Source organism: Rhinolophus hipposideros (assembly GCF_964194185.1).
Source record: "Rhinolophus hipposideros genome assembly, chromosome: X".
Taxonomy (NCBI): domain Eukaryota; kingdom Metazoa; phylum Chordata; class Mammalia; order Chiroptera; family Rhinolophidae; genus Rhinolophus; species Rhinolophus hipposideros.
The window spans coordinates 88926941-88999029 of NC_138046.1; the positions used below are offsets into that span (position 1 = coordinate 88926941).

General features: G+C 40.0%; 1 protein-coding gene and 2 pseudogenes across 3 annotated transcripts; 2 read left to right on the top strand and 1 right to left on the bottom strand.

The window, feature by feature from the left end:
- Positions 1 to 2263: 2263 nt before the first annotated feature.
- On the bottom strand, positions 2264 to 3128 carry LOC308494666 (isopentenyl-diphosphate Delta-isomerase 1-like; annotated as a pseudogene). Its single transcript has 2 exons — positions 2446 to 3128; positions 2264 to 2324 (listed from the first exon to the last, which is right to left on the bottom strand). The product of its transcript is annotated as an isopentenyl-diphosphate Delta-isomerase 1-like (transcript).
- Positions 3129 to 12845: 9717 nt separating this feature from the next.
- On the top strand, positions 12846 to 48000 carry ZNF41 (zinc finger protein 41). The gene is made up of 4 exons (XM_081042514.1): positions 12846 to 13047; positions 37460 to 37586; positions 37851 to 37946; positions 45555 to 48000. Exons 1-4 carry the CDS (start codon positions 12976 to 12978, stop codon positions 47603 to 47605), a joined length of 2346 nt encoding a protein of 781 aa, XP_080898640.1. The 5' UTR covers positions 12846 to 12975; the 3' UTR covers positions 47606 to 48000.
- A 22023-nt stretch (positions 48001 to 70023) lies between these two features.
- LOC308495084 (high mobility group protein B1-like) lies at positions 70024 to 70612 on the top strand (annotated as a pseudogene). The gene has a single exon. The product of its transcript is annotated as a high mobility group protein B1-like (transcript).
- The last annotated feature ends 1477 nt before the right edge of the window (positions 70613 to 72089 follow it).

Genomic DNA, 72089 nt, shown 5'->3' on the forward strand with positions numbered 1-72089 from the left:
TGGGATAAATGCTCAAGAGGGTAATTGCTGGATTGTATGGTAATTGCATGCTTAGATTTATAAGAAACTACCAAACTGTTTCTGAGAGTTGCTATACCATTTCCCACCAGCAGTGTAAGAGAGATCCAGTTTTTCTGCATCCTCATCAGCATTTGGTGTCACTTTTTTATTTTAGCCATTCTGATAGATGTGTAGTAATATCTCATTGTGGTGTTCATTTGCATTTTCCTGATGGCTAATAATAGTGAATACCTTTTCATATGTTGTTTGCCATCTGTATATCCTCTTTAATGAAATGCCCTTACATGTGTATGTTTTGCCTGTTTTCTAACTGACTTGTTTGGGTTTTTTTACTGTTGAGTTTTGAGAGTTCTTTACATATTCTAGATACCAGTCTTTTGTCAGATATGTTGTTTGCAAATATTTTCCCCAGTCAGTAGCTTGTCTTTTCATCCTCTTCATCCTTTTCATCCTCTGGTCTTTTTCAAGAGCAAAAGGTTTTTGAAAAATTGGCAAGGTCTGATTCATCAGTATTTCCTTTTATGGATTATGTTTTTGGTTTCCAGTCTAAAAACTTTGTGATTCTCTGATTCTCTGACACCAACTGAATGTTTAACAGTTCATTTCAATTCTGACATTATCTCCCTGGAGATAGCATTGGATCCCACAAATTAAAGGGCTCAGTTTCACAAGACTGGCCCCACTTCAGCTGCCAGTCACAAGTTCCAGGTCACCCATACTTCAGATTTACTAGCTATAAATTGGGGGTTACCGTGACCTCTTCCTCATGTTTAATAATTTGCTAGAATAGCTCACAGAGCTCAGGAAAACACTTAAGTTTACCACTTTATTACAAAGGATTCAACTCAGGAACAGCCAAATGGAAGAGATACATAGAGCAAGACATGAAGGGAGGGGTACGGAGCGTCCCCGCCTCCCTCCCAGCACATCTGTGTGTTTATCCTGGAAGCTTTCTGAACCTCATCATTTAGGGATTTTTATAGAGGGGTTTGCTTATATGGAGGTTCCATTATGTAAGCATGATTGATTAAATCATTGGCCATTGGTGATTAAACTCAAATCTCCAGCCCTTCTTCCCTCCCTGGGAGGAAGGTGGGGGGTGGGGGAGGTGAAAGTCGCAACCCCCTAATCCAGCCCCCTAATTACATGATTGCTTCTTTGTCAACGAGTCTCCAACCTGGTTATTGAGGAGCTCACCAAGAGTCATTTTCTCAGGGTATACTCAAGCATGGATGAAAAGGGATTACTAGGAATAACAAACTAACAAAGGACAGTTCTATCACTCAGGAAATTCCAGGGATTATAGGAGATCTGTGCCAGGAACTAGGGACAAAGACCAAATATATATATATATTTTTTTTAAATGTAATTTTTAAATTTAATTTTCAGTAAAATATTTGCAACAATCTTGCCCGAAATTATAAATTAACTGTTCCGAGTTAACCAGAAATGGATTGTCTACTGAGTTCATACGTTTAGCTTGTAGAAAAAATTTTTTTTCTTTATATAGCATTCAAGAAAAATAAAGCTGTCTTGAAATTTTAAATCCGAGACATCTGTGGCAAGAGTTTGAAACAAGTGCACTGATCAACGTACAATGTAGCACACATATTCCACACCCACCCACCCCATGACAACATTGGGGCAACATGGGGCAACATTGCCTCCCGGCAGACATGGCATTTGATGTCACTGTGGCTGTGACAGTGCATGGATGGTAATGGAATTAGCAGGTAGAGCCCAGGGGCGCTGCCACACACCCTTCAGTGCACAGTATGAGCTTCCACGACAGAAGTATCCAGCCCCAATGTCAGCAGTACCAACGGCAAGAAGCCCTGCTGCAGCATATGACCCAAGTTCCATTTTACGCAGAGCCGGTCTGTGCCCTGTATTCTGAGAACAGGCCAATATCAATCAGGATGCAGCCCATCTAATTACCTCGAACCCATTCTCGTCTAACCTCTAACATGGAAGGTAATTTGAACTCTTCAGAAGTAGCTAAGCAAATACTTTTCTGGTCTATGATAAACATTTAATGACACAGGCAGCACCTGGCAGTTAGCAAAGTGCTCTGCGAGTGTCCTCAAAATGTCCCCACATCCCGAAATGAAGAGCTTCACTAATTGGCTCCAATTTGTCGGGTCCGAGTGTTTAGACGGGTTATATTTACTTTTTAAAAATGATTTTAAGTTTACTTAGTAGGGAAATTTTTTAGTACTTTACTCATCATTCATTTCCATATTCACATTCTATGTGTTTTCTCATGGTCAACAAACTGACTCAAATGACTTAAATTATCCCATCATTTATTTTTATTTTTATTTTTTTGTTTGTTTTTTGTTTTTTGTGTTTTAGGGGAGAGCGCAAGCGCAGTCCCCCACTACCACAAATTATGCAGTCGAGTTTCCCACATTTGTATGCCACCATTTAAAGAGAAAAGCCTCAGCAATGATTTTAGACCATGGAGTTATCCTAATTTCACCTCTGGCTGCCTTTTCCAGTATTTCTTTCTTTCGTTTCTTCTTTTGACACAGCAACAGCTTTTAATCTCACTGGGGTCTGGATGCAAAGTTACATTCTTCCTCACAAACAAGATGTAATCGATTTCATGTTCTCCCCAGATACCATCAGACTGTGCCTTGTAGTGAATCCGTGTTGGATACTTAATTTCTTCTGGAGGAACCTGTTCCAGGGGAATTCCGAATTCAGCCTTTAAACGCCTCTGTGCTGCTCGTCTTACTCCCATGGCATCATTTTCTTCAAGCGCTGTTGGGTTGCTTAAGGGATGACTACAGCAAGTATTGGTAAAACAACCTGGAAAGGTGATTTTTGCATCTGATCTCTGCTGTCGCAGGAGCTTATTTTCCGTGTTGAATAAGAAGACACTAAAAGCTCGATGCAATAATCCTTTCTTGATGTTTTTATTCAGGTGACAATTCTTTTTGGTCTCAGCCCCAATCTTGTTGTCATTTTTATCGATAAGTATGCACATCTCTGCCAGGAGCTTAACCTGTTGCTGATCCAGGTTGTCAGTGGTGATTTCCGGCATAGTTATGGGATGTCTGCTCTGTCCCAGAAAACTCAGCCGCCAGCCGTCCTCAGGATCTGTATTTCTTATTATACCACACTCTGTCTAGCCCTACATCCTGAAGATTTTCTCTTATGTTTTTCTCTTAAAAATTTTACAGTGTTACATTTTACATTTAAGTCGATGACTCATTTTGAGTTAATTTTTTTTAAAGGAGTGAGGTTTAGGTTGAGGTTATTTTTTTTAATTTCTTTTTTATTAAAGTATGTTGACATACAATATGATGTTTCAGGTGTACAACATAGTGATTTGTCCTTTATCTACTTTACAACATAATTACCACAATAAACCTAGCAACCATCTGTTGCCACACAAGGTTATTACAATATTACTGACTATTTTCCTTATGTTGCAGATTAGATCCCCATGGCTAATTTATTTTATAACTGGAAGTTTGTATCTCATATTCCACTTCAACTTTTTCATCCATACCCCCTAGGTTGAGGGGTTTGGGGGTTTTTGTTGTTGTTGCTTTGCCCATAGATGTACAATTATTTCAGCACCATTGAATTGCTTTGCACCTTTGTCAAAAACTAGTTGGCTGTACTTAATATGGGGCTATTTCTGGATCCTCTATTCTGTTCCAATTATCCATGTGTCTATCCCTCTGCCAAAACCACAGTCTTGATTACTGTACCTGCGCAGTGAGCTTTATTATTGATTAGAGTGATTCTTCCACTTTATTCTTCTTTGTCAAGACTGGTTTAGCTATTCTAGAGGCTGTGCCCTTCTCTATAAATTTTAGAATATGCTGGTCTATGGATGTTGAACATAGTCTTATGTGCTTATTTGCCTTCCTCATATCCTCTTTGATGAAATGTCTCTTTGCCTTTTGCCCATTTTCTAATTGGATTGTTTGTTTCTTCAGTGTTGAGTTTTGAGATTTCTTTATATGTTATAGATTAGAATCTTGTCAGATTTGCAAGGGGTTTGTGAATATTTTCTCCCAGTCTGTAGCTTGTCATTTCATTTTCTTAACAGTGTCTTTCAGAGGACTACAGTTTTCAGTTTTGATGAAGGCAAATTTATGTATTTTTCTTTTACAGATCATGTTTTTGGTGTCGTGTCTAATAACTCTTCACTAAGTCCTGAAGATTCTCTCCTATGTTGTCTTGTAACCGTTTTATAATTTTACATTTTACATTTAAATTTGTGATCCAGTTTGGGTTATTTTTTATAAAATGTGATATTTAGATCAAGATTCATTTTGGGTTTTGCTTATGAATATCCAATTAATTCAGCACCATTTGTTGAAAAAAACCATCCTTCATTCATGGAATTGTTTCTGCGTCTTTGTGAAAAAAGGAGGCGCAGCCCACTATCCCTTGCGGGACTCCAGGAATTGAATTGGCAACCTTGTGATTGAGAACCTGCACTCCAACCAACAACTGAGCCATCCGGGAGGCAGCTCAGCTCAAGGTGCCGTGTGCAATCTTAGTTGCAGGGGGAAGAGCCCACCATCCCTTGCAGGACTCGAGGAATTGAACTGGCAACCCTATGGTTGAGAGCCCACTGGCCCATGTGGGACTCGAACCGGCAGCCTTCGGAGTTAGGAGCACAGAGCTCCAACCGCCTGAACCACAGGGCCGGCCCTAGAATAATTTTCTTATATCTACAAAAAATTCTTGCTTAGATTTTGATAGGAATTGCATTAAGTCTATATATCAACTTGTGTAAAATTGATATTTTTGCTATGTTGAGGCTACCAAGCTATAAGCACTTTCCATTTAGATCTTTGTTGATTTTTTATGAGCATTTTGTAGTTCTCAGCATACAAGCCCTGTACATGTTTTGTTGCATTTATACCTAAATATTTCATTTTCTGAGTGATGTGAAGTATTGTATTTTCAATTTGTTTTCTCATGTTCACTGCTAGCATATAAAAATATAACTGATTTTTGTGTGTTGTTCTTGTATCCTGTAACCTTGCTGAAGTGACTTATTACTTCTAGAAGTTTTTTATGGCTTCCTTGAGCTTTTCTTTGTAGACTATCATATCATATGCAAATAGGCACAGTTTTATTTTTCCTCAATTTGTTTTTAATTTTGTTTTCTTGCTTCACTGTACTGGCTAGAATTTCCACTACTGTGTTGAATAAGAGTACTGATAGTCAACATCCTTGCCTTATTCCGGATCTTAATGGAAAACATGGGTCTCTCACTGTTAAGTATGATGTTATTTGTAGGATTTTTGTAGATTTTTAAAACTAAAATTGACAGTTTCCCTTTATTCCAAGTTTCCTTGAGTTTTTATCATGAATGGGTGTTGGATTTTGTCAAAAACTTTTTCTGCATCAATCGATATGATCATGTGGTTTTCCTTCGTTAGCCTGTTGATATGGTGGGTTATGTTGATTGATTTTTAAATATTGAACCAGTTTTGCATTTCTGGAATAAACCCCCTTGGTCATGGTATATAATTCTTTTTATATATTGCTGAATTATGTTTGCTGATAGTTTTTAAAGAATTTTTGCATCTATGTTCATGAAGGATCTTGGTCTCTAGTTTTCTTTTTTGGTACTATCTTTGTCTAGTTTTGTTATCAGGCTTCATGGAATGAATTAGGAAAAATACCCTCTTCTATTTCCTGGAAGAGATAGTCTAGGTTTGGTATTAATTCTTCTTGAAAGACTTGTGGAAATCTCCCAGTGAAACCATCTGGGCAGAGAGACTTCTATTTCAGAGTTGTTTTTAAATTGTGAATTCAATTTCCTTAATAGTTATGAGGCTATTCAAATGAACTATTCCATATTGGAAGAGTTGTGGTAGGTTGTACATTTTGAGGAATTGATCCATTTCACCTAAGTTGTCAAATTTATGTGTGTAGAGTTGTTCATTGTACTCCCTTATTATCCTTTTGATATCTGTAGGGTCTGTAATGATATACCCTGTTTCATTTCTGATATTGGTGTGTCTTCTCTGATTTTTTTCTTTATCAGTCTTACTAGAAGTTTTTTTTTTTATTCTATTATTCTTTTTGGAGAATTTGCCTTTTTTTTAAAGGGATTTTAAAGATGATTTAATGGAATTTTACAATGTGCAAAATTAAGACATTTTATGTACAATAGTAGTCTGTGTTCTACTTATGAATTACTTCATGTAAATGCTCTTAAACTCAATATAAGAGGACTTTAATTTACACTCTAAGTAATATTAGTCATAAGAAAATTCTAATTATCTAAAATGAAGGAATATTTTCTTTTTCATCAGTTATGCATACACATAATTTAAAGAGCTAAATTTTTCTACAAAGATGATAGAAACTTTATTATGAAAAACAGTACTTTAAGAGAATATATTTGTTATTTACTTTTTTTCCCTATACAGCTTCTGATGTTTATTTATTTTTTTTTAATTTATTGGGGTGACAATTGTTAGTAAAATTACATAGATTTCAGGTGTACAATTCTGTATTACATCATCTATAAATCCCATTGTGTGTTCACCACCCAGAGTCAGTTCTCCTTCCATCACCATATATTTAATCCCCCTTACCCTCATCTCCCTGTTATTTACTTTTGTATCTCTAAAAATACATGGTGGTGATGCTACTTCCCCCCCCCCAAGTATTAGCCATCATCTACTGGGGCTGAGGATGTGGTTGTCTTTCCTGTCCCCATCCCATCATACATACACTTGTTTCCAATCTCTTATCCTTACACTATAGTTAAAGCACAATTTTAGTTAGATCATTGTTCAGTGTTCACATTAGTATAAATTAGTAAATGCTATTCAAAGCTGTGCCATTGAAAAAACTGTGATTACTTTGCCTTACTACTAATCTTTACATTTTCCCTGGAGTTAACAATTGCCTCGTTTTTCTTCATTTTAATTTTAATATATTTATCTTAAATTCAAATTCAAACCTTGAGCTTTGTGCCAATTGTCTGAATCTCCACTTAAGTGTTCATTCTTTTTTTCCTCTACCTGCCAATTCTTTGTATTTTTGCTATATTCTCTGGGAGATTTTCTCAACTGTATCTTCTATTAATTATTTCTTTTGCCTGCTTTTATATTTTTAATTTCCAAGAGCTCTTGCTTGTCCCGTGTTTGCACTATCTTCTCACCCCCTGAGGATATTAATAATTGTCAAGTTTTCTTCTTGTTGCATAGCCTGTTTCCTCCAAAGTGTTGTTCTTCCATCTTCTTCTTCTTCTTTTTTTTTTTCCCTTAAGAACCAACTCTTTGTTTCACTGGTTTTCTCTATGGTTTTTCTATTTTCGATACATTAATTTCTGCTCCTACTTTTATTATTTCCTTTCTTCTGATGGCTTTAGGTTTATTTCACTCTTCTTTTCTAGTTTCTTGAGATGAGAGTTTAGATTATTGATTTGAGGCTTTTCCTCTTTTCAAATTTTCCTCACAGCACTGCGTTAGTTGTCCGTCAGAGTACTGTGCACTGGTTATCAATCCCAGGGAACGATTCCGCATACTTCCGCCCACTGCATCTTGGTGTCAGGCTCCCCACTAGACCTCTGCTGATACCACCCTGGCTGGCAGGGGGATAGATACCCTGTCATTGCTTCCCGTGTGATGTCCACTGACACTGTTGGCAGAGGCGCCCTTGTTACTGCTGAGCCTTGGTGAGAGCTCCATAGGCCTCCTCTGAAGTCACCTCCACGGGGAGGGAGAAGGGCACTTTGTTATTTATGGTTGAGGATGGAAGCCCAGAATCACCACATGGTCTCCAAAGTGGGGTCAGGGGAGGAAGAGGCAGCTGTTACAGCCCAGGAGACAGGAAAGATCCAGCACCCTACTGCACTTTCTCTGGCACCACCCCCGTAGGGGCCAGGAGGCGGGGCACCTCCTTACAGTCTCACAAGGGTGGAAATCTATGCGCTCAACTTTGCTGTTAGTCAAGGTGGGTAGGGCTGCAGTGTTTTCTGTGGTGTTTGACTTGAGCAGAGTGGGCATTGTCTAAAAGTTTTCTATCTTGCCAGACTACCTCTTTCCCAGTCCTTTGGCTAGAGAGAATGGGCTTTTCTTGGAACAGTTTTTGTGTGCACCTGTTGGCATTTCTGGGTTGCCAGCTTCTCCAGCACCAAGTCTAGGGTATATATGGCTAAAAGAAAACCCAGGGACATCATTTTTTGGTTTCAGGGTCACTAACCAGTCAGCCTTCTCCATCTTTCCGAGTCTTTCTATGTTTCATATATAATGTCCAGGGTTTTTTAGTTGTATTTAGCAAGAATAGGCAAAATTATATCTACTCCATCTCCAGAAGAGGAAGTCCCTATAATTTTGATTTTTGACAGTTCATATGGTTCCATACATTTGTGCTGATTTTATTTGTATATGTTGAACGGCCCTAAAGATTTATGCAAGTTAGTACTTCTTCATTTATTGTATATTTTATTATTAAAAGGTCTGCCCTTTTTGTCAATCTGTTAAGCACGTTGGACCTTAAATTCCACCTCAATCATTATATTTCCAGATCTACTTTCATTTTCTTACGTTTGCCTGGTGTATTGTATATTTTTAAAAATCTTCATTGAATTACAACATGATACAGAAAAGTGCACACATTATGTGTGTGCTTGATGATTTTTGATGGTTGATGATTTTTGAACAGACCGGAGCAAACCTGCACAACCCCCACCAAGATCAAGAACATTACTAGCACTCAAGGAGCTCCCACCCTGTGTTCCTTTCTGTTCACTAACCTCCTCCCAGGGGTTATCACTATCCTGATTTCTAGCAGCATACATTAGTTTTGCCTGTTTTTGAAATCTGTATAAATGTAATCATTCAGTATTGATGTATTGCTCTTTTGGTCTGGCTTCTTTGGTCAGCACAATGTTCATGAGATGAGAATCATGCATGGTGTGTGTAGCAACGTGTTCATTCTCGCTGCTATGTAGTATTTCCTTGGGTGAATGTAGCACAGCTTGTCGATCCATTCTAACGTAGATGGGCATTTGCATATTTTTCAGTTTCGAATAAAGCAACTATGAACATCATAGTACCTGTCTTTTGGTAAACATATGTTCACATTTCTCTTGGGTATAAACCTAGGAATGGAATAGCTAGATCATAGAGTATTGCATATTTTCAGGGTTAATAGATGCTACCAATCAGTCTTTCAAAGTGTTTGTACTATTTTATGCTCCTAAAAAACAATTTATGAGTTCGAGTTGCTCCATGTCCTCACCAGCTCTTGGTTCTCTTCCATCTTTTGTATTTTGGCCATTTCTAGTAATATGGTGGAGCATCTTATTGCAGTCTAACTAATCCATATTTCTTTGCTAACTAATACAGTTGAGCATCTTTTCTTATGCTTGTTTGCCACTTGGGTGTCTTCTTTGTGAAGTGCCTGTTCCTTTTGTTCTTTTTCGGTTGCTCTTATTGATTTCTAGAAATTCTTGATCTATTGGAGATATGAATTGTTTGTCAGATACAGTATTGCGGTTATCTTTTCCCACTGTGGTATTTGCCTTTACACTCTTAATTTTGTCTTCTGATGAACAGAAGGCCTTACATTTGATGTAGTCCAATTTAATAATCTTTTACTCTACCATATATCAAAACTTAATATGAAGTATATTAATTAAGACAAGTCAGGGGGATAACTTCTTAAATTATATAAATGTCTAACCACTATGTTATACATCTGAAATTGATATAAAATAATATTGAATGTCAACTGTAATTGAAAATTTTAAAAAGGGGGAAAGGTAAAGGGGAATAAGAAGTTCCAATTTCCAGATATTAAACAAATAAGTCATGAGGATGGAATGTACAGCATGGGAAATGTAGTCAATAATATTGTGAAAGCTTTGTATGGTGTCAGATGGTTGCTGTACTTATGGTTTTCACTTCTTTAGGTGTATAAATGTTGAATGACTATGGTGTACACCTGAAGCTATATAATATTGTATGTTAACTATATTTTAATAAAATCTTTTTTAAAAAAAGACAGTGTAGTACTAGTCCAAGAATAGACAAACAGATCAATGGAAATATAGAGTTTGGGAATAAACCCCCACATATATGGTCACAAGGCAACACTGTAGAGCAGTGGAGAAAGGGAAATCTGTTCAATAAGTGGTGCTAGGTCATCTTGATACCCATATGGAAGAAATTAATCTTGACCCGAAGGCATACCACACACCAAAATCCTTCCCATGAAGACCACAGATCTAAATGTGAAAAATAAAACAATAAAACTTTTGGAAGAAAACATTAAACACTTTATGACACTGATGTAGGCAAAGATTTCCTAAGACATAATGAGTGCTCACCATAATGGAAAGAAAGATAAATAACATGGCATATTTCTTTCCAACGCTTTATTTCACATCTTGCTTTTTTGTTTTAGATGTGTGGAGACTACAGTTTCTTTCTTTAACCCAATTCCATAGTTTGTATCTTTTATAGCATAATTCAGGTTATTCAATTTAGTTGAATTATAATATATTTGATTTTATGCCTCCTATTATTTTATGTTTGCTATTTATTTTACTTGGTTGATATTTCCTAACTTTTTCTTTTCCAATTTTTGCTGGTTCAGTCACATTTCTCTTAATTTCCCTCCAGTTTTTATTATTTTAGAATTCTAATATTTGAAATTTTGATTATTTTTATCAATGTCTCCTAGTACCTACCTTCACCTTCCCTACAAATATGATTGTCTTTATTTTCTTTATTACTACATCCAAATAATGTCCAATGTCATTTGGATCATGTAGAGATGCATAATTTCCTTCTCCTCCTCATTTCACTCAGTAGATTTTTCCAGGGTATATAAAATTTTTTCCCCACTTAGTAATAGTAATAATCTTATTTATTCCAAATGCCCAATTACATTATTCTTCTCTATTCAGATATAACTGTATATCAATTGCAAGGATCATTTCTCAAAACTGCTTTTCTCTGATTTTGAGGTTTCTGTAACTATTCAGTTTATAATTGTTTAGACTATTCCCTTGAGTATTTTCCTGAGATAGGAATATTGGCATATTATGCCATAAATGCTTTTATGTCTAAAACTGTATTTTGCTCTGACAGAAGAATGGTATAGGTCAAGGGTGGATTTAAAATTCTTGGCTCTAGATCAATTTCTCTCAATATTTCATAGATGTTTTCTTCTAAAATGGCTCCTATTGTTGCAAATAAGTAGTCTAGTGCCATTGTGATACCTTCCCGTTGTAAAGAACATTATTTTTCCACCTGGAAGTATTTTAGGTTTTCTTTTTATCCTTTAAATTCAATGGCAAATCAGATTTGGGGTTGATTGGGTTCCTCTGGGAGTCAAGGATTGGGGTTGTTTCTGTGAGGAAAGATCAATGAGTTAGGGTCCAATAAGATTAGATAATGCAGGACCTATAAATGTCATTCATATTGGGGCAGTGACAGTCTTGGAGAATCCTTGAAGGAAAATAATTGGAGACATCTGTAGATAAGTGATTGGGACCTCTAGAAATTCTTGAAGCTTAATAAGAGTTGGAGATGTAAGTATCAGAAGTCATTGATTGATCCACAAGAGTTATTGATTGGGACACTGAGGTGGTGAATGATCAATTGCAAGCCTGGGTTTGCCAATCTTTGGGAATGAGTTATGGGGGCCTATAGAAGTCATTGCTTGGGACCTGTGAACATCGGTAATTGCAGAACTGTGTAAATGGGTATGTGATGGACCGGAAGGTCTGTTATTGAGGTTTTCATGAGAGTCACTGATTTTATATATGGGCTGTGAGTTATGGGGTCCTATACTGGTCAGGTTTGGCCCCCAAGGTATGTTAAGCAGATCCATGGTTGATTTTCTTTTGAGGGTGTGTTGCCTATGTTGTTGATTATTTGAGGAGCCTGTGGAAACTAGTTGATGGCTCCACTGTTTTTGTCAGACAGTGGCAGTTAATGATTTAGGAGTCTGTACATACATGCTGGTGTTCAGATGGGAATTTGGGAATTTGGGGGAGAGGGTCAGGCGATAAGTTTACTTTTCCATCTTTGGCAGAAGAGGTTGGGCTCTATAACTTGGCCAGAATGTATACTGATATAGATAAAAGATGGTTTATGCACATGTGACATGGTCACCCCTCAGCTGGTGCACTTTGAAGGCAGCAGGAAACAGGAATAATGTTGATTGTGTCTCTGCCGTATATAGAATGCCATATGGCATAGTAGTTAAGAAAATGCACTTTGGAGCCAGGCATACCTGGGTTTGAATCTCTGTCCTTCCCCCTCATCTGAGTGATCGTGGGGCAAATATGTTAGTATTTCTGAGTGGCTCTATCTGATGGTAAATAGGGATAAGAACAATAATAGTAATACCAAGTTCACAGGATGAATGTGAAAATTAAATGAGGTACTTAGTAAATATGCCCTGTACCTTTTAATAATAGCAATATTTAATACTAATGGAATGTGTTCTAGGTGCCAAGTAGGAGTGAGTGCTTTAGAAGCATCCTTTCATTTAACTATAACAACCCTATGAGATGGGTATTTTCATACTCAGTTTTAAGATAAAGAAACTCAGGCTAAAGTGACTTCCCCAGATTCTAGCTAGAACTGAAAAGAGCAGGAATTCAAATCCTCATTCATTTTACACCAAATCTCATAGGTTTTTCCCACATTCTATGCTAATACTTGGTGTTGGTTTCCCTGAACTTTTCTCTTCCACAGTATCCATCACAGTGAGCCACCCCTTGGTCCCGGGAAGCATTTCTGGGGTGAGTGTGGAGTGACTGACCATGTGGACATTGTCTTTCCAGGGTTTCTTGGAGCCTCAGCAGAGCCCCTGGACCAGGCCCCATAGTGAAGGCTGCAGGATCTTCCCTCCGGCCCCAGCGCCTGCTGGCTTCAAGCTCCCAGGAAGAGCGGACTTGTCAGCAAGAGAGTCCAAGAGCTCAGGCCCAGTGGGAACATGCCAACCAACCAGAGCTCTCCCCGGTGGTCCCCGGCCCTGGCTGCAGAGGAACATGGCAGGTTGTGTGAGGTGAGGAGGGAGAGGACTCCGGGGGCAGAAATTCATTCAGTGGGGAGATCGTCCCTACTTGTCATCAGGGCCTCAACGATGAGGCAGGTGGGTCACAGGGGCAGCAGGCTCCAGACTCACTGCCCCTGAGACAGATCACTGTCTTCCTGTTATGTGAGCACCACATGGCTGATGTCCCACATGCAGAGCATGTGTGTTTCAGTGGAAAATATGATGCAGCTGATAGAGGAAAGGTGGGGTGGGAGGGTCAGCCCCACACCTGGGGGGTCAGCTCCCTGCAGGTGGACTGCGGTTGGTCTGGATGGGGTCTACCACCGGCCCTAGCCGGAGAGACGCTAAGCCCTGACCCCCAGCACAGGCCCTTCGCTACCACTGGATCTCTATTTTAAGATTTTTATATAGAAATATAGCTAGCATACAATATTATATTAGTTTCAGGTGTACACCATAGTTATTCAACATTTATATACCTAAAGAAGTGATCACCATGATAAGTCCGGCAACTATCTAACACCGTACCACACTATCACAATATTATGGACTACATTCCCTATGCTGTACGTTATATCCCCATGACTTGTTTTATACTTGGAAATTTGGACCCCTTACTCACCTTCATCTTCCTTCCTTTTTTAATTTTTCAATTACAGTTGACATTGAGTATTATTTTATATTAGTTTCAGGCGTACAGCATAGTGGTTAGACATTTATGTAATTTTGCAGTGATTCCCCTGACTAGTCTAGTACCCACCTGGCACTACACATAGTTATTGCCATATTATTGATTATATTCCTTATGCTTTACTTTACATCCCCATGACTGTTTTGTAAGTTCCAATTTTTTTTAATTGATTGGGGTGACAATTGTTAGTAAAATTACATAGATTTCAGGTGTACAATTCTGTATTACATCATCTATAAATCCCATTGTGTGTTCACCATCCAGAGTCAGTTCTCCTTCCATCACCATATATTGGATCCCCTTTACCCTCTGGTAACCACTAAACTATTGTCTGTATCTATGAATTTTTGTTTCTCGTTTGTTTTGTTCTTTTGTTGTTTTTGGTTTATATACCACATATCAGTGAAATCATAGGGTTCTCTGCTTTTCCTGTCTGACTTATTTCACTTAGCATTATACTCTCAAGATCCATCCATGTTGTCACAAATGTTCCTATATCATCTTTTCTTACTGCCAAATAGTATTCCATTGTGCATATGTACCTCAACTTCTTTATCCATTCATCTATCGAAGGACATTTTGGTTGTTTCCATGTCTTGGCCACCGTACACAAAGCTGCAATGAACATTGGAGCACAAGTGTCTTTATGTACAAATGTTTTCAGATTTTTTGGGTAGATACCCAGGAGAGGGATTGCTGGGTCATATGGTAATTCTATTCGTAATTTTTTTGAGGAACCTCCACAAAAACCTCCTTTATGCCTTCCATAAAGGCTGCACTAGTCTGCATTCCCACCAACAGTGTATGAGGGTTCCTTTTTCTCCACAGCCTCTCCAACACTTGTTACTATTTGTCTTGTTGATGATAGCCATTCTGACTGAGGTGAGGTGAGAATATCTCATTGTGGTTTTTATTTGCATTTCTCTGATGATTAGTGATGTTGAACATTTTTTCATATGTCTATTTGCCATTTGTATGTCCTCTTTGAGAAATGTTTCTTCAGGTCCTCTGCCCATTTTTCAATTGGGTTGTTTGTTTTTTTGTTGTTGAGTTTCATGAGTTCCTTGTATATTTTGGATATTAGCCCCTTATCGGAGGCACTGTTTGCAAAAATCTTCTCCCATTCAGTCGGTTACCTCTTTATTTTGTCGATGGTTTCTTTTGCTGTGCAGAAGCTTTTAAGTTTCATATAGTCCCATTCGTTTATTTTAGCTTTTACTTCCCTTGCCTTTGGAGTCAAATTCATAAAATGCCCTTTGAACCCAAGGTCCATAAGTTTAGTACCTATGTTTTCTTCTATGCAGTTTATTGTGTCAGGTCTGATGCTTAAGTCTGTGATCCATTTTGAATTAATTTTGGTACATGGTGACAGATAGCAGTCCACTTTCATTCTTTTGCACGTGGCTATCCAATTCTCCCAGCACCATTTATTGAAGACGCTGTCTTTCCGCCATTGTATGTTTTTAGCTTCTTTGTCAAAAATCATCTGTCCATATTTATGTGGTTTTATTCCTGGGTTCTCAATTCTATTCCATTGGTCTATGTGTCTGTTTCTCTGCCAATACCATGCTGTTTTGATTATTGTAGCCCTGTAGTACAAGCTAAAGTCAGGGAGTGTGATACCTCCAGTATTGTTCTTTTTTCTTAAGATTGCTTTGGCTATTCGGGGTCTTTTGTGGTTCCAAACAAATCTGATGATTTTTTGTTCTATTTCTTTTAAAAATGCCATTGGGATTTTGATGGGGATCGCATTAAATCTGTATATTGCTTTGGGTAATATGGCCATTTTAACTATGTTGATTCTTCTAATCCATGAGCACGAAATGCCTTTCCATTTCTTTGTGTCTTGTTCAATTTCTTTCAAAAGTGTCTTATAGTTTTCAGCATATATGTCCTTCACATCCTTGGTTAAGTTTATTCCTAGGTATTTTATTCTTTTTGCTGCAATTGCAAAATGAATTGTTTTTTGTATTTCTTTTTCTGAGATTTCATTGTTAGTATACACGAATGCAATCGACTTTTGTACGTTGATTTTGTAGCCAGCAACTTTACTGTATGCGTTGATTGTTTCTAATAGCTTTTTGGTGGAGTCTTTAGGGTTTTCTATATATAGCATCATGTCATCTGCAAAGAGTGACAATTTAACTTCTTCATTCCCAATTTGGATGCCTTTTATTTCTTTCTCTTGCCTGATGGCTCTGGCAAGGACTTCCAACACTATGTTGAAAAGCACAGGTGATAGGGGACAGCCTTGTCGTGTTCCTGAAAGTAGAGCAAAGGGCTTCAGTTTTTCACTGTTAATTATGAGATTAGCTGAGTGTTTGTCATAGATGGCCTTTATTATGTTAAGTTATTTTCCTTCTATACCCATTTATTAAGTGCTTTAATCATAAATGGATGTTGTATCTTGTCAAATGCTTTTTCTGCATCAATTGATATAATCATATGGTTTTTGTCCTTTATTTTGCTTATGTGATGTATCACATTGATGGATTTGCAGATGTTGGTAAGTTCCAATTTGTATTTCTTAATCCCTTCACCTTTTTAACACAGCCCTCAAACCCCCCTTTTGTCTTTCACCCTAATAAATCTAGTACCCATCTGACACCATACATAGTTATTACAATATTATTAACTATATTCCTTATGCTATATCCTACATCTCCATGACTACTTTTAATAACCAATTTGTACTTCTTAATCTCTTCTCATTTTTCACTCATCTCCCCAACTCCCCTCTCATCTGGCAACCATCAAAATGTTCTCTGTATCTATGAGTTTGTTTCTGTATTGTTTGCTTATTTATTTTGTTCTTTAGATTCCACATATAAGGGAAATCACATTGCATCTGTCTTTCACTGTCTGACATACTCAACTCAGCACAATACCCTCCAGGTCCATCCATGCCGCTGCAGATGGCAAGGACCCATTTCCTTCCTTGGCCGAGCAATATTCCATTGTATATATGTACCACTTCCTCTTTATCCATTTATCCATCGATGGACACCCAGGCTGCCTCCACATTTTGGCCATTGTAAATAATGCTACAATGAACATATGGATACATGCCTCCCCTCGAAGTAGTGTTTTTGGTTTCTTTGGAGAAATACCCAGAAGTGGGATATTGCTACCCCAGCTTTTATTTTTCATTTCCATTTTCATGAAATAACTTTTTCCATACTTTACTTTTAATCTGTGTGTCTTTCTATCTGAAGTGAGTCTCTCGTAGGAAGCATATGAAAGGGTTTTGTTTTCTATCCTTTCAGCCATCCTGTATTTTTAGTTAGAACATTTAATCCATTTACATTGAAAGTAATTGTTGATTGGTAGGTAGTGGTTGCCATTTTATTCTTACCCCAGGGCCAAGGGCACACAAAAATACACAATGACATTAATGAATGCCCCTCAGCAAGACACCACCATGTCGACAGGAACACAGCTGTGAGATACTGATATAGCAAGGTTATGAAACCTTACTGAGCTGTTTGTACAGTGCCACCAATGTAAGTGCATGGTGGCCAGTTCGTGAACTTAATTGTCAGACCTCATATGCTGGGACTGTGATCACCCTGAAGGAAGACATTGCTGTGTGGATCACTGGAAGCCATAGAGAGCTGGAGTGGGGATCCTCACCTAGCATGAGGAGCTCCTTGTAGGGGTCCTGATGGTGGTAGGGACGCCTGTCATTCTCCATGGTAGAAACAGCCCAGACAATCAAATCTTTTCATATGTGGCAGGTGAGGCTGGAATCTGGGTGGCTCTATGTTAGCAACTTTGTACCCAGATCTCTAGCTCCAAAGAAAGTGCTTCTCTGTCACCCCACATACTCGTTTGCCTTCCCAGCCAGGGTGGGGTCCAAAAATTCTGTTTTGGTGGAGAAAGGAATCCAAAAGGGGTCTCTGTGGGCAGTGTATCTTGTCTGTACTCATCTTGTATCTGTCAACACTCAGAATGCCTGGTGCAGTCTTTGTATACTTTCCCTGCGAATGTGGTCTTAGTGACTTCCAGGGAGGGAGAGACAGGCGAGGGTGGTCTTTTGCTACCCGCTTGGGCTGTCAGCCAACAGGTAGGCCGCAGTCGTTGTTAAAATGTTTAACAATGTCAGGTATTACATGTTTTCATTCTTCCATACTGGCTAGTAAATAGCCACTCCTCCCTGCTCCCTGAGGCTCTTCCCTTGTGTCACCCACACACCTGCTGGTCCGGCCTGGGGTAACTAGTAAGAGAGCAAGGGTCGGGAGGATGGGCAGGTGGAATGAGAGCTTGCCTCAAGCCTGACCCCCAGGGCTGTCCTTGGATGAGCGCCCTTAGGTTGTGAAGTGGGAGGACAGGTCCGGTGTGTTTCTCGGGGCACAGGTGGAGGTGCTGCTCTCAGCAACCCTCGGGGCTGGTGATGGAGAAGTGCCGGACATAGCCCGGTGCTTTCAGACCTGCCCCCTCCGGGAGCTGCTAGTAGTGGAGCAGATACTGTGAGTCCCCTGCCTGCTCTACATTCTTGAACACTCACTGACCACAGGTGAGCAGCCAAGGATCCACAAGGCCAAAGGGTCTTTCTTTTTTTTTTTTTTTAAATTAATTTATTTATTTATTAGTTTCAGGTGTACAAAACAAGGTAATACTTAGATGTTCATCATTTATATCCCTTACACTGTGAACCCCCCTCCCCCCATCCACTATCCCTCCGACCTCACACTGAACCATCACATTATATATATAAAATTATAGTTGGCATTCATTAATGTTTAGCTTCTGGTGTACAGTGCCATGATCAGGTGTCCACAGTATCCCTGAGGTGGTCTCCCAAATAGGACGCATGCCCATCGGATACCCAACAAAATACAACATTATAGAATACCTTCCCCAAATTAGTGGCCAAAGGGTCTTTCAATGACTAAAGGGTCCTCATTTCCTCATGGCCAAACCATTAGATCTTTTCTTTGATACTTAGTCCTTTTTTTTTTTTCTTTTTTAGGAAATCCTCACCTACCTCAAGGCCTAAATGAATATTCACCTGTATCCTACTAAGAGTTTTAAAGTTTTGATTCTTTTTTTTCAATTACAGTTGAGATACACTATTATATTAGATTCAGGTATAAAGCATAGTGATTATACATTTATATAACCTATAAAGTGATCACCCTGATAAATCTAGTACCCGTCTGACACCCTACATAGTTATTACAATAGTATTAACTATATTCCTTATACTATACTTTACATCCCTGTGACTATTTTGTAACTACCAAGTTGTACTTCTTAATCCCTTCCCCTTTTGCACCCACCCAACTCCCCTTTCAGCTGGCAACCAAATGTTCTCTCTATCTATAAGTTTGTTTCTGCATTGTTTGTTCATTTAATTTGTCCTTTAGATTCCACATATAAGTGAGATCATATGGCATTTGTCTTTCTCTGACTTACTCCACTTAGCGCAATACCCTCTAGGTCCATCCATGTTGTTGCAGATGGCAACATTTCATTCTTTTTTATGTCTGAGTAATGTTCCATTGTATATACCAGAGGGGGCGGGGGGAGGTGCCAAAAATGCATACAAGTGGACACTTTGGTCAACGTTGCTCAAGCAGTAGTTCGCTGTAATCAGAAGTGTCTGGATACTGATGGTAACCACTTTGAGCACCTCTTGTAATTGCAGAAGTCACACGTGACTTGTGTTCATCTTTTGTTATCAATATATATTGAGTATTGTTACAATTTTAATAGTTTTTTTCTTTTCTTAAAATGCGTATACATTTTTTGGGCATCCTTTGTATGTACCACCTCTTCTTTATCTATTCATCCATTGATGGACCCCCAAGTTGGCATCTATATCTTGGCTATTCTAAATAATGCTGCAATGGATGCAGTGTCCATTCAAAGGGGTGTTTTGGGTTTCTTCAGATAAATACCCAGAAGGGGGGTTACTGGGTCCTTCTTTGTCTCTTGTTATAGGCTTTGTTTTAAAGTCTGTTTTGTCTGGTATAAGTATTGCTACCCCAGGATTTGTTTGTCTCCATTTTCATGAGATATCTTTTTCCATCCCTTTACTTGCAATCTGTGTATGTGTCTTTCTATCTGAAGTGTGTCTATTGTAGGCAGCACATGTTAAGGGTCTTATATTTTTATCTATTCAGCCACCCTACATTTTTTTATTGGAGCATTTGATCCATTTACATTTAAACTAATTGTTGATAAATATGTAGTTCTTGCCATTCTATTATTCATATAGAATAATGAATAATATTCTTCTCCTTCTCCTTCTCCTTCTCCTTCTCCTTCTCCTTCTCCTTCTCCTTCTCCTTCTCCTTCTCCTTCTCCTTCTCCTTCTCCTTCTCCTTCTCCTTCTCCTTCTCCTTCTCCTTCTCCTTCTCCTTCTCCTTCTCCTTCTCCTTCTCCTTCTCCTTCTCCTTCTCCTTCTCCTTCTCCTTCTCCTTCTCCTTCTCCTTCTCCTTCTCCTTCTCCTTCTCCTTCTCCTTCTCCTTCTCCTTCTCCTTCTCCTTCTCCTCCTTCTTCAAGAAGTCCTTTTTAACATTTCCTCTAATACTGGTTTGATGGTGATGAACTCCTTTAGCTTTTTCTTGTCTGGGAAGCTCTCTATCTGTCTTTTGATTCTAGATGATAGCTTTGCTGAGAAGAGTAATCTTGGTTGTAGATCCTCGCTTTTCATCACTTTGACTATTTCCTGCCAATCCCTTCTGGCCAGCAAAGTTTCTGTTCAGAAATCAGCTGACAGTCTTATGGCAGCTACCTTCAAGTTAAATAACTGCTTTTATCCTGCTGTTTGTAAGATTCTCTCTTTGTCTTTAACCTTTGGCATTTTAATTATGATGTGTCTTGTATTGGGCCTCTTTAGGTTCATCTTATTTGGGATTCTCTGTGCTGCCTGGGCTTGTATGTCTATTTCTTTTGCCAAGTTAGGGAGGTTTTCCATCATTATTTCTTCAAACGGGTTTTTCAAAAAAAAATTTTTTTAATTGGGGAATATTGGGGAAGTGTGTTTTTCCAGGACCCATCAGCTACAAGTCAAGTCGTTGTCCTTCAGTCTAGTTGTGGAGGGTGCAGCTCAGCTCCAAGTCCAGTCGCCATTTTCAATCTTTAGTTGCAGGGGGAGCAGCCCACCGTCCCATGTGGGAATTGAACTGGAAACCTTGTTGGTAAGAGCTCATGCTCTAACCAACTGAGCCATCTGGCCGCCCCTTCAAACAGGTTTTTAATTCCTTGCTCTGTCTCTTCTCTTTCTGTCTTTTCCCTATGATGTGAATCTTGCTACACTTGATGTTGTCCCAGAGGCCCCTTAAACTATCCTTTTTTGGGGGATTATTTTTTTCTTTTTGCTGTTCCGATTTGGTGTTTTCTGTTATCTTCTAAATCACTGCTTCAGTCCTCTGCTTCATCTAATCTACTCTTGATTCCCTCTGCTTTTCTTCATTTCTGTTATTGTAGTCTTCATTTCTGACTGGATCTTTTTTATGTTTTCTATCTCAATATTTATGTTTTCTATCTCTTTCTTGATGTTATCCCTGAGATCACTGAGCATCATTATAACCAATGTTTTGAACTCTATGTCTGGTAGATTGCTTGTCTCCATTTTGTTTAGTTCTTTTTCTGGCACTTTGTTCTGTTCTTTCACTTGGGACATGTTTCTTTGTCTCCCCATTTTGGCTACCTCTCTGTATTTGTTTCTATGTATTAGGTAGAACTGCTATGTCTCCTGGTCTTAATAGAGTGGCTTTAAGTAGTAGGTGTCCTGTGGGGCCCAGTGGCCCAATCTCCATGGTCACCTGGGCTGGGTGCTGCAGGTGTGTCCCTTGTGTGGGTTGTGTGTGCCCTCCTGTTGTAGTTGAGCCTCCATGGCTGTTTGCACGTCAGTGGGAGGGACTGATCCTCAGGCTGATTGACTGTGAGGACTGGCCGTGATCTATCATGGAGGCGTTGTTCTGCAGGGACTGACACTACAGAGCGAGATTTGCTTTAGCAGGGCTTTAGTGCCTGCACAGTCTGCCCTTTGGGTATAGCATTTGTGGAGGTGGTTGGGTGGTGCTCTGGTGTGGTCTGCAGCTGGCCACTGAGTGTGTTAGTTCTGGGACATGTTGGGAGGGACTCTGTTTCAGGCCAAGGTCAGCCATTGCCTGTGTCCTGCCCAGGGCCACTTGGTATGAGCTATAAAGAGATCTGTAGATCGATGCCATTTGTGCTGGTCTTGCATGTGCCTGGGAGAGGCTGAGCTCTGAACCAAGGCTGGCTGTTGCTGGTACCGGAATTGGGGCTGTTTAGCAAGAGATACGGGGCACACTGAGGCCAGATGCTGCTTGTTCGGAGTTTGTGAACCTTTGAGAGATTTTAGGAAAGTCCACAGTATGAGCCAAGACAGGCCATTTGCATGGAAAAGCCACTGGAAGCAGTTTGGGTGGGCCTGTAAGTTGGTTTGGGCAGGGTCTCAGGGAATCACCTGGGTGAGGTGAACAGTGTTCCCCAGGTTGATGAATGCTCAGATCAAGCTTTGATTATTTTGAAACTTTTGATTATTTCAAAATTATTTAAAAACTGATGAGATATTACAAGAATAGGGTTAAGAACTGTATACACATATGTTCTTCATCCAAAATCACCAATTGTTCACATTTTGCCACATTTGCTTTCACTGTCTTCTCAATTTATGTATGTATGTACTCATATGTATGTGCATATGTACATATGTATGTATGAATGTATGTATATACACACAGATATGTTAAAGCTTTATTTTCTGAAACATTTGAGAGTAATTGGCAAACATAATTCTTCTTTACCTCTAAATACATCAATGTATATCTCTTAAGAACAAGGACATTCTCTTACATAACCACAGTTACAGTTATCAATATCAAGAAATTTAACATTGATAATTGTCTAATATACAATATGTAATATATAGTTTCTCTAGTTTTCACAATAATGTCCTTTTTTTAAATTAAAGTTTATTGGGGTGAAAGTTGTTAGTAAAGTTACATAGATTTCAGGTGTACAATTCTGTATTACATCATCTATAAATCCCACTGTGTGTTCACCACCCAGAGTCAGTTCTCCTTCCATCACCATATATTGGATCCCCTTTACCCTCATCTACCACCCTCTTTCCCCCTTACCCTCTGGTAACCACTAAATTATTGTCTGTGTCTATGAGTTTTTCTTTATTGTTTATCTTGTTCTTTTGTTGTTTTTGGTTTATATACCACATATCAGTGAAATCATATGATTCTCTGCTTTTTCTGTCTGACTTATTTTGCTTAGCATTATAATCTCAAGATCCATCTGTGTTGTCACAAATGGTCCTATTTCATCTTTTCTTGCCGCCGAATAGTATTCCATTGTGTATATATAAATATACCACAACTTCTTTATCCATTCATCTATCGAAGGACATTTTGGTTGTTTCCATGTCTTGGCCACCGTAAACAAAGCTGCAATGAACATTGGAGCACACGTGTCTTTATGGATAAATGTTTTCAAATATTTTGGGTAGATACCCAGGAGAGGGATTGCTGGGTCATATGGTAATTCTATTCGTAATTTTTTGAGGAACCTCCACACTGCCTTCCATAGCAGCAGCACCAGTCTGCATTCCCACCAACAGTGTATGAGGGTTCCTTTTTCTCCACAGCCTCTCCAACACTTGTTACTATTTGTCTTGTTGATGATAGCCATTCTGGCTGGGGTGAGGTGGTATCTCATGTGGTTTTTATTTGCATTTCTCTGATGATTAGTGACGTTGAGAATTTTTTCATATGTCCACTTGCCATTTGTATGTCCTCTTTGGAGAAATGTCTCTTCAGGTCCTCTGCCCATTTTTCAATTGGGTTGTTTGTTTTTTTGTTGTTGAGTTGTATGACTTCCTTATATATTTTGGATATTAGCCCCTTATCGGAGGCACTGTTTGCAAAAATCTCCCATTCAGTCGGTTGCCTCTTTATTTTGTCGATGGTTTCTTTTGCTGTGCAGAAGCTTTTAAGTTTCATATAGTCCCATTCGTTTATTTTAGCTTTTACTTCCATTGCCTTTGGAGTCAAATTCATGAAATGCTCTTTGAACCCAAGGTCCATAAGTTTAGTACCTATGTTTTCTTCTATGCTGTTTATTGTGTCAGGTCTTATGCTTAAGGCTTTCATCCATTTTGAACTAATTTTGGTACATGGTGACAGATAACAGTCCAGTTTCATTCTTTTGCATGTGGCTTTCCAATTCTCCCAGCACCATTTATTGAAGAGGCAGTCTTTTCTCCATTGTATGTCTTTTACTTCTTTGTCAAAAATTATCTGTCCATATTTATGTGGTTTTATTTCTGAGTTCTCAGTTCTATTCCATTGGTCTATGTGTCTGTTTTTCTGCCAATACCATGCTGTTTTGAATATTAATAATGTCCTTTATAGCATTCCCCCCCCGACCCAGGATCCAATTCAGGTTCATGTATTGTGTTTAATTGTCATGTCCCATTAGTCTTTAATCTGGAATAGTTCCTTAGCCTTTCCTTGATATTCATGACACTGACAGTTTTGAAGAATATCCCTCAATTTGTGTTTGTTTCTTGCTTCCTCATAATTAGATTCAGGTTATTTATTTTTGTCAGGAATATCACAGAAATGATGCTGTGTTCTTCTCAGTAGCTCTTGACAAATTGAATATCAATTTGTCCGTTATCAATCATATTAACTTTGATCACCTGGCTGAGATGCTGTCTGTCAGGTACTGTGAAGTTACTATCTTTTCATTTTAATTAATAGCTCTTTTGTGGGGAGATTCTTTGAGACTATAGAAATACCCTATTTCTCATTCTTTATTTTTTAATTAAAGTTTGTTGGGGTGACAATGGTTAGTAAAGTTACATAGGTTTCATGTGTACAATTCTGTATTACATCATCTATAAATCCCATTGTGTGTTCACCACTCAGAGTCAGTTCTCTTTCCATCACCACATATTTGACTATTTCTCATTCTTTTGTCCACTGAGTTTAGCATCCAGCGATGATTCTTGCCTGTAACAATTAATTACTTACTGTTTCCCTAACAGTATTTTTCTAATTCCATCATTTCTTCTACATTGATTAGTTGGTATTTTATTGCATGGGAAAACATTCCTCACTTTGATGATGAAAGGAAAATGATGTGCCAAGCGCAATAAGCACACTTGATTTGCCATCACTGATAAGAACTAGAGCTTTCTGTTCCTATTAGTGGAGAAATCACTGACTCCAGGGTTAGAACAGAGAAAGTACAAAATGGTCAGGAAGAACTCATTGTGCTGGAAAGTAATGAGGTGCTCAAAAAGATGGGGACAATTTGTCCAAAGTGTACAATTCAATGCGGGTGTTTTTGTGGGTTTTTTTTTTTTTGTATATTTATAGCTATGTGTAACCATGGCCACAATCAATTGCAGAACATTTTCATCACCTCGAAAGAAACCCCATATCCTTAGTCATCACGCCCCTACCCTGCTTTCTTCCCTTTTTGCCTCCCCCATCCCTACGTAACTTCTAATCTACTTTCTGTCTCTATAGACTTCACTATTCTGGACATTTCATATAAATGGAATCATATAATGTATGGTCTATGTGTCTGGCTTCTTTCACTCAGCATAATGTTTTCCAGGTACATTCATGTTGTAGCATGGACCAGTAGTTCATTTCTCTTTATGGTTGAATAATATTCCACTGTACAAATATACAACATTTGCTTTATCCATTTGTCAGCTGATACATTTGGGCTATTTCCACCTTTTGAATATTATGAGTAATGCTGCTATAAACATTTGTATACATGTTTTTATGTAGACATATATTTTCATTAATCTTCAGTATACATATGCCTAGGAGTAGAATTGATGGGTCAAATGATAATTCATGTTTAATCATTTGAAGAACTTCTAGACTGTTTTTCAAAGCAGCTGCACCATTTTACATTCCCACCAGCAATGTGTGAAGCGTCCAATTTCTCCACATCTTCAATACTTGTTATTATCTGACTTTTTTATTGTAGCCATCTTCGTGGATGTGAGGTAGTTTTGATTTGTATTTCCCTGATAATTAATGATGTCAAGCATCTTTTCATGTGTTTATTAGCCATTACCTCTTCATTTCTGAAGGATAATTTCATCAGATATGGCATTCAAGATTGACAGTTCTTTTCTTTCAGCACTTGAGAAACGTGCCACTTCCTTCTCACCTCCATGATTTCTGATGAGCAATCCTCTGTCACTTTAATTGTTTTTCCCCTGTAGGTAAGGTGTCATTTCTCTCTTGCTGATTTCAAGATTTTTCCTGTCCTTAGTTTTCTGAGCTTTGACTATAGTGTGTCTTGTAGATTTCTTTTATTTATCCTTGTGGGGTTTGCTCAACTTCTTGAATATCTTTTGCTAAATTTGAGAAATTTTCGGTCATAATTTCCTCAAATTCTTTTTCAGCCCCATATTCTTTCTGATCTCCTGGGACTTTGATGATACAAATGCCAGATCATTTGTTATAGTTTCACAGGTCCCTGAGACTCTGCTCATTTTCCCCCCAATTTTGTTTCTGTTGTTCAGATTGGATTACTTCTATTGGATTACTTCTATTATCAAGTTCTCCAACTCTTTCCTCTGTCCTCTCTATTCTGCTATTGAGCTTATCCAGAGTTTTAAAATTCTCGCTACTGTATTTTTAAATTCTAAAATTTTCATTCAGTTCTTTTTATATCTTCTATTTCTTTGCTGAGACATTCTATTTTTGCATTTCTTTTCAGTATATTGAAGCATTTTTATGATGGCTACTTTTAAAATCTTGTCAGATAATTCTAAAATCTGTGTCATCTCAGTGTTGGTGTCTGTTGATTGTCTTTTCTCATTCAAGTTAAGGTTTTCCTGCTTTTCATATGATGCCCGGTTTTCAATTATATCCTGGATATTTTGGGAAGTAGAGGACTCAGGATATTACTTGAATCTTGTGTTTAGCTGGCCTCCTCTGACTCTGTTTTGCTAGAAAAGGAGAATCTCCTCCTTATTGCCAGGTAGAGGTGGAAGTTCAGTTTCTCCACTTGGCCTTCTTTGATACCCCAGAGGGGAATGAGCACCTTGTTGCTGCTGACTGACAGTGGAATTTCAGGCTCTCCACCATATTGCTTCTTTCACTACCCTGGTCAGGAGACAGAAGGATATCTTCTCACTGGGTGATGGTGGAAGTTCAAGATCCCCATGTAGTCCAAACTGACACTATGGGGAGGGCCCTCATTACCCTCAGGCAGGGTTGAAAATCTAGACTCCCCACTCAGACTTTGCTGATAGAAATGAGGCTGGGAAGCCACAGTTTTTCCTGTGATGCTTGGCTGGAGTAGGGCAGTTATCTAAATGTTATTTCTTGCTACATTGCCGCTTTCCTGGTACTTCGGCAAGAGAGAGCAGGCTTTCTTGGGGGAAGTTTTTGTCTGTGCCAATAGCATTCTGGTTTTCCAGCCTCCCCAGTACCTAGTCCAGGATATATGGGGCAAAAAGAAACCTCAGGGAAATCACTGCTGTATCATTCCTCAGATTCTGAGGTTCCTAACTAGTTTGCCGTCTTCTCTCCAACTGAGAGAGTCTTCTTATCTTTGTTTTACATATAACGTCCAGAATTTGTAGCTGTTCTTAGCAAGTTGGAGCAAGGGAGAATCATGCGTATTCCATTTTGGTCCCATTGGTAATTTTTTTAAAATTTATTTTTCAATTACCGTTGTTAATTTTTAACTTAATTTTTTGAATAGGGTAGTACATTCAGTTGGTTCCCTCTCCGAACTCTCCAAGTCTCCCTAGCACAGAAAACCAGTCCTAATTAGTTTGTGGGTGTGTGGGTAGGTGGAATATATGCTTAGAGATTATGCAAATAGAAACAACTAAAAAATATCCTTAATATTTTTCCACAAAAAATAATAGATATTGGTCACTGATATTTTTATTTATTAACTTTTTATTAATTTTTTTAAGGAGGGCACAGCTCACAGTGGCTCATGCAGGGATCGAACCTGCAACTTTGGTGCTACCAGCACCACACTGTAACTAACTGAGCTAACTGGCCACCCCCTGATCGGTGATTTTTTAAATTACTATTAATTTTTACTTTTTATCATGAACTATTACACACATTTTGAATAATGCTGCTGTAAATATTCTTGAACATGTCTCCTGCAGCACATGTGCACATATGTCAATTGAGTGTATTTCCATGAGTGGATTCACTGTATCCTAGTGTGTGCATGTCTTCAACATTACCAGATAAAGCCAAAATGCTTTCTAATGTGGCTGTACCAATTTACACTGCCATCAGCCATGTGAGAGTTCTCATTGCACCATATTCTCTTTATTACTTCATATTATCAGCCTTTTTCCTTGAAGACATTCTAGGGGTTGTGTAGTCGTATCTAATTGTGGTTTGAATTTGCACTCCCTGGTTACTAAGAAGGTTAAGCCCTTTTCATGTGTCTTTTGAAAACTTTGGATCTCTGCTTTTGTAAAATGCCTGTTCAAATCCTTTGCCCAATTTTCTACTAGGTGGTCTCTTTTCTTCCTATTAGTTTATAAGAGTTATGAGCTCTCTAAATACCAGCCTCTGTCCGTAATAGGTGTTGTAGTATCTTCTATTCTGTGGCTTTCCTTTTTTGTCTTATAATGCTGTCTTTTAAATTAATAGAAGTTTTGAACTTTATTGTAGACAGACTTACCAATCTTTTTCTTTATGTTAATGTTTTTTGCTTCCCATTTGAGAATTATTTTCCTAATCCAAGATCATGAAGGTATTGTCTGTTTTATTTTTAAAGTCTTTATTGTTTTGCCTTTCCCTCCCCCCCCATTCATTTTTTCTAAAGGCCTTTTAGCATCCTTTGTGTCTTCCTATGGTGGTGGTTCTGTATTTTATTCAGTTCTATCGCCACTTCCAAGCACACAATCAATCAGTAAATTTATTGTATCTTGTTCCTACATTAAATAGAGGATTTAAACACAGCCCATCTTAATCTTCATTTTTGGAAAAAGAATGACTGTACTCGAAGTAATCTATAGATGCAGTGCAATCCCTATCAAAATACCAGTGGCATTTTTCACAGAACTAGAACAAATAATCTTAAAATTTACATGGAACCACAAAAGACCCCGAGTGGCCACAGCAATATTGAGAAAAAAAGAACAAAATTGGTGATATCATGCTACCTGATATCAATGTATACTACAAGGCTATAGTAATCAAGACAGCATGCTACTGGCATTAAAACAGACACATTGATCAATGGAACAGATTAGAGAACCCAGAAATAAACACACACCTATATGGTCATTTAATCTATGACAAAGGAGGCAAGAATATATAATGGAGTAAAGACAGTGTATTCAATAAATGGTGTTGGGAAAAGTGGATAGATATATGCAAACAAATGAAACTGGAATACCTTCTTACTCCATATACATGAATAAACTCAAAATGGATTAAAGACTTAAATGTAAGACCCAAAACCATAAAACTCCTAGAAAAAAATATAGGCAATAAACTCTCCAACGTTGCCCTTAGTAATATTTTTTGTACTGATATATCTCCTTGGGCAATGGAAACAAAATACAAAATGAACAAATGGAACTACATCAAGCTAAAAAGTTTTTGCACAACAAAGGAAACCATCAACAAAATGAAAAGACAGCCTACTAAATGAGAGGCTGTATTGCCAATGATACATCTGATAAGGGGTTAATATCCAAAATTTATAAAGAACCCATACAACTCAACACTAAAAATAAATAAATAAATAAAAACCAAACAATCTAATTAAAAAATGGGCAGAAAAACTAAATAGACATTTCTGTAAAGAGGACATACAGATGACCAATAGACATATGAAAAAATGCTCAACGTCACGAATCATCAGAGAAATGCAAATAAAAACACACTGAGATATCACCTCACACCTGTCTGGATGGCCATCATCAAAACAAACATGCGTTGGTGAGGATGTGGACAAAAGGGAACCCTCATGCACTAGGGGTGGGATTGCAGATTGGTGCAGCCACTATGGAAAATGGTTTGGAGGTTCCTCACAAAATTAAAAACAGAGCTACCTTACGACCCAGCAATTCCACTTCTGGGTATTTACTCAAAGAAATTTGAAACACTAATTCCGAAAAATATATGCACTCCTATGTTCACTGCAGCATTATTTACAATAGCCAACATATGGAAGCAGCCCAAGTGCTCCTTAATAGACAATTGGGGACTGTGAGGTGAGCCTCTGGAAATCTCCCCTGGAATTTACAAGTTGAACAACTATAACTCCACAAAGGATTCATTGTGCAGCAGACAGGCAAGACGAAGAGTCTCACTAATGAATTCACCTAAAGGTGGGCAAATTGCGCTAGCAGGGGAGGAGAGAAGGGAGAAGTGTGGAGATGGAGCCACGCAGCCGCAAGACGCAGAGCTAGCTCAGTGCTCCGAGCTCGCTGCATCCCGGAACTACCACAGCTGCGGGAGAGGGAAGAACTCAGACTGCTAAGGCTCCGCTTACGGCCCACAGGGCTGAGGGGGCAGCATATAACACGGCTAACCCAACGCTCATGGCAGAGACCTTGGAGAAAAGATGGAGGGAAGAAGGCTGAAAACAGTGGTGTAAGCCCTCACTGCCACAGAGAACAGAAGCCTTAGGCACTGAGACTAGCTGACTCTTCGCTACCCTCCCAGAGCTCACCCCACCCCCTACTGCCCAGTGCTAGAAGAGGAACAGTAGCAGTATCATATCAAAAGAACAGAATATTTGCAGTTCTGAGAACTGTGGTCCACAGACACAGATTCGCAGCCTAAATAGTTACAGCAAAGGGGAGGGAGCTGTGGAAACAGGTGGTGGTGGTGGTGGTGGTTGCCTACATTTTTCTGAGCCACTTCTCACAAATCACCCCGTGGCTGTCCCCACCTATCTGGGCGGATCCCTGCAGGAGCAAACAGAACTGCTGAAACACACAGGCTCTGAATCTGGTGCAGGAAGAGCTTTGGAACTTCAAAAGCTCTCCTCATACCCACAGGGACATGGTGCTCTATGACCCAGGCGAACTGTTAACAGAGGAGAAGCCCACTTTCCAGGGAATCCTCACATTGTGTGAGAAGCTGGAATAGTGCAGAGAAAACATAATACTACAGTGTGAGAGACAAAAAAAAAAGACTGCAGTTGGAGAGAAAATAAAATATTCTACCAACACGTACTGGAAAACAGAAGAAAGTCCTCTTCCTATCAACCTATTACAGATCCCACTCCTGTAGATGTTTAGGAAGAGACATAATAAATCATTAATTGCTATGAATAACCAAGGCAACAAGACAGCTCAGAAAGAAAGTGAAAAGTCTCCAGAAAATGAACTTAAAGATATGGAAATGTGTGACTTAAATGACAGAGAATTCAAGATTGCAGTTCTGAAAAAACTCAGCAAGATGCACGAAAACACAGAAGGGCAGTTTAATGAACTCAGGAAGCATAATCAAAGAACAACATGAACATTTTACCAGAGATTGAAATTTTTAAAAAGAACCAAATAGAATTTCTGGAGATTAACTCAATAGAAGAAATGAAGAATGAAATATCCAGCTTAGGTAGTAGAGTTGACCAGATGGAGGAAAGAATCAGTGACATCGAAGATAGAATCCTGGAAATGACACGGATGGAAAAAGAAAAAGACTTGAGACTTAAAAGAAATGAAAGAACTCTACAAGAACTTTCTGACTACATCAGAAAGAGCAATATAAGAATAATGGGCATACCAGAAGGAGAAGAAACATAAAAGGGAACAGAGAATATATTCAAACAAATAGTCGATAAGAACTTCCCAAACTTGTGGAAAGAACTGGATCCTCGAATCTAAGAAGCAAATAGAACACCTAATTACCTCAACTGCAACAGGACTTCTCCAAGGCACATTGTATTGAAGGTGTCAAAAATCAACGACAAAGAAAGAATCCTCAAGGCAGCCAGGGAAAAGAAGACAGAAACCTACAAAGGAAAGCCCATTAGATTATCATCAGATTTTTCAGCAGAAACTCTACAAGCCAGGAGGGAGTGGAACCAAATATTCAAACTATTGAAAGAGAGAAACTGTGAGCCAAGATAATATATCCAACAAAGATATCCTTTAGATATGAAGGAGGAATAAAGAATTTTCCAGACATACAGAGCTGAGGGAATTTTCTAATACACGACCTGCACTACAAGAAATACTAAAGGAGGCTATTCGACCACCATCAACAGGGACAATTTGTGGCAACCAAAACATAAAAACGGGGAGAGTAAAGGCCTGAACGAAATATGGAAATGGAGAATGTAAGCATGCTGAAGAAAATGGAATACTCTAAATATCAAACTTTCTTTTACATAAACTTAAGGGTAACCACTCAAAAAAAATCCAGAACTGAAATATATGCTGTAATAAAAGAAGAAACAGAGAGCAAAAAATCATAGAATACCACCACACAGAAATAATAGACCACAACAAAAAGGCAAACAAACAATGGAGACAGTCTTACAAGAAAACTAAAGATAGAATCATAGGAAATCCTCACATATCAATAATCACCGTAAATGTAAATGGACTGAACTCACCAATAAAAAGGCACAGAGCAGCATATTGCATCAAAAAACTAAACCCAACGATATGCTGTCTCCAAGAGACACATCTCAGCTACGAGGACAAGAATAGACTCAAAGTGAAAGGGTGGAAATTGACACTCCAAGCAAATGGCATCCAGAGATAATCAGGTGTAGCTATACTGATATCAGATGAAACAGACTTCAGGATGAAAAAAATAACAAGAGACAAAGATGGACATTTCATAATGGTAAAGGGGACTATACAACAAGAAGACATAACAGTCATCAATATTTATGCCCCCAATCAGGGAGCACCAAAATATACCAAGCAACTACCAAAAGAACTAAAGGGAGAAATTGACCAAAACACAATTATACTAGGGGATCTAAATACATCATTGACAGCTATGGATAGATCATCCAAACAGAAAATAAATAATGAAATAGCAGCCCTAAATGACACATTAGATGACATGGACATAATTGACATTTATAGAGCACTTCATCCTAAAACATCAGACTATACATTCTTTTCTAGATTACATGGAACATTCTCAAGGATAGACCATATATTGGGACATAAAGCCAGCCTCAGCAAATTTAAGAAGATTGAAATCATACCAAGCATATTCTCTGATCACAAGGCTCTGAAATTGGATATCAACTGCAAAAAGAAAGCAGGAAAATCCACAAATACACGGAGATTAAACAACATACTTTTAAACAATGACCGGGTCAAAGAAAAAATTAGAGGAGAGATCAAAAGATACATAGAAAAACTTATATTCCATTGGTCTATGTGTCTGTTTTTCTGCCAATACCATGCTATTTTTATTATTGTAGCCCTGTAGTACAAGCTAAAGTCAGGGAGTGTGATACCTCCAGCATTGTTCTTTTTTCTTAAGATTGCTTTGGCTATTTATAACATTTGTGACAACATGGATGGATCTTGAGAGTATAATGCTAAGCAAAATAAGTCAGACAGAAAAAGCAGAGAACCCTATGATTTCACTGATATGTGGTATATAAACCAAAAACAAAAAAAGAACAAGACAAACAAATGAGAAACAAAAACTCATAGACACAGACAATAGTTTAGTGGTTACCAGAGGATAAGGGGGGTTGGGGAGGGAGATGAGGGTAACGGGGATCAAATATATGGTGATGGAAGGAGAACTGATTCTGGGTGGTCAACACACAATGGGATTTTTAGACGATGTAATACAGAATTGTACACCTGAAATCTATGTAATTTTACTAACAATTGTCACCCCAGTAAATTAAAAAGAAAAAGATACATAAACAAATGAGAATGAAAATGAGAATGAAAATACATGAGAATGAAAACAAATGAGAATGAAAATGAGAATAAAACAAATGAGAATGAAAATACATCTTACCAAAATTTTGGGATGCAGCGAACGCAGTTTTAAGAGTGAAATTTATATCATTACAGGCCAATCTCAAGAAACAAGAAAAATCCCAAATAAACAACCTCATGTTACACCTTAAAGAACTAGAAAAAGAAGAACAAATGAAACCGAAGGTCAGTAGAAGAAAGGAAATAATAAAAATCAGAGCAGAACTAAATGAAATAGAGAACAAAAAGACAATAGAAAAATTTAATGTGACAAAGAGCTGGTTCTTTGAAAAGATTAACAAAATTGACAAACTCTTGGCTAGACTCACTAAGATGAAAAGAGAAAAGACACTAATAAACAAAATCAGACATGAAAAACGGGAAGTTCTCACGGATGCTACAGAAATACAAAGGATCATCCAAGAATACTATGAAGAAGTATATGCTACCAAATTCAATAACCTAGAAGAAATGGACATGTTCTTAGAAACATATAGCCTTCCTAGGCTGAACCATGAATAATTGGAAAATCTAAATAGACCGATCACCACTAACGAAATTGAATCAGTTATCCAAAACCTTCACAAAAGCAAAAGTCCAGGACCAGATGGCTTCACTAGTGAATTCTACCAAACCTTCAAAGAGGATCTACTACCAGTACTTCTCATACTCTTCCAAAAAATTGAAGACGAGACAGTACTCCCTAACTCATTTTATGAGGCCAACATTACCCTGATACCAAAACCTGGTAAGGACAACACAAAAAAAGAGAACTATAGACCAATATCTCTGACGAATACAGATGCAAAAATCCAAAACAAAATTCTAGCAAATCGAATGCAACAATGCATTAAAAAGATTATTCATCACGACCAAGTTGGGTCCATCCCAGGGGCACAAGGATGGTTCAACATCTGCAAATCCATCAATGTGATACATCACATAAACAAAATAAAGGACAAAAATCATATGATTATATCAATTGATGCAGAAAAAGCATTTGACAAGATACAACATCCATTTATGATTAAAACACTTAATAAAAGAGGTATAGAAGGAAAATAACTTAACATAATAAAGGCCATCTATGACAAACACTCAGCTAATCTCATAATTAATGGTGAAAAACTGAAGCCCTTTGCTCTACGTTCAGGAACACGACAGGGCTGTCCCCTATCACCTCTGCTTTTCAACATAATGTTGGAAGTCCTCGTCAGAGCAATCAGGCAAGAGAAAGAAATAAAAGGCATCCAAACTGGGAATGAAGAAGTAAAATTGTCACTCTTTGCAGATGACATGAAGCTATATATAGAAAACCCTAAAGACTCCACCAAAAAGCTGTTAGAAATAATCAACGAACACAGTAAAGTTGCCTGCTACAAAATCAATGTACAAAAGTCCATTGCATTCCTATATACTAACAATGAAATCTCAGAAAAAGAAATTTTAAAAATCCCTTTTGCAATTGCAGCAAAAAGAGTAAAATACCTAGGAATAAAGATAACCAAGGATGTAAAACACCTTGGTTTTTTAAAATAGCCAAAGCAATCTTAAGAAAAAAGAACAATACTGGAGGTATCACACTCCCTGACTTTAGCTTGTACTACAGGGCTACAATAATCAAAACAGCACGGTATTGGCAGAAAAACAGACACATAGACCAATGGAATAGAATTGAGAACTCAGAAATAAAACCACACAAATATGGACAGATGATTTTTGACAAAGAAGCCAAAGGCATACAATGGAGGAAAGACAGCGTCTTCAATAAATGGTGCTGGGAGAATTGGAAAGCCATGTGTAAAAGAATGAAACTGGACAGCTATGTATCACCATGTACTAAAATTAATTCAAAATGGATCAAAGACTTAAGCATAAGACCTGTCACAAAAAACTGCATAGAAGAAAATATAGGTACTAAACTTATGGACCTTGGGTTCAAAGGGCATTTTATGAATTTGACTCCAAAGGCAAGGGAAGTAAAAACTAAAATAAATGAATGGGACTACATCAAACTCAAAAGCTTCTGTACAGCAAAAGAAACCATCGACAGAATAAAGAGGCAACCAACTCTTTATTGGAAGAAGATTTTTGCAAACAGTGCCTCCAATGAGGGGCTAATATCCAAAATATACAAGGTACTCATGAAACTCAACAACAAAAAAACAAACAACCCAATTGAAAAATGGGCAGAGGACCTGAAGAGACATTTCTCCAAAGAGGACATACAAATGGCAAATAGACATATGAAAAAATGCTCAACATCATTAATCATCAGAAAAATGCAAATAAATACCACAATGAGATATCACCTCACCCCAGTCAGAATGGCTTTCATCAACAAGACAAATAGTAACAAGTGTTGGAGAGGCTGTGGAGAAAAAGGAACCCTCATACACTGTTGGTGGGAATGCAGACTGGTGAAGTTGTTATGGAAGGCAGTGTGGAGGTTCCTCAAAAAATTACAAACGGAATTACCATATGACCCAGCAATCCCTCTCCTGGGTATCTACCCAAAAAATTTGAAAATATTTATCCATAAAGACATGTGTGCTCCAGTGTTCATTGCAGCTTTGTTTATGGTGGCCAAGACATGGAAACAACCAAAATGTCCTTCGATAGATGAATGGATAAAGAAGTTTGATATATATACACAATGGAATACTATTCAGCTGTAAGAAAAGATGATATAAGAACATTTGTGACAACATGGATGGATCTTGAGAGTATAACGCTAAGCGAAATAAGTCAGACAGAAAAAGCAGAGAACCCTATGATTTCACTGATATGTGGTATATTAACCAAAAACAACAACAACAACAAAAAGAAAAACAAATGAGAAACAGAAACTCTTAGACACAGACAATAGTTTAGTGGTTACCAGAGGGTAAGGGGGTTGGGGGTGGAAGATGAGGGTAAAGGGGATCAAATATATGGTGATGGAAGGAGAACTGAGTCTGGGTGGTGAACACACAATGGGATTTATAGATGATGTAATACAGAATTGTACACCTGAAATCTATGTAACTTTACCAACCATTGTCACCCCAATAAACTTAAAAAAAAAAGAAGTTGTGGTATATATACACAATGGAAAACTGTTCGGCGGTAAGAAGATGAAATAGGACCATTTGTGACAATATGGATGGGTCTTGAAGTTATAATGTTAAGTGAAATAAGTCAGACTAAGAAAGACAAATGCCATATGATCGTGAATCTAAAGAACAAAATAAATGAACAAGCAGAACAGAAAGAGACCCATAGATACAGAGAACAAACTGATGCCAGCTGGGAGGGGGGCTGGGGAACTGGGGGTGAAAAAGGTGAAGGGATTAAGAAGTACAAATTGGTAGTTACAAAATATTCATGGGGATGTAAAGTACAGCATAGGGAATATTGTTAATAATATTGTAACAACTATGTATAATGCCAGGTGGTAGTAGGCTAATTGGGAGATCACTGCATAAATTGTACAAATGTCTAACCACTATGTTGTACACCTGAAACTAATATAAAATAATATTGAATGTCAACTACAACTGAAATAAAAATAAATAATTTTTACAAGAATGAATGAATAAATGAATGAATATATTACACAATGAATGTCAACATACTTTTTTTTACATAATTTTTTTTTCTCTCACAAAATAAAGTGCAAAATGTAGCTACTGAGGGAAATCCCTACAGGACACATAATGGTAAAAGTCATTACAAACAACTTCCTAGCTGTCTTCTCCCCATCCCCCAGTGCTGACCATGTCACCTTGAACAGGCTTATGTTGTTACAGGTCTCAGTGTCATTTGAGGATGTGACTGTAAACTTCAGTAGGGAGGAGTGGCAGCACTTGAAACCTGCTCAGAGACGCCTGTACCGGGATGTGACACTGGAGAACTACAGCCACCTGCTCTCCATCGGTAAGCACAGCTGCCCTACGCATCTGCCAGGGGCCTAGTGAGGCTATTTCCATTCGCAGCTGCTGAGTGCTCTGGGACATCTCAAGTGTGTGATGGTGTCGTCCTTGATTTGTCTAGATTCTTCGGTCCCTTTTCAGCACTATTATTACTACTCTATTCCCCGTGAAATATGATTATTTTTTTGAAGAGCAAATGGAAGTGCCATCGAAAGGACCCTGAAACCCACTGAGCTAGACCCAATCCTGTATCATGTCCTGTTAACAGGGTACCAAGTTCCCAAACCAGAGGTCATCTTCAAGTTGGAGCAAGGAGAGGGGCCATGGATGGTGGAGGGGGAATCCCCACATCAGAGCTGTTCAGGTGAGTAAGTATACATGTAACCCAGGCAGCTGGGGGACATGGAAGTAAATCTCACTTTTGTAGGAGAGAGCAATACTTTTCAAAGGCTATGAAGATAATGTGTCTTGGAAGTTCTAAACTTTTGGACTTGCTTGGAGATGGTTTCCATAAACCTCTCTGATACCTAAATGCCATCTCCAACTATGACCCTTGCCACAGCTATTGTCTTCTTCTCTTGATTAGCTGTCTCTAATCTTGTACCCAGGGTCACATACATACCACCCTATCTTATGTGGGAGTTTTTTGTTCTTCCTACTCCATCTTCACTCCCCCGCCATCTTAGATTCTTTCCTTGTACATTCAGATATTTTAAATTTTCTTCCCTTTTATTTCAATTCCCCATATCCATTACATATCCCTCCTCCCATGGGCAACTGGTCTAATGTATTTGATCTTTGAATTTGTGTGGTATTCTCTTAAAGCCTGAAGTACTGGCATATGAGTATGTATTTTTAGTATATATAAATGATATTGTACTCTGTGTTTTAATTCTGTTCCCTTTTTAACTTATCCCTGAGGTCTGTCCATATTGTCATGTGTTCACCTGGCTTTGTTTCTTCAAATTGCTGCCTAGTTTTCAACAGTGTGCCAGCACCACCTCTTACTTAACCATTCATCCAGTGGTGGAGACTAGGGTTGTCATTAATTCCCAGCTAATACAAACAACTCTACAATAAATTTCCACGTAAATCTTCTCTTATGGAGTATGAGAATGTCTCAGGAATGCATACAGAGGAGAGGGATTGCCCGATCATTGCATAGTCTCTTTCTGAATTTGACTGAGCACTACCATATTATTCTCAATTGGCTGTACTCACCTATACATATTCCCAGCAAAGTGCACAAGGGTTCTTGATTTCCTAGAGTTTCTGCCAACAATTAGTAGTCCCAAAGTTACTCATTTTTTGGCCAACAATGGAAATAAGGTGGTATCTCATTTTTTATTTTGCATTTCTCCAATACCTAGTTTGAGCATTTCATTTTTTTCCCTCTTCTTCCACCTCCCCCCCACACTCCAGTTCAAGCCGTGGTTTCTCAGTCTAGTTGTGTAGGACACAGCTCCCTGGCCCATGCTGGTATTATGAACCTTGTGCCCCCCCACCACCAGGTTGAGGTAGTCAGTCGCTGGTAGTCAGTCAGCTAGCTGCTCCCAGCAGTCCACCGCAGCCCATGACAGCCCAGCTCCAGAGAGAGCCGTTGTTCACAGTCTTAGCTGTAGAGGGCGCAGCTCACTGGCCCATGTGGGAATCGAACTGGCGACCTTGGCATCGGAGTACGGCGCTCCAACCACTTGAGCCACTGGGCCGGCCCAAGCATTTCATTATTGGCCTGTTGTTGTCTCTGAGTGTCCCTCTTACCGTGTCTCCCCGAAAATAAGACCCAGCTGGACAATCAGCTCTAATGCGTCTTTTGGAGCAAAAATTAATATAAGACCCGGTCTTATATAAATAATATGATGTGATGTGGTATGGTATGGTATGGTATGGTATGATATGATATGATATGATACCGGGTCTTATATTAATTTTTGCTCCAAAAGACGCATTAGAGCTGATTGTCCGGCTAGGGCTTATTTTCGGGGAAACGCGGTATGAGTGACCTTGTTCATGTTCCCTTTCTTTCAATTGAATTTCCTGTCTGTTTCTTACTGATTTGCATCCAATTTATTATTTGCTCTTTTTCCTCCCTTCTCTTCCTCTTTATCCCCATAAGTGAGGCATCCCTAGGCACCCTATCTACTGTTCATCAGTCTTTTCTTCATATACATGCAAGGATTCATCATTTTATCATAACTAAAATTCTCATGGTTCTCATTTTGACATCTCCGGTCTCTGTTTTCCATTGGTCCTTTCGTACTAGATTTCGCTACCCAGAAAGTTTCCCTGGGAGTTTCTCTTCATCCTCAGTATATCAGAAATGGAATCATCACCTCACATATCAGAAAACCTTCTCACCTTCAAATTTTGTCACATTTTGTTTCGTAAATCTTTTTGTCATTTTAATTAATCTCTCTATAATTCCTATTGTTTTTTCATTTTTGCAAATATCATTTTCAGTTCATCTTCTCAGTTGCCAATAATATCACCTAAAACCAGTTCCATATTTTTTTATGCCTGAGTTATGATTATTCTATTCCTGATTAGATTTGCTGATTCCATTCTTTTTACTAGCTCATTTTAAATGCTAGTGACAGATTTCATTGCCTAAAACATTCTATTTATCTTGCCATGAGCTTTATAAAACAAACCTACAGTTAGCCCCCATCACCTAGTATGTGGTAATCAAACTATTCTTTCAGAGAGATAGACAACATGGCCACATGTTTCCAATTCAAACTTGTATCTTTATATTTTCCATAACCTCTGCTTAACTCCATTTTTCACATTTTTTTATGATTCTGTGAGGTTTATTTATATTAATAATTCTATGAGTTTTGACAAATGCATACAGTCATGTAACCACCACAAACAAGATATAGAACAAAAAATTACCTCAGACCCCCTTGGTTATCACTGCTTCCCATAACTTCCAGCCCTCGAAACTACTGATCTCTCTTATGTGTCTATAGTTTTGCCTTTTCCAGAATGTCATATAAATGAAATGACATTCTGGAAAAGGCAAAATTATGAAGTTTTTTGAAGCTTTTTGAGCCTGGCTTCTTTTGCATAATGGATTCAAAACTCATTCATACTGTTGCATGTTTCCAAAGTTTATTTTTTATTTCTGAGTAGTATTCCTTAGTATGGATATACCACAGTTTGTTTATCCATTCATAAGTTGAAGAATATTTAGATGGTTTCCAGTTTTGGTGACTATGAAGAAAGGTGATATAAACATCTGTTTACAGATTTTGTGTGATGATAAGATTTCATTTCTCTAGAGTAAATATTGCTGGGTTGTATGATAAGTGTATATAAAGATATATATATATATTTTTTTAATTGGGGAATATTGGGGAACACTGTGTTTTTCCAGGATGTCAAGTTGTTGTTTTTAATCTAGTTGTGGGGGGCACAGCTCACTGGCCCATGTGGGGATCGAACCGGTGACATTGGTGTTATGAGGCCATTCTCCAACCACTGAGCAAACCAGACGCCCACTGGCAGCTCAGCTCCAAGCTGAAGCCATTGTCTCCCACTGGCCCATGTGGGAATCGAACTGGCAACCTTGTTGTTAAGAGCTCGTGCTCTAACAAACTGAGCCATCCGGCAGCCCCGATAAGTATATATTTAACTTTATTAGAAACTACCAAACTGTTTTCCTATGTGGCTGTACCATTTTATAGTCTAACTAGCTATGTATGAGAGTTCCAGTTAATCTACATCCTCACCAGCACTTGGAATTGTCCATTAAAAAAAACTTTAGCCATTCTTTTTTTTTTAATCTAAGCAGAAAGTTGTATCAGTTTATTTCTCTTTAAACTAAATTAATAAAATATTTTACTTAAGTTTTTAATACTTAAAACCTAGAACTATCAGAGATATTTATGTGTTGCTAGGATCTAAGCTACATTGAAGCTCTATTTAGCTCTGTAACTTTTGACCATTTATTAGAACCACCCAATCTGCTCTGAAGTCTGCTGACAATGGGAGAGAATTGCATTCCTAGGGTTTAGTGTTTGGCCCAAATACCTCTAAAATTTTGGGGTGGGCAACACATCCTTCCAAAGTAGCACAGGCCTCTCTTTACTTTCCTAAAGAGACATTAAATGCCCATGAGGCAAGATGTGGGACGGTTTTACTGTGATGATTCTGTTTCACTGGTGACAATGCTGAAGCTGTTCATTGTTTTTCAGTGGGCATTTTGAATCTCCTTCAAATACCATTATTGCTCTCCCAGAAGGCACCTTGTCTTAGTTCCAGCTGCTATAACAAAATACCATACACTGGGGATTTATAAAATAGACGTCTATTTCTCACAGTTCTGGAGGCTGGAAAGTCCTAGATCAAGGTGCAAGAAGATTCCGTTCTTGGTGAGCTGTCTTTCCGGCTTGCAGAATGCTGCTATCTTGCCGTGTGCTCGCATGGCCTCTTCTTGCACACTGGGGGCCAGAGAGTTCAGCCATTCTTATAGTTGAGTAGTGGTATCTTATGTGGTTTTTTTTTTTTATGTTTTTGTTTTGTGGGGGGGATATTGGGGAAGAGTGTGTTTTTCCAGGACCCATCAGCTCCAAATCAAGTCGTTTTTTGTTTTGTTTTGTTTTTTTCAATCTAGTTGTGGAGGGTGCAGCTCACTAGCTCATGTGAGAATCGAACTGGGGACGTTGGTATTATGAGCATTGCGCTCTAACCAACTGAGCCAACTGGCCACCCCTCTTACTGTGGTTTTAATTAGCATTTCCTTAACATCTAATATCTGGCATTCATATATCTTCTTTGGTGGAGTGTTTGTACAAATCTCTTTTTATACCAATCTTTTGCTCAGTTTTCTATAGAGAATTTTGTTTTCTTTTTTTATGGACTGTGCTCTTGGTGTTATAGCTAAGAAATTTTTACCTAATCTAAACAGCTTTTATATTTAGTTCTGTGATCCGTTTTGTGTTAATTTTTGTGTGTGATTTAAAGTGTGGATTGAAGTTCATTTTTTGCATGTGACCATATAGTCATTCCAGCATCATTTATTTTAAAAACTGTCCTTTCTTAACAGAATTCCCTTTGTACCTTTATTGAAAATCAGTTATCATTTTGTGTGTGGGTCTCTTTCTGTACTCTTCATTCTGTTGATCTCTTCATTGATCTATTCATCCATCTTTATACCATTCCTATACTGTCTTGATCAGTGTAGCTATATAACAAATTTGAAATGTAGCGTTAGTCCTCCAACTTTGTTTTCTTCTCTTTCAAATTATTTTGGATATTCTAAGTCCTTTGTATACTCACATGAATTTTAGAATCAGTTTTTTTAATTTCTACAAAAGTGAATTTTGATTGGGGTTACATTGACTGAGACCAGTTTGGAGATAATCGAAGTCTTCTTAATATTATTAGGTCTTTCAATTCTTAAACGAGTATATTCCTCTCAGCAATGTTTTCTACCATTCAGTGTACAGGTCTTGTGCATCTTTTATCAGATTTATCCCTAGGTATGCCATATTTTATGCTATTTTTCCCAGCTTTACTAAGATATAATTGACATATAACATTATATAAGTTTAAAGTGTGCAATGTGCTGATTTGATACATTTATAAATTACAACCTGATTACCAGTGTAGTGTTAGCTCACACCTCCATCCTGTCACATAGTGACCATCTTTTCTGCGGTGAGAACATTTAAGATCTACTCTCTTAGCAACATCAAGTATATGATACAGTATCATTAGCTATAATCACCATACCATACCTCAGCTCCCCGGAACTTTTTAATCTTATAACTGGAAGTTTGTACCCTTTGATCAGGAGAGAGAAACCATATACGTATTTGAATAGGGAAAGTATAACAGAAAGAACCACTAGCTATCGTGGGATCAGAGTAACAAGGGATTGGCTAGTACAGGTAAAGAGAACTCTAAAGAAACCAGGAATAGCGAGAATAAGGAACAGCCAGTACCTCTAGGACTGTACTGGAGCTCCCAAGGAAATGCCTCCCCTGCTTCTGAGGAATGAGATCCAGACTTTGTTGGGAGGGCACAGCTATGGTTCACGGCATGGCAGAAGAGTTGCTGTGGTGCCACCCTGGCTGAACTTGCTGGAAATCTGCCCTCTCGGGTTCCAGAAAGAGCTAATCATGGGGGACTGTCTTGCTGGAGGTATTCCACTACCAATCATCTGAGAGGGTTGCCAGGGTTAACCACTGGGTGCTGCTGGCTGAAATACACTGCTGGAGCCTGGAGCTGGAGAAGCTACTCGTGCTGCAGGAGCTGGGTGCTGGAGAAGTCACTCATTGCAGGAGCTGAGCTCTAGAGAAGCCACCCTCACTGCAAGAGCTGGCTGCTGGGGAAGCTGCGTGTACATCAGGAGCCAGATGTTGGCAAAGCTACCCACACTGCAGGAGCCTGGTGCTAGACAAGCTGCCCTTGTTGGAAGAGCATGCTGAGTAAGCCCACTCGAACCAGGAAGCATTCATAGAAAACTGAATGCTTCAGTTTTTTGAAGCAAAGTGTGGAAAACATTTAGTGAATTAAATGTATTGAATTTGGAGAGATAGACAGAGGAGAATATTTTGCTTTCTCTCAGAAGGGTTTTTCAAGTGTCTGTTCAGAGGAATTCAAAAGACCATAGATTATATTTGGGAAGGGAAGACAACTGCATGAAATGTTAACAATTTTAGCCTTCGAGTATTAATTCTTTATGTTATAACACAAAACTTCCAAATTGAGTGTCAACATGAGTGGTACCATATCTGCTTTATAAAGTCCTAGCAGATACGACCCCCCTAGAGGTATACTGAAATTAGAGCTAATATTGAGGACAATCTGTTTTGAATATGCAGAGAGGAGCAAAACAGCAAACTTAATACAAATGTGTATCTTCTCATGTAAGAATTCTGAGGTGAATGGGTACATTCAACAAGTCAGCTCTAATCCTGACACATCATTCAGAGACCACGTCCCACAGCATTGCTCTGCCATCTCCTAGGGCATGGTTGTCAGCTGTGTGGTTAATATTGGGTCATTGTTGAGTCCAATGGGAAGGGAAGGAGGAATGGGGAATATTTGCCCACGTTTTAAGGCCTTGCCTGGAAGTGGCACATATCACTTCTGCTCATACTCCACTGGTGAGAACAAAGTGAAGCTGGTCAACGTTTTGCCCAGCTACACTCTGTTACTATAAAAGGAGAGGTCGATACATTTGGGTGGATGGCTTGAAGTTTCTGCCATAGATGGCTTTCCCTCTCCTATTTTACACTTGTTAAAAGCATATATTCCTGGGCCCAAGGAAGACTTGCAGCTGGCTGTAGAGTCGGAGCACAGATACCTACTTCCTGTTTGTCTTTGTCAAGATGGCTGATATTGCAACAGTTTTTCCTATTAATATAGAGGAACTGGCATGTGAGACACATATATTAAATATTTATGCTCATAACGGTTCAGAGGGGAAAGCAAGAGGAAGCAGAGAGATTAGTAAGGTTTTAGAGCGGATATGTAATAAGACATGCAATCTGAAATATTTCTTGCATGCCAGGCTTCCCTTTAACAGATTCCAGTTCCTTCTTCTGGTTACTCTACTCACTATCCAGACCTCATAGTAGTGGATACGGGTTCAAATCCCATCTCTCTCACTCATTTAGTTATTTGATCTTCACCAAGTTGCATAACTTCTCTGCTTCTGTTTCGTCATCTGTGAAACATGATTGATAATGATAGTTCCTTGTAGAGTTTAGTCAGGATTAAATGAGCTATTATGTGTAAAGCACTTGGAACAGTACCTGGTACATCACAAATGGTATATGATTGTTTTGCATATAGTAAGTGTTTTAGAAGAATTTTGTATTACTGCATTATTACTATTTTCATTATTGTCATGTGAAGTCTTCTATTTCTCTGTGTTCATCTTGTCTCAACTACATGTACCCTCTATCCTCTGCTAATTGTTCCTTGAGACATTTTCATTTTTTCTTTTTCTTTTTAGGTGAGGACATTGAGCAAACCCAACAACAGAGAATTTCTGAAGAAATTTCATTCCACTGTGAGAAATTTGGTCAATCCATAGAAGAGTCATTGTGTTCCATTTTAGAAGAATTATGGCAAGATAATGACCAGCTAGAGAGATATCAAGAAAACCAAAATAACCCTTTAAGTCATGTGAAAGTATTCATTAAGGAGAGGGGCTATGGGTGTAAAAATATTGAAAGAATAATTCATGTGAGTACCAAGCTTGTTCCTTCAATAAAAAGACTCCATAACTATGAAACATTTGGAAAGAGTTTGAAGCACACTTTGAACTTACATAATCATAATAAAAGCAATGCAACAACAAACCTTGATAAGATTTTTGAAAATGGCAACAACTTTGCCCGTAACTCTTCCTCTATTAAGAATAAGAATGCTAATACAGGAGCAAGTACTTGTGAACATAATCAATGTGAAAAACATGTTGGCCACAAACAAGTTCTCATCCACCATCAGAAAATTCATACTGGGGGAAAACTTTACATATGTACTGAACATGTAAAGAGCTTCACCCAGAAGTCACATCTCTTTGAGCATCAGAGAATTCGTGCTGGAGAAAAATCCCATGAATGCAACAAGCATGAGAAAGTCTTCACTCAGAACCCACAAATTGATGTAGCTCAGAGTGTTTATACAAGAGAGAAACCCTATATATGTACTCAATGTGGAAAGGCCTTTACTCTCAAGTCAAACCTCATTACACATCAGAAGATTCATACCGGGCAGAAACCCTATAAATGCAGTGAATGTGGAAAAGCTTTTTTCCACAGGTCATATCTCTTTAGACATATGAGAATTCATACAGGAGAAAAACCTTATGAATGCAGTGAATGTGGAAGAGGCTTCTCCCAGAATTCAGACCTCAATATACATCAGAAAACTCATACTGGAGAGAAACTCTATGCTTGCAATGAATGTGGGAAAGCCTTCACAAGAAAATCAGCACTCAGGATGCATCAGAGAATTCACACAGGAGAGAAACCCTATGTATGCACTGAATGTGGGAAGGCCTTCATCCAGAAATCACATTTCAATACACATCAGCGAATTCACACTGGAGAGAAGCCTTATGAATGCAGTGACTGTGGGAAATCATTCACTAAGAAGTCACAACTCCATGTGCATCGAAGAATTCACACAGGAGAGAAACCCTATATATGTACAGAATGTGGGAAGGTCTTCACTCATAGAACAAATCTCACTACACATCAAAAAACTCACACTGGAGAGAAACCCTATATGTGTGCTGAATGTGGGAAGGCTTTCAGTGATCAGTCAAATCTCATTAAACACCAGAAAACTCATACTGGAGAGAAACCCTATAAATGCAATGGTTGTGGAAAAGCCTTCATCTGGAAGTCACGCCTCAAAATACATCAGAAATCTCATATTGGAGAGAGACACTATGAATGCAATGAGTGTGGGAAAGCCTTTATCCAAAAATCAACATTAAGTGTGCATCAGAGAATCCATACAGGAGAGAAACCCTATGTCTGTCCTGAATGTGGGAAGGCCTTCATCCAGAAGTCACACTTCATTGCACATCATAGAATTCATACTGGAGAGAAGCCTTATGAATGCAGTGACTGTGGGAAATGCTTCACTAAGAAGTCACAACTGCGTGTGCATCAGAAAATTCACACAGGAGAGAAACCCAATATATGTGCTGAATGTGGAAAGGCCTTTACTGACAGGTCAAATCTCATAACACACCAGAAAATTCATACTAGAGAGAAACCATACAAATGCAGTGACTGTGGAAAAACCTTCACCTGGAAGTCACGCCTCACTATCCATCAGAAATCACATACTGGAGAGAGGCACTATGAATGTAGTAAATGTGGGAAAGCTTTCATCCAGAAAGCAACACTAAGTATGCATCAGATAATTCATACAGGAAAGAAACCCTATGCTTGTACAGAATGTCAGAAGGCCTTCACCGACAGATCAAATCTCATTAAACATCAGAAAACTCATAGTGTAGAAAAACTTTATAAAGGCAGTGACTGAAAAGCCTTTATCAGAAAATTACAACTCAGCATGCATCAGATGTCTCATAGTGGGGAAGAGGAGTGCCCGATACTGCAGTCATTGTGCAGGGGAAGGAGATACGACAAACTTCAGTGAACAGAAGACAAAGCCAAGTATCCTTCAAATACCAGTAACTGCATCACCACAGTTGGTATGCCATTATGTGCACAGGGAGACTTTGATAAAACATTTGAGCAATAGTCCTATTTGGGTTCATGATTCCTATAGTGACTCTCAAGCTCCTGCAAATGGTAGAAATAGAGACCCCCAGGAGATAACGTGTGGTCTCTTATGTTTCACTTTTTGGATAAAGGACTTTATAAATTTAGCACTGATTAGTTTTTCATACCCTGGGATGTAAAAGTACTCAATACTGGCCCAAAATTTTTTCAAAGTTCTAGGGTGGGGAGAAGAATGTTCATTGTCCAGATACTTGCAGGGCACTAAAGTCAAGGCAAAAACCTATTTGGGGATGCAGATCTGTGAGTCGAAGCCAGAAGTTTTTGCAATCATTGACATTTAAGACGCAGAAAAGGCTGCCATGAAGAGTTGTTCTTTCTCTTCCATTTGACAAGTCACCATGGCATATATATATATATATATATATATATATATATATATATATATATATATATATATTTTTTTTTTTTTTAATGAAATAGAATTTTTTTATTTTTTTTTGAAATAGAATTTTTAAAGTCTGACTTTATTCACTGACAAATTAGGCAAAAGTCTAGCCTATGTTACAAGAATATAGTTATTAAATGTTGCACACATTTAAAGGTGGCGATTGTTCCCTCATTAATTCCATGCTGTGGCAGCAGGTGATGATTCACACTCAAAACACACTATATATACCTTCTAACCTGTACCCCAAAAGCTATCATTTATGTAAGTTGCAGACCACAGACTTCTTATCCCCTTAGTAACTGACCCGGAGCCACAGGACATTAGACTTCCAGTCTCATCCATTGAAGCTTCTACTTTCTTTGGGATTCTTGTTTGAAAAAGAATGATTGAGAAATTGGATTTCAATATGTAAAATTTTAATTGTGTTTTCCTTTCAATTTTGTTGATATATTCATTTTCTACGTGCATAGTAAGAGTAGTTTTGTGTAGATTGCTATGGGATAAAGTCATTTTGCATTATTGTTGGTTAGTTTAAGATACGACTATAGTTTATTACAGTTGAATAACTGGAAGACTTCTCTAGCAAGAGCACTGCTTTTTTTGAGCACTGATATATAGACACTTTCTCATTTTCCCTTGTGTTTTTATGGTACTTACAAGAAAAGGGGTTTTCTTTCTAGCATGCAATTTTATTTTAGTTTAGTTTAGACCTTTTTATTAAAGTATAATGCATATAGGAAATGCATATATCAAAACATAGAGTTCAATTCTCAGAAATTGAACACACTCAGATCAAGAAACAGAACATGACCACACCCCAGAAGCACTCCCTTTGCTCCCTCCTAGTCCTTACCAGCACTCCCCCAAGAGTAAACACTGTCCTGACTTCTAACAGCATAGATTAGTTTTGTCTGTCTGATATTTTATATAAATTGAGTCAATTATATTTCATATTTCAGTGTTCATCTTCTTTCGTTCACATTATGAACGTGAGATTCATCTATATTGTTAATATAGTTATAGATAATTCATTCTCATTGTCATATTATCTTCCATTGTGTGAATATGCTACAATATATTTATCTATTCTACTGTTGATGGACATTTGGGTTGTTTGCAGCTTGGGGCTATTAGGAATATTGCTGCTATAAATACTTTGGTACCTATCTATTGGTGAACATATTTATGAATTTCTGTTAGGTATATATCTAGAAGTTGAACTGTGAGGTCATAGAGTATCCATATAGTCAGTTTTCGCTTATAAAACTAGTTTTTGAAAGTGGCTATACCAACATACACTCCCACCAGCACAGTATACAAATTCTAGTCGCTCCACAACCTTGTCAACACTTGGTATTTTCCATCTTTCTTAGTTTAGCCATTATGGTGGATGTATAGTGAAATCTCTGTGTGGTTTTAGTTTTTATTTCCTTGTCCTCCACTCCCACCATAGTATCTCAAGACAGCTGACTGATATCAGAGATCTGAGACCCAAGCCTTGCCCTCACATAAACATATGAATATAAGCAGTTAGTAAGTTTAAATCTTACACACATACAAAAGCCCAAAGCCAGATATTGTAATTAGTTAAATGCATTAAACATTTATGGGAAAAATAATGTCAATACTGCACAAAATCTTTCAGAAAATAGAGGAGAAAGAAACACTCTCTAACTCCATGAGGCCAGTATTACCCTGATACTTAAGCCATACAAACACATCACAAGAAAACTACAGACCATTATTTCTCATGAATGTAGATGTAAAAATCTTCAACAAAATATCAACAAATTGAATTCAGCAACATATAAAAGGATTATACATCATGATCAAGTGGGGTTTATTCCAGTGATGCGAGCCTGCTTCAAAATTCAAAATCATTCAATATAATCTATCATATTAACAAGCTAAAGAAAAATCACATGATCTACAGATTTATACTTTATCTAATTTCCAGCAGGCTTTCTTCCTCAGAAATTGATAGGCTAATCCTAAAATTTATACAGAAATAAAAAAGACCAAGAATAGCAAAAATGAATTTGCCAAAGAACAAAGTGGGAGGACATTCACCTCCCAATTTCAAAATTATTATAAAACTACAGTAATCATGACAGTATGGTACTGGCATGGGGATAGAGACATAGATCAATGGAGCAGAATAGAGTCCAAGAATAAACCCTCATACTTACGGTAAACATTTTTTTTTTTTTTTTACAAATGTGTGAAGGAAATTCAATGGGGAAAGTTTTTCAACATTTGGTTCAGGGATAATTGGGTATCCGCACAAAAGATGAATTTAAATCTTACTTCACACCATATTAAAAATTGACTCAAAAATGGATCAGAGATGAAAATATAAAAGCTAAAATTATAAAAGCTTTAGCAGAAAACATAGGAGAAAATCTCTGTGACCTTGTGTTAGGCAAGGAATTCTTAGGACACCAAGAGCATGATCCATAAAGAAAAAAATGATAAATTGGCCTTCATCAAAACCAAAACGGTCTGTGCTTCAAAGGACACCATTAAAAAAAATGAAAAGACATTCTAAATCATGTATCTGATAAAGACCTTGTATCTAGAATATATAAACAACTCCTACAACTCAATAAAAATAAGACAAATAACCCAGGTTAAAAATGGGCAAAAGATTTGAAGAGACATCTCACCAAAGAAGATATACATACAAATAAGCACTGGAACAGATGCCCAAAATCATTAGTCATCAGAGAAATTCTAATTAAAACTACAATGAAACACTACAGTACATGTACTAAAATGGCTATAATAAAAAAGACAATTACAACAAGTGTTGGCAAGGATATGGGGAATCAGAAACTGTCATACATTTCTGGTGTGAATACATTAAAATGGTGTAGCCACTTTATAAAAGTTCGGCAGTTTCTTTAAAAGTTGATTATAAATTTACCGTAGAACCCAGCAACGCCACTCCTATTACCTACCCAAAAGATATGTAACGTGTTCACACAAATACTTGTCCCTGAATATTCATAACAGCATTATTCATATGAGGCAAAAAGTAGAGAAGATCCAAATATCCATCAACTGGTGATGTGGTATATTCCGCAATAAAAAGGAACAAATACTAACATAGGCATACCTCCTTTTATTGTGCTCCACAGGTGTTGCTTTTTTTTACAAATTGAAGGCAATACCCTCCACCAGCAAAAAGATTACAACTCGCTTTATTGCGATACTCTCTTTATTACAATGGTCTGGAACCAAACCTGCAATATCTCCACAAGGTATGCCTGTAAATACTGCAACATGGATGAACCTCAAAAGTGTTATGCTAAGTGAGAGAAGTGAGACACAAACGATCTAATATTGTATTTGTATATTATATGAAATGTCTGTTAAGTCAAACTTCTAGAGAGCTGTACATTAGGGTTTGTCTGGAGGGGGAGAATGGGGATGGTCATTAACTGTAAATTAGTACAAGGGATCTTATTGGGGTGATGTAAATGTTCTAGAATTTGTGGTGACAATTGCACAACTAGGTAAATTTAATAAAGGTCATTGAGGTGATCCTTAATTCCATTCCTGTTTAAACATCGGGATTCCCTGCCATAACACCTGTTGCCACCTATTGCTAGAATAAGGTGCTGTCTTGGAGCCTGTTGTACTTTTAAGAATAAAGTTTCATTTACAAAATTAAGGTTGTTGAACGGTACAATTTATTTTTTTATTTTTCAATTACAGTTGACATTCAGTATCATTTCATACTCATTTCAGGTGTACAGCATAGTGGTTAGACATTTATATAATTTATCAAGTGATACCCTGATTAGTGTACTGCCCATCTGACACCATACAGAGTTATTACAATATTATTGACTATATTCCCCCATACTGTGCTTTACATCCCCATGACTATTTTGTAACTATCAATTTAAATATGGAATGTAAATTATACCTCAACAAAGTTTTTTTCCCCCAGAGTTGTTTTAGCTATCTAGGTCCTTTATTCATTTATTTATTTATTTATTTATTTATTTATTTATTTATTTAGGAATGTTTATGGGTTTGAGCCAAACTGACGACATATGCCAGGAAGCAACATAAGTGCTCCATAGGTCCTTTACATTTCCATATGAATTGTAGAATAAGTTTGTCCCTTTCAACAACAACGACAAAAAGCAGCTGTGATTTTTATTGAGATTGGTTTGAATCTATAAATCAATTTGGAGAAAATTGAAATCTTAACCATACTGAGCTCCCTGGCCCATAAATAAGGTATATCTCTCCATTTCTTGAAGTACTCTTCAATTTCTCTCAGCAATATTTTGTAGTGTTCAGTGTTCAGCTCTTTCACATCTTCTGACAAATTTTTCCCTAAGTATTTCATATTTTTTATGCTATTTTACTTGGTGTTGTCTTACTTCCACTTTATTGTGTGGTACTGGTTTTTCATTTCACGTTCTTGTTAATTACTAGTATATAGCAAATCAACTGATGTTTGTATGTTTACCTGGTACAGAAATAAGAGGAAACAGTCCCCACACAAAACTGCCCTCACTTCTGACACCAATCGCAGGGTCTCCAAGACCACCTTCAGGTTCAATGATTCACTAGATGGCTTCATAGAACTCACTGAAAATTATTATACTCGTAGTTACATTTTATTACAGCTAAAGGATAGAGATTAAAATCAGCCAAGGAGAAAAACACATATGGCAGAGTCCAGGAAGGTAACAAATGCAGAGCTGCCAGTTGTCACCTCCCCCACAGAATCAAGACAGCATTGCTCTCCTGGCGTTGATTCCAGTAGCATGGAGTACAGCCAACCAGGGAACCGCACCCAAGCCTTTTGTCCAGAACCTTCAATGGGGCTCCATCATGGAGGCACAGTTGACTGCTCACACGGCTGGTCTCAGTTTCCAACCCTCAGGAGGCCAAGTTTCAAGACCCAAAGCACCCTTCAACGACGTGATGAAGGATGTCGATGTGGCTCTGAGCCTCCATACTAAACCAGACAGTTGCTATCTGAATGGCACAAGGGCCCCAGGTAAACAAGGACATGCCTAGCAGGCATGACTTTCCAAGGGCCTGGAGATTATCTTCCAGAAGCTGAGGGCAAAGGCCAGACATCCCTTTGGGTAAGGTTAAGTACTTCACTACGCAGGCTATGCCTAGCCTTTGGCCAAGGCTCTTTCACAGCAAAATATATTTGGGCATCTAGTTTTAATATAGCATTTATATGACATACAATAATAGTAAAAAATGAATTCATCCTATCAAACCATTATATGCATTTTTATATTTTTATACTAATTTGATTATTCTTTTCCTTTGATCTACTTCTATTTGTACCTTATGATAAACTTGTGCAGCATAGAAATTAGCTGGTGGTTAGCTAACTCCACTTCTTCCCAAGCCAGTCATTTTCCATCACCAGTATTATATCCTGAAAAGTCTTTAACTCACTTTTCTGATATATTTGACCATCAGTATAAATATAATCTTAGCAACAATGCCAGTGTTCCACCATATCGTAGTGTGTAGATGTAAACGGCACACTACACTGTAACTACAGTCAACAATAATATACTGTACATTTAAATTTTTGTTAAGAGGGTAGATCTCCGAAGTGTTCTTTCCAAAATAAAATAAAATAAAACAAAACAAATAATAAAATAAAATACTCAAAAGACACTGGCACATTATTAGAGTCCCACTCAGTCATCGACAATTGGTCCAGTTCATCTCCCAAAGCAACTCAGGTTTGCAGGCTTCCATTCAAATTTGTCAGTAAGAGGACTCTTAGCAACATATGGCTTCATTCTTTCAGGCCTCTGGTATAACTAAGAGACAATATCATACGTTGCTCTGAGCCTCCCAGGGCACCAATGTAATGTATTTTCCTTGTTGCATAACATATTTATGCATTCTTTTATTCTGAACTTATTGCTTCTCTCCATTTATTAATGAATTTGACACAAACATTTCCACCTTTGGAAGAGACAACTAGTTTGGCCACTGTGTGAGAAAGGAAGTCACACTTCCTGCATGGTCTCTATTGATGCCACATATGGGAGAGTTTTTTACTGTTCCTTGGGAACAAAAGTCCTGACTCCATAATCATTTTTTTCTGACACCACCTTGGCAGGGGTTTGGCATGACTTTTAGAGCCTGTTGAGGGTAAAAACATAAGCTCCCCACTTGGCATGTATTAGTGTGGGTGGGCGTCGGGCTACATTTTTTGTCTATACTGTTTGGATGCAATAAAGCAACTATTTTCTAAAAGTTAACTGGTTCAACTATTTTCTAAAAGTTTCCTGGTTCTTTGACTAGAGAAAGCAGGGTCTTCTTTCTTGTCTGGGCTCATTGGCATTCCCCGGTTGCCAGTTTCTCTAGCAAAGTCTCAGATACATGAGGCAGAAAGAAAATCCATAGAACTCACCAGTGTGCTCCTTTGGGGGTCCTGAGGTCCCTAGCCAGTCTGTCTTCTACACTCCACCTTTCAGAGTCATCTTGTTCGTTTGTTTCAGGAGGGCACAGCTCACAGTGTCCCATGCAGTAATCCTGGTGCTACCAGCACTGTGCTCTAACCAACTGAGCTTGTTTTATAAATATCATTTCCAGGTTGTTGTTGTTGTTGTTGTACTTAATGACAGGAGTAGGGAAAAGTGCATCTACTCCATTTTCCGGGAAGTGGAAGTCCTGTATTTGGGCCTTTTTATGTTTTCCATGTCTCGACTAGCTTCCTGAGCATGTGGAATACATTTATAATAAGTTTTTAAATATCCTTGTCTGCTAATTCTAATATTTGTATTGGTTCTGGGTTGGTTGATCACTTGATTATTCTCATTATGTGTTCTGTTTTCCTACCTATTTGCATGCCTGGTAATATTTGATTGAATGCCAGACATTGTAAATTTAACTTGGTTGGGTACTGGATATTTATGCATTTCTATAAATTATCTTGAATTTTGTTCTGGGACACAACTGAGTTACTTGGAAAGTTTGATTCTTACAGGTCTTGCTTCCAAAATCCTTCTAGGTGTATCTAATTATTCTCCACTACTGAGGCAATAGCTTCCTGAATTCTCTACCCAATGCCTTATTTTTCCAGTCTGGCTGGTGAGAACAAGCATGATTCCCAACCCCGTGTGAGCACCAGACATCATTTCCTCTTATCCTTTCAGATGGTTCTCTCCCTGGCTTCAGTTAGTTTCCTCACACACGTGCTGATCGGTACTCTATTAAATGCTCAAGGAGGACCCTAGGCAAATTACCAAGGTGTTCTCTCTGTGCAAGTTTTCTCCACTCTGGTGGTGTGTCCTATGAATTCTAGCTGTCTTGTTCTCCCTAGACTCACAGTATCCTCTCAACTCAGGGAATTCCCCAGTCTTTTCCTCAGTTCCCCCTCTCTGTGTAGTGCTGTCGTGCAGGGGACCCTGCTTGCTGTGCCATTTGTCATGTAGGGTGTCATGCAGGGTGGCCTGCGGGGTCTCTGGTCCTGCTCCCCACGTAAGAACGCAGGACATGGTGAGGCCAAAAAGGAACACCCACGGAGCCATAGGTAGGGGAGTCATATCACTATATTCTCACCGGCGGCATCCGCCTCTCTGCAATCTGCTCTTGCTAGCTCAGCCACCATCTTCTTGCTAGCCCCCATTTTTTGCTAGCATAGCCATGGCAGTTATATTAGTGGCCAATGGCTCACTGGTTACAGCTGACAGCCAACTAGCCACAGCTGATGGCCATCCAATCACAGTTGATGGCCATTTACTACCTGAGCCAGCACCTTTCCACGTGAGGCAGAGAGCCTGGAAACTGCATTCCTGGCTCTGTCCCCACACTTCACCCCTACGGGGTCTCGCCTCACAATCTACGGGACAAGCTTCTTCCGCGAGGGGCCCTGTGCGAGGAGCCTGGAAGTGAATGCAATATCCTGGACACAGTCAGGGTTTCTCAGGGCACCACCAGTACTTCTGGCACAGCCAGACTTCCTGGACTTCTTAGGGTACCACCAGTCTCCCCGGGCACAGCCAGGGCTCTCAGTGCACTGCCACTCTCTCTGGGCACAGCCAGACTTCCTGGGCTCAGCCAGGGTTTCACAAGTACAACTAGTCTTTCTGGGCACAACCAGTCTTTCTCACATATTCTCGATGGCGGCTGGTCAAAACACAAAAGCAAACATCCGCCAGTTCCACTACATGGTGGTATGTTCCCAAACAGTCACGCGGTCCATTAAATTAGGGATGAAAGGCAATTCCCCATAGTCCATAGTCATTCCCCAGGGCTGTCCTGGGGGTGAGGGACGACCTTGACCTCACCCGCATTTTCCACAGAGGACTCATCAAGCGTTTCCTCCTGGGACTACAAGTCCCGCATCCAGGCTGCCTCGGCAAGCACTTCCCAGCCCGCAGGGCCGCAAAGACCTTTGCTTTCTCCATCTTATGCTGCTTGTGGAACCGTCCACATTTTTCCACCCTTCCACGGGGGTCCAGCTCTCCAGCAGCTGCTCCTCCTGGTCTTCCTGAGACTGAGTGTTCATAGGCACAAACTGCTTCACCGCGCTTTAGATGGCTTTGGCAGGTACCGTACCCTGCTCGCTGCGCCATGTGTCATTTGGGGACCCTGCTCGCTGTGCCATTTGTCATGTAGGGTGTCATGCGGGGAGGCCTGTGGGGTCTCAACTCCCGCTCCCCACATAAGAACGCAGGACATGGTGAGGCCAAAAAGGAACACCCACAGAGCCATAAGTAGGGGAGTCATATCACTATATTCTCGCTGGCGGCATCCGCCTCTCTGCAATCTGCTCTTGCTAGCCCCCATTTGCTGCTAGCGAAGCCATGGCAGTTGTATTAGTGGCCAATGGCTCACTGGTTACAGCTGACGGCCAACTAGCCACAGCTGATGGCCATCCAATCACAGCTGACGGCCATCTACTACCTGAGCCAGCACCTTTCTATGTGAGGCCGAGAGCCTGGAAACTGCACTCCTGGCTCTGTCCCCACAAGTGCCCTGGAAACGCTCTCGAGGAAGTATGCTGGACCAATCACAAGGTTAACCTCATTTGTTTCCCTTTTCTCAAGGATCACTGTTCTTCACTGCCTGATATCCAATGTCTTAAAGCCCATTTTAAAATGTATTTTGTCTGTTTTTGTTTTGTCTGTTTCAGGCATAAGGGTAAATCCAGTCCCTATGACTCCATTTTGGCTGGAAAAAGTCACAGGTACAAATTTATAAATGTGTAGATTTGTCAGTGGAGTTTGTCAGTAAGAGACATATTCGAGTAGCTGTGATTTTTATGAGTGGAAAATATTATAACCTGGGTTTGAGACAAGTATGCCAATGCTCTTGTATCTATGAATGGGGAACTTGCGTTTATTAAATGCTCATCGGTGTGGGATATATTGAGAAGTATTTAAGAAAGGGGAGATATGTCAATGTAAGCTGTCAATGAGAGATATTCTCCAGTAGGTAAAAATTGTATGAATATGTTCGACTGAGATTTTCAATGTAAAAATTTCCAATACGCAGGTATTTGCAAATCAGATTTGTAAATTGGGTTGTCAATGAGAAACATGCCCTTGGTGAGTATTTAAGACTAAAGAGATTTGTCACTTGTGATCATCAGTGGAGTTCTACCTGTGGGGAGATGGTCATGAATATAGATCCTGGTAAATGTGGAGCTGTGAAACAGAGATATATTGATAGGTGTATATGAGTGGGGAGATATACGATAGGTAATGCCAATGGGGTATATACCAACAAAGTATTTATGATGGGTGTATTTGTAAAATGAGCTGGGCAACAGAACATATGCCGATAAGCAGATGTTTAAAATGTAAGGCAATTTGTCACCAAAAGGCATAAATGAGTTGTACCATCAGGTGAATATTTAAGAATATAGAGGTTTATAATGGTGGTCACTTTAGAATAGGGAATATAATCATTAACATGGTAATAACTATGTATAGTGCCAGGTGGTGGGTACTGTTGAATAACTATGAAGCACACTTGAAACTAATATAATATTGTATGTTAGCTATGTTTTAATAAAAATCTTTTCTAAGAAAAGCTTTAATGAATGCCAACTATAATTTTATATATATAATGTGATGGTTCGGTGTGGGGTCGGAGGGATGGTGGATGGGGGGAGGGGGGTTCACAGTGTGAGGGATATGGATGATGAACGTCTAAGTATTACCTTGTTTTGTACACCTGAAACTAATAAATAAATAAATTTATGAAAAAAAAAAAAAGAAAAGCATATAGAGATATTTCAGTGGCCAAGCAACAATGAAATATATATTATAGGGGTTACTTATAAAAAGAGAGATTTTCAACAGGGATTATAAATAAGAAATATGCCAATGGGTATTTATGAATAAGATTTTTTAATGGCAGATATCAACAGGTGATATGTCAATGGTTTTTATTTCTCAGTGAGAAGATTTGTCAAAGGGACTCACAAATGGAGATTTTTTTATAATTTATTGGGGTGACAATTGTTAATGAAATTGCATAATTTCAGGTGTACAATTCTGTATTACATCATCTATAAATCCCACTGTGTGTTCACCACCCAGAGTCAGTTCTCCTTCCATCACCATATATTTGATCCCCCTTACCCTCATCTCCCACCCCCCACCCCCCTTACCCTCTGGTAACCACTAAACTATTGTCTGTGTCTATGAGTTTTTGTTTCTCATTTGTTTGTCTTGTTCTTTTGTTGTTTTTGGTTTATATACCACATATCAGTGAAATCATATGGTTCTCTGCTTTTTCTGTCTGACTTATTTCGCTTAGCAACAAATGGAGATATTTTAATGGACACTTTTGATTGGGGTGATTTTTTCCCCAACAGGTTAATGAATGAAAGATTTGCCAATGGGTAGGTCTTTATGAAAGAGGAGATTTGCCAGTTGGGATCATTGATGGAGATATACCAGTGGGATATTTTTTAATAAGATCATACAAAATTGGTTACAGTAGGCAGAATTCTAAGAATGACCTCCAGTATCCCTCTCATCTTTATATAAACTTCTCTCCTTAAATGTGGGTGGAACCTGTGAATATGATGAAATATAACTCCATGATTATAACAAAAGGGATGTTGCAAATGTAATTAAGGTTGCTAATCTGTTAACCTTAAAATAGGGACATTATCCAAGTGAGCCTAACTAATTGAGGTCATGAGCCCTTCAAAAATGTGGAGTTTTCTCCTCCTGGTGGCAGAGGAGGACGTCAGAGAAACTGGAAGCATGAGAAGCTTTGGTTCAACCTAATTGGCTTCGAAGACAGGCCCACATGGTGAGGCACGCAGTTGACCTCTAGAAGCAGAGAAACCACTGGCTGTCAGCCAGCAAAGAAATGGAAAGCCCAGTGCTACAACTGCAAGGAACTGAATTGCCAATAACCTGAATAAGCTTGGAAATGGATTCTTCCTGAGAGCCTCCAGGTAAGAGCCCAGTGTGGCAACACTCTGACTTTGGTTTTGTGAGATTATTAAGCAGAGAACCCAGCCAAGCTCACTTGGACTTTTGATGTACAGAACTGTGAAATAATAAATGGGTGTTGCTTTAGATTGCTAAGTTGTATGATTTGTTACACAGCAATCGAAAACTAATACAGTACTTGCCAGTTGGGAATTTGTGAAAGAGGGGATATGCCACACAGAAGAGAGGCGACTTTTCAAGAAAATAATTTACAAAGAGCTTGGGGATTTCTCATCTGTAATCTTGGCAACAGTAGAGATTTATAAACATGGGGATTTGTCCGTAGTGAGGACTACATAATGGGAATTGTTATGGGTTGAATTGTGTCCTCCAAGAAGATACATTGAAGTCCTAACCCTCATCACCTCAAAATGTGACCTTACTCGGAAATAGGAACAAGAACATTATCACTTTTGGAGATGGTTGTACTCATAAGTCTTTGAAAACGTTGGTATTTATCAGTGGAATTTTCACACTAGAAATCAGTGTATAAGCATCATCATCAGAAGAAAAACACTACAATGAGCATATTAAATATTTGTATTGTCTTTGGAAGACATTGTCAAAATCTTGAGTTAAAGTGCCAAGGTGCAAGAAATTATTATTGTTATTATATATTATTTCCAATATTGTAAATTATCATTCCTAATAAAACATTATTTGCAATATTGTAAGCAATCATTAGTAAACTACTAAATTATAAATTAAATTATATTTACCATTACTACTACTAGTAATAATGCAGACAGCTGTGTGCCAATCACTGTTTTAAGCACTTTACATATATAGCTTAATTTAATATTCACTCTATCCCTATGAGTTAATAAGCATTATTTTTATCCCCATTTTACAGATGGAGAAACTGAGGCATAGAGAGATAATATGATTTCCCCGAAGACACACAACTAGGACAAGAAAAAGGCAAGATGTTTTGTTTTTTTTTCTCGAAATGCAAGCAGGCACTAATCAAAATTTTTTTCTTCATGACCTGGTTAAATTTTTTAAAATATTTTTTCTTTTTTTTAACTTTATTGAGATACAATTCACATACAGTAAAATTTATCCATTTAATGTGACAATGAAATTAATTTTAGTATATTCACAGAGTTGTGCAACTTCAGAGTATTTTCATCATCCCCAAAAGAAATCCCACACCCATAAGCAGTCATTCTCCATTTCTCCCACCTCCTCCTACCCCAGCCCTAGACAACCACTAATCTACTTTCTGTCTCCATAGTTTTGCCTATTCTGGACATTTCATATAAATGGAATCACACAATATGTGGTCTTATGTCACTGGTTTCTCTCAAGTAACATATTTTCAAAATTGATCCATGTTGTAGCGTGTGTCAGAATTTCCTTCCTTCTTAAACATGAATAATATTCCATTGTATGGATTTACCACATTTTCATTATCCATTCAGCAGTTGATGAACATTTGGGTTGTTTCCACTTTGGGGCTACTATGAATAATGTTGCTGTGAACATTTGTGCATAAGTTTTTGTGTAGACATGTATTTTCATTTCCTTGGGTGGATACCCAGGAGTGAAATTTCTGGATCATGTGGTAACTAAGTTTAACATTTTGAGAAACTTCCAAACTGCTTTCCAAAACAGGTACACCACTTTAAATTCCACCAGTAATGTTAGATGGGTCCAGTTTTTACACATCCTCATCAACACTTCTTACTATCTTTTTTATTCTAGCCATACTAGTAGGTGTGAAGTGGTATCTCATGGTTTTGATTTGCATTTCCCTGATACTTAATGATACTGAGCAGCTTTTCACATGCTTGGGCCCTTTGTACATCTCATTTGGAGAAATGTTTATTCAGATCCCTTGCCCATTTTTAAGTTGAGCTAATCCGTTTTTATTATTGAGTTATAAGAGTTCTTTATATATTCTGGATACAAATCCCTTAGCAGATATACGATTTGCAAATATTTTCTTCCAGTCTGTGGAGTGACTTTTTACTTTCTTGATATCATTTGCAGCATAAAAACTTTTAACTTTGATGAAGTCCAATTTACCTCCTTTTTTGTATTATAGTGTGTGCTTTTGATGTTGCCTGTCTAGAAATTAAATCACTGTTAGTAATATTACACATGAAGTTATTATGAATTTTGTGTTTTGACCTAAAAAAAATCCAAGGGGCAAATACAGCTATGGATCATGCTCCAACCCTAGCACAGACCTCAGAAGGATTTGGGGCAGGGACAGTGGGGCCCATTTTTTAGGGAGAAGTACTGAGTCTCCGGTGAAGGAAGGGCCGGCCCCCAGGCTACCCTCACAGGACTGTCACCTCCACCTGCTTCCTCGGCCATCGGAGTCTCTCCCAAGCAGAGAATCACACACAGACACATCAAATGCTGGATCAGGGGGAAACTTACTTTAGTCACTTTAATGAATTTTCTAGAAGGATAATGGGAAGAAATGTAGTGACTCTACATATCCTGCCAGGAGCCACACCAGGACTCTGAAGTAGGCAGCCTCTCTGTAGGGTCTACTCCTCCTCCATGACAGCCACAACTAAAGGGATCTACCTGGAAGGAAGGTGCTCCCGCTGCAGCCTGAGACTCCCACTTGCTATTTAATGCTCCCGGCCACATCCAGTGTGTATAACAGTCCTTGGTGTTGAGAAACAATTGGAGAAACCAAAAAACAGGCAGAAGGAAGAAATGTGAACATACGCATGATTGAGGTAACAACTGGGAGGGTGAGGTAACCTATTTCAGGTATTGGGGAACAGCTAGAAGCAGCAGGAACAGTCTGTGCTTCCAGACAATAGGCCAGGGCTGAGGAAACATCCCAGGACACATGAAAGTAGCCATACGGGGTGGCCAGTTAGCTCAGTTGGTAGCTCAGTTGGTTAGAGCGTGGTGCTAATAACACCAAGGTTGCCTGTTCGATCCCCTCATGGGCCACTGTAAGCTTCACCCTCCTTAAAAAGAAAATGAAAGAAAGAAAGAAAGTAGCCATACGGACCAAGGAACATTCGCTGAAGTGATGTGAACAATCAGAGAGATTATCAAAAAGCCAGAAGGCCAGAGAATAGTCCTCGTACTTAATGGACAGCCAGAGAGAGTCTAGAACAGCCAAATGGAAGAGGAAACCATCACTAAATGTCATGCAATAGCCAGAAACACCTACGTAGGACACAGCCAGAGAGATAAGGGAACAATCTCAAGCTGAGGGAACACCCAGAGAAACAAAGAAACAACTGGAGGAACAAGGGGACAGTTTCTGGGTTTGAGGAATAGCGGGATTGTCAAACATCTGGAGAGACCACAAAACAGTCCTTGCATTTGGAAGCTAGTCAGAGGGACAACAAAACAGCCAGAGCAACAGAGGATAGACCCTGTGGATCAGGCAACAGCCCAAAAGACAAAGAACCAGTCTCCAAAGTGCAGGGAAAAGAAAATAAGAAAGCAGTCTGAAGGCCTGGGAACCACCAGAGTCCAAGGAACAATTGCAGGGATTGAAAGAACAGCCAACAAACCAACGTACAGAGATCAGGGAACAATGACTGTTCCTAATATAGGGTCATCAGAAACTGTGGGGAGTAATCACAAAGATCAAAGACACTATACTGATGACTAACAGGAATTCAACAGACACGATCATCGGAGCTAATATAGTGCCAGCAGAAACGGCTCTAAGGCAATCAGGCAAGAGAAAAAAATAAAAGGCGTCCAACTTGGGAATGAAGAAGTTAAATTGTCACTCTTTGCAGATGACATGATGCTATATATAGAAAACCCTAAAGACTCCACTGAAAAGCTATTAGAAACAATCAACGAATACAGTAAAGTTGCCCGCTACAAAATCAATGTACAAAAGTCCATTGCATTCCTATATACTAACAATGAAATCTCAGAAAAAGAAGTACAAAAAAAAATTCCTTTTGCAATTGCAGCAAAAAAAAATAAAATACCTAGGAATAAACTTAACCAAGGATGTGAAGGACCTATATGCTGAAAACTATAAGACATTTTTGAAAAAAATTGAAGAAGACACCAAGAAATGGAAAGACATTCCATGCTCATGGATTGGAAGAATCAACATAGTTAAAATGGCCATATTACCCAAAGCAATATACAGATTTAATGCGATCCCCATCAAAATCCCAATGGCATTTTTTAAAGAAATATAACGAAAAATCATCAGATTTGTTTGGAACCACTGTGGGGACAGAGCCCCAGAAAGCAGTTTCCAGGCTCTCGGCCTCATGTGGAGAGGTCCTGGCTCAGATAGTGGATGGCCGTCAGCTGTAGCCATTAAGCCATTGGTCACTGATATAACTGCCGCGGCTACGGAGGGGAGCCGAGGAGAGTGAAGGAAGAGACTGAAGGAGAGTAAGGAGAGTCGAGGAGAGTTGGTCGGTTGGCAGCAAAGTGGACAGCAGGTGGCACGTCGTGTAAACCCAGCCTCCAGTGAGACCATAGTGGTGTGACTTCCCTACCTATGGCTCCGTGGGTGTTCCTTTTTGGCCTCACCATGTCCTGCGTTCTTATGTGGGGAGCAGGAGCTGACACCCTGCAGGCCGCCCCGCCAGACACCCCGCACGGCACATGGCGTAGTTGGCAGGATATGGTGTCGGCTGAAACTCTAAGGAATGTACTGGAGCAGTTTACACGTATAAAAGCTCAGTTTCGTAAGCAGCGGACAGTGCTGGCCAAAACCTACCACAGCATGGTGGAGTGGTTTGTGCGTGTGAGAGCCCAGCTTCGGGAGGCCCATGAGAAGCGACACCGGGAACGGGAGGCGCGGTCTGCCTGGGAGACTCAAGCCTCCAGCTGGCACACCACCTTTTTGGCCATGGATGGTGTTGCCTTCATTTTGGTGATCTGCTGCGGCCTTAGGCTCTGAGGCTTGTGGATATCTTCCGCGGAGGCCTCCACCCACTCAGATACCTGGCACGGTGAGCAAGATTCCGACCGGGCAGGAGGACGTGTGGCCCCCGCACAGTGTGTGGTGCTCGTTGGCCACTGTTCTCAGGAGTTGGACCCCCAAGGAGGGGTGGGAGGACATGGACGGCTCTCCGGCCAGCGTGGAGAGGGCCCTGCAGGCTCTGACTGAGCAGTTGCCGGAGGAGGAGAAGGCTACAGCCGGCCGCGTGGGCTGGAAGTTCCTCAGGGCCTTGAGTCTTAACACGGAAAATGCGCTTAATGAAATGTCCCAGGTGCCGGACCAGGTGTCTCGGTTGGAGGCGCTGGAAGCCTGGGTCCGCCTGTTAGAAGAGGGGCCCCACAGTGGAAATAATGTAGCTCCCAACCCCCAAGCCCGGCCAATCTTGAAGCAAAGGGTAAAACTGTGAGCAACCTTTGGGCCCCGGGGGCGTGGCTGCCGGCAACCCAGCTGTGACTGAGTTCACAACCTACACCCCTTACACTCCCACTGAGTTGCAGGAGCTGGGGGGGCGGTGCCGATAGCGCCCTGGAGAGCCAGTCTCGGCTTGGCTACTACGTTTATGGGATGAGGGAGCAGACAACATTCTCTGCTCCCCAGGCGAGATGGAAAAGCTAGCCTTTGTGACAGTGCATCCATCCCTGCGACAGAGGTTACAGAACTGCCATAGGTTGGCCCACGACCAGGGCAACCACTCTCTAATGGAGTGGCTCACTGCTCCGGTACGCACAGTATGGGGACAGGCTAGTGAGCTGCCAGACACTGTGAGTCAATGGCAGTCATACACAGAACTCATGCAAATTATCCATGAAATGGGTATGAGAAATGCTATTTTTAACCTTAACATGCAGGGGCCGGATGACGAGCTTTTTACAGCCAGCATGAGAGATCTGGTTTTGGATACTGCACCTGCGAGTGCTTTTGGATCCTTGGTTGCTATTCTAACACCTTATGTAGGGCGACGGATCCATGAAGTTACAACTGCCATGGCCACCTAAGGGGATGTTGAAAGCCGGAGGCAAAGGAAGTTAAGACAGGAGGTCCGCACAGTTGAGACCTGGAAGCCCAAACCAAAGGTAAAGGGGCGAGGTCGCGGGCCTCAGAGAGTAACACGTGCACAGATGTGGCGTGATCGCGTAGCAGCAGGGGTTGATCAGGAGAAAATAGACCGACAACCCAATGCACTCCTGCTGGAACTTTGGAAACAGCTGCGTCCGGAACAGCAATTCCGAAGCCAAAAGGAGAAGTCTGGGAAAGCGCGACTCAGGTCCCTCCAGGACTTTATGCCGCAGCTTGAGGACGACTCCATTCAGCTTGACTGGGGCAGGGCCAAGGTACCCGGTCAGAGGGGACGAGCAGTGACCGGAGGCCCCATGTGGAACTGTCCATACATTGGTCCCCTTCTAATGTGCAGAGGGTTTTCGCCCTAGTTGACACTGGCGCAGACTGCAGTCTTGTCTATGGGAACCCAGAACTGTTCCCTGGACCAGCAATCTGCATTGATGGCTATGGGGGAAAGACTGTGACTGTGAAAGCCGTTTCCTTGCCACTGGGTACAGGAAGGCTTCCTCCTCGTACCTACAAGGTTTATGTCTCCCCCGTTCCGGAGTATATTCTAGGGGTGGACGTGCTACATGGCCTCAGCTTACAGACGTAGGTAGGAGAGTTCCGTCTCCGGATCCGGGTGGTGAAAGCGGTGACACGCGGGCATGCTCACCACCCTCCTCAAGTGTTGCCACAGCCCTGGCGCGTGGTTACAGTGCGACAGTACCACCTGCCAGGAGGGCAGGAGGACATTGGTCATACAATATTGGAGTTGGAGAAGGCACATATTGTGAGGCCAACGCACAGTCCCTTTAACTCCCCAGTATGGCCTGTCAAGAAGCCAGATGGGATCTGGCGAATGACTGTGGACTATAGGGAGTTAAATAAAGTGACACCACCCTTGCACGCTGCAGTGCCTTCAGTACATGATTTAATGGATCGTCTGACTGTCTACCTGGGGACATATCACTATGTAGTGGACTTGGCCAATGCTTTTTTCTCCATTGACGTTGCACCCGAGTGTCAAGAGCAGTTTGCTTTTACTTGGGACGGGCGTCAGTGGACTTTTCAAGTCCTTCCGCAAGGATACTTGCACAGCCCCACTATCTGCCACGGGCACGTGGCCCAGGATTTGGCACAGTGGCATCTCCCGTCCTCTGTGGCTTTGTTTCATTATGTCGATGATATTCTATTAACATCAGATTCTCTTTCTGATTTAGAGAAAGCAGCTCCCTCTCTTCTCCGCCACCTGAAGTCACGCGGCTGGGCGGTGAATGAGGAAAAGGTCCAAGGCCCTGGCTTATCCGTCAAGTTTTTGGGTGTTGTGTGGTCAGGTAAGACAAAGGTTATACCCGAGGCAATTATTGATAAGATACAAGCCTTTCCCCAGCGGACCAAGGTCTCCCAACTGCAGACATATTTGGGTCTGCTAGGATATTGGCGGGCGTTTGTACCCCACATGGCACAAATGGCAAGGGCCTTGTACAACATGATTAAAAAGGGGGCCTCATGGGATTGGACAGAGGCTATAGAGCAAGCCTTCATTGCCACGAAACGGGCAGTGCAGCAGGCACAGGCTCTGCAAGTAGTGGACCCCAGCCGCCCATTTGAACTTGATGTTCACGTAACCCACGAGGGGTACGGATGGGGCCTCTGGCAACGGCAGGAGCGTCTCCGGTTGCCAGTGGGATTTTGGTCCCAAATTATGGAAAGGAGCGGAGGTCCGCTACTCTCTGATAGAGAAACAGCTGGCCGCTGTGTACGCAGCCCTAGTGGCCACAGAAGCCATTACAGGAACGGCACAGGTGTTGGTTTGAACAAACAATCCTTTCCAGGGGTGGGTCCGTACATGGACCCAGGGACCCAAAACGGGGATGGCACAGACCACCACCCTCGCCAAGTGGGGTGCCTACTTGGAGCAATGTAGCACTCTTAGTTCAAGCTTTTTGAACAGAGCTACAACAGGTCCTGGGGCCTGTGGAGCTTGTACGCCAGGCTGAGCCAAGCGCTCTGCCTAGAGGGGAGGACTTGGAGCCCTCGCCCTACAAAGAAGGACAGTCCCCAGTACCTAAGGATGCCTGGTTTACCGATGGTTCTAGCCGAGGGGCTGCAGCTGTTTGGACGGCTATTGGTGTGCAGCCCAAAACAGACACCATTTGGTTTGATACTGGGACAGGCCAGAGTAGCCAGTGGGCTGAATTACGGGCTGTGTGGATGGTAATCAGCCACAAGCCTGGGCCCCTAATTATTTGTACTGACAGCTGGGCGGTGTTCCGGGGCCTAACGTTGTGGCTCCCTACATGGAAACACCAAAACTGGTTGGTAGGACACCGTCCACTGTGGGGTCAAGCCATGTGGCAGGACTTCTGGGACCTAGGGCAGAGAAAGGAGGTGACCCTAATGCATGTCACAGGTCACTCCCCCTTAGAATCCCCAGGTAATGATGAAGCAGATGCCCTAGCAAGGGTCCGATGGTTAGAACGGGCTCCTGCCACTGATGTGGCCCATTGGCTGCACAGGAAATTGCAGCACGCTGGAAGCTGAACCATGTGGCAGGTGAGCAGACGCTGGGGTCTGCCTTTGAAATGGCAGGAGATAACACATGCCTGCAATGACTGTGCCGTCTGTGCCCAGGATAGCTCCCAAAGGCGGAGGCTCCCCTGGGAGACACAGCAGATAACGCGAGGGAGGGTGCCCCTTACTCGCTGGCAAGTGGATTACATTGGACCCCTGCCTAAGGCCCGCAATGCGATATATGCATTTACAGCAGTGAACACTGCTACGGGGTTGATGTTTGCTTGGCCGTGTCCGGCTGCCGATCAGCGGCATACAGTCGTCGCTCTTACACGGCTGTGTGCCCTTTATGGGCGCCCCCAAGTCATTGAAAGTGACAGGGGTACCCATTTTATGGGGCAAGAAGTGCAGCGCTGGGCTGCCAGGATGGACATGCAGTGGTTGTTTCATGCTCCGTATAACCCACAAGCAGCTGGCATGATTGAACGTTATAATGGCCTTTTGAAGCAAGGTCTCCAGGTGTCAAAACACCCTCCCACGATGCGTGACTGGGCCTCGCATCTATGGGATGTCCTGAGAGTCCTGAATGACAGACCACGGAAGGGAGGGCCTGCACCAGTAGAAGCTCTGCTACATCGAACGGCCGCTCCCATTCAATTACAGGTTACCACCAGTGAGACTCTGTTAAAGCCAGGCTACGGCAGAAATGGAAACATTTTGCTGGCAGCACCCACATGCTTGAAAGCAGGGGAACGGCAGCAATGGACTTGGCCCTGGCAGGTCAAAAGCCCCCACTGTCGGTGGTTGGGCCTGATAGCCCCATGGGGGGCCGGTTTGACTCATGATTTGCAAGTGACACCAGGGGTGGTGGCTGAGTGGCCACCGCAAGTGACTGTAGTATATGGAGGTCCCGATGCCAGGACGACTTTGCAGGGAACCTATGTGCTCTCGCTATGGCCTATTATGGGATACCCTGTTCTGTTACATGTTGAAACTACGCAGGGGACCCCAAGCACTGCCATAAAGTTCTGGTACCACAAACCGGGAAAGGTGCCAGTGGCAGCGACCCTCCTTTCCCAGGACAAAAAGCTAGCGTGTATCCTCCCAGATGGAAGGAATTTGCCATTATTGGTTCCTAAGACTACCGTTTCTTTTCGTCCATAGGTGTCAATAGTCTAATATGGCACAGGGACCCTCGCGGAAGACGCTTGTGTAGATTATGAGGCGAGACCCTGTAGGGGTGGAGTGTGGGGACAGAGCCCCAGAGAGCAGTTTCCAGGCTCTCGGCCTCATGTGGAGAGGTGCTGGCTCAGATAGTGGATGGCCGTCAGCTGTGGCTAGTTGGCCATCAGCTGTAGCCATTAAGCCATTGGTCACTGATATAACTGCCGCGGCTACGGAGGGGAGCCGAGGAGAGTGAAGGAGGAGACTGAAGGAGAGTAAGGAGAGTCGAGGAGAGTCGGTCGGTTGGCAGCAAAGCGGACAGCAGGTCGCACGTCGTGTAAACCCAGCCTCCAGTGAGACCATAGTGGTATGACTTCCCTACCTATGGCTCCATGGGTGTTCCTTTTTGGCCTCACCATGTCCTGCGTTCTTATGTGGGGAGCGGGAGCAGAGACCCCGCAGGCCGCCCCGCCGGACACCCCGCACGACAACCACAAAAGACCCCGAATAGCCAAGGCAATGTTAAGAAAAAAGAACAGGCTGCGTCTGGCTCCCGCTCTCACAGCCATTGCAGTACATTGAGCTCCACAGAGACAGCGCCCGGGCAAGCGCGAGTCGGACGAGCACTGGGCGACTCTGTGCTCGCTAAGGACAAATAATTAAACATGGGCAAAGGAGATCCTAAGAAGCCGAGAGGCAAAATGTCATCATACGCATTCTTTGTGCAAACCTGCCGGGAGGAGCACAAGAAGAAGCACCCAGATGCTTCAGTCAACTTCTCGGAGTTTTCTAAGAAGTGCTCAGAGAGGTGGAAGACCATGTCTGCTAAAGAAAAAGGAAAATTTGAAGACATGGCAAAGGCTGACAAGGCCTGTTATGAAAGAGAATGAAAACTTAAATCCCTCCTCAAGGGGAAACAAAAAGAAGTTCAAGGATCCCAATGCACCCAAGAGGCCTCCTTCGGCCTTTTCTTGTTTTGTTCTGAGTATCGCCCAGAACTCAAAGGAGAGCCTCCCAGCCTACCCATTGGTGATGTTGCAAAGAAGCCGGGACAATGTGGCATGCCCCTGCTGCAGGTGACACGCAGCCTTGTGAGAAGGAGGCCGCGGAGCTGAAGGAAAAGTACGAAAAGGATATTGCTGCATCCCGAGCTAAAGGAAAGCCTGATGCGGCAAAAAAGGCAGTTGTGAGGCTGACAAGAGCAAGAAAAAGAAGGAAGAGGAGGAGGAGGAGGAAGATGATGATGATGCGTAAGTTGGCTCTCACGCAGTTTTTTTTCTTGTCTATAAAGCATTTAACCCCCCTGTACACAACTCACTCCTTTTAAAGAAAAAAATTGAAATATAAGGCTGTGCAAGATTTGTTTTTAAACTGTACAGTGTCTTTTTTTGTATAGTTAACACACGACCGAATGTGCCTTTAGTTAGCCCTGTCCTGGTGCTATAGCCACTAACCGTGCCCGGGACAGTATGGGGGTTGTCAATGGGCATGGACATTTAAAGCCGGTCCTTGTTGGTGCACAGCACAAATTAGTTATATATGGGGATGGTAGTTTTTTCATCTTCAGTTTTCTCTATGCAGCTTATACAAAATAATTGTAGTTCTGTTAACTGAATATCACTCTGTAATTGCAAAAAAATTGCAGCTGTTTTGTTGACATTCTGAATGCTTCTAAGTAAATACAATTTTTTTTATTAAGAAAAAAGAACAATGCTGGAGGTATCACACTCCCCAACTTTAGCTTGTACTACAGGGCTACAACAATCAAAACAGCATGGTATTGGCTGAAAAACAGACATGTACACCAATGGAATAGAATTGAGAACCCTGAAATAAAACCACATAAATGTGGATAATTTTTGACAAAGAAGCCAAAAACATACAATGGAGGAAAGATAGCCTCTTCAATAAATGGTGCTGGGAGAATTGGATAGCCACGTGCAAAAGAATGAAACTGGACTGCTATCTGTCACCATGTACCAAAATTAATTCAAAATGAATCAAAGACTTAAGCATAAGACCTGACACAATAAACAGCATAGAAGAAAACATAGATTCTAAACTTATGGACCTTGGGTTCAAAGAGCATTTTATGAATTTGACTCCAAAGGCAATGGAAGTAAAAACTAAAATAAACGAAAGGGATTATATGAAACTTCAAAGCTTCTGCACAGCAAAAGAAACCATCGACAAAATAAAGAGGCAACCAACTGAACGGGAGAAGATTTTTGCAAACAGTGCCTCTGATAAGGGGCTAATATCCAAAATATACAAGGAACTCGTGAAGCTCAACAACAAAAAAACAAACAACCCAATTGAAAAATGGGCAGAGGACCTGAAGAGACATTTCTCCAAAGAGAACACACAAATGGCAAATAGACATATGAAAAAATGCTCCACATCACTAATCATCAGAGAAATGCAAATAAAAACCACAATGAGATATCACCTCACCCCAGTCAGAATGGCTTTCATCAACAAGACAAATAGTAACAAGTGTTGGAGAAGCTGTGGAGAAAAAGGAACCCTCATACACTGTTGGTGGGAATGCAGACTGGTGTAGCCGTTATGGAAGGCAGTGTGGTGGTTCCTCAAAAAATTACGAATAGAATTACCATATCACCGAGCAAGCCCTCTCCTGGGTATCTACCCAAAAAATCTGAAAACATTTATCCATAAAGACACGTGTGCTCCAATGTTCATTGCAGCTTTGTTTACGGTGGCCAAGACA

Coding starts and splice junctions, on each gene's coding strand:
- ZNF41 (XM_081042514.1), top strand. CDS start 12,976: ATGCCAACCAACCAGAGCTCTCCCCGGTGGTCCCCGGCCCTGGCTGCA. Junction 13,048..37,459: donor AACATGGCAGGTTGTGTGAG/GTGAGGAGGGAG, acceptor ATGTTGTTACAG/GTCTCAGTGTCATTTGAGGA. Junction 37,587..37,850: donor CAGCCACCTGCTCTCCATCG/GTAAGCACAGCT, acceptor TCCTGTTAACAG/GGTACCAAGTTCCCAAACCA.